Source organism: Triticum urartu, chromosome 5, assembly GCF_003073215.2.
Source record: "Triticum urartu cultivar G1812 chromosome 5, Tu2.1, whole genome shotgun sequence".
Taxonomy (NCBI): domain Eukaryota; kingdom Viridiplantae; phylum Streptophyta; class Magnoliopsida; order Poales; family Poaceae; genus Triticum; species Triticum urartu.
The window spans coordinates 414960089-415031472 of NC_053026.1; the positions used below are offsets into that span (position 1 = coordinate 414960089).

General features: G+C 45.7%; 4 protein-coding genes and 2 long non-coding RNA genes across 13 annotated transcripts in view; 2 read left to right on the forward strand and 4 right to left on the reverse strand.

Annotated features, from left to right (window-relative positions):
• Positions 1-14023: 14023 nt before the first annotated feature.
• LOC125556110 lies at positions 14024-16107 on the reverse strand. Its single transcript, XR_007305008.1, has 2 exons — positions 15903-16107; positions 14024-14457 (listed from the first exon to the last, which is right to left on the reverse strand). It is a non-coding gene; the product is annotated as an uncharacterized LOC125556110 (long non-coding RNA).
• A 6581-nt stretch (positions 16108-22688) lies between these two features.
• Positions 22689-27450, forward strand: LOC125509388 (transcription initiation factor TFIID subunit 10-like). Of its 4 annotated transcripts, none has more exons than XM_048674353.1 (7): positions 22689-23040; positions 23339-23570; positions 23643-23707; positions 24111-24173; positions 24316-24373; positions 24481-24531; positions 27168-27450. In XM_048674353.1, exons 1-7 carry the CDS (start codon positions 22724-22726, stop codon positions 27246-27248), a joined length of 867 nt encoding a protein of 288 aa, XP_048530310.1. In that variant the 5' UTR covers positions 22689-22723; the 3' UTR covers positions 27249-27450. The 4 variants fall into 4 exon arrangements, with proteins under 4 accessions (XP_048530310.1, XP_048530311.1, XP_048530312.1 ...); XM_048674355.1 differs by having other exon boundaries at positions 22769-23040; positions 23365-23570; XM_048674356.1 differs by having other exon boundaries at positions 22777-23040; positions 23400-23570.
• Positions 27451-34915: 7465 nt separating this feature from the next.
• LOC125556111 (transcription factor MYB36-like) lies at positions 34916-36259 on the forward strand. Its single transcript, XM_048718901.1, has 2 exons — positions 34916-35197; positions 35309-36259. The coding sequence occupies exons 1-2, from the start codon at positions 35062-35064 to the stop codon at positions 36100-36102; spliced, it is 930 nt and encodes a 309-aa protein (XP_048574858.1). The 5' UTR covers positions 34916-35061; the 3' UTR covers positions 36103-36259.
• A 259-nt stretch (positions 36260-36518) lies between these two features.
• LOC125509391 (glutamate receptor 2.9-like) lies at positions 36519-42948 on the reverse strand. Of its 2 annotated transcripts, none has more exons than XM_048674358.1 (4): positions 42393-42944; positions 39414-40708; positions 37857-38558; positions 36519-37202 (listed from the first exon to the last, which is right to left on the reverse strand). In XM_048674358.1, the coding sequence occupies exons 1-4, from the start codon at positions 42676-42678 to the stop codon at positions 36858-36860; spliced, it is 2628 nt and encodes an 875-aa protein (XP_048530315.1). In that variant the 5' UTR covers positions 42679-42944; the 3' UTR covers positions 36519-36857. The 2 variants fall into 2 exon arrangements, with proteins under 2 accessions (XP_048530315.1, XP_048530317.1); XM_048674360.1 differs by having other exon boundaries at positions 37038-37202; positions 37876-38558; positions 42393-42948.
• A 2758-nt stretch (positions 42949-45706) lies between these two features.
• On the reverse strand, positions 45707-49781 carry LOC125509392. Of its 4 annotated transcripts, none has more exons than XR_007284077.1 (7): positions 49655-49781; positions 49377-49478; positions 49202-49309; positions 47783-49127; positions 47655-47696; positions 46295-46513; positions 45707-46222 (listed from the first exon to the last, which is right to left on the reverse strand). It is a non-coding gene; the product is annotated as an uncharacterized LOC125509392 (long non-coding RNA). The 4 variants fall into 4 exon arrangements; XR_007284076.1 differs by having other exon boundaries at positions 47647-47696; XR_007284075.1 differs by having other exon boundaries at positions 47655-49127.
• Positions 49782-70256: 20475 nt separating this feature from the next.
• LOC125509395 (glutamate receptor 2.8-like) overlaps positions 70257-71384 on the reverse strand; it is a 4390-nt gene continuing 3262 nt past the window's right edge. Inside the window, exon 3 of the mRNA XM_048674361.1 lies at positions 70257-71384. This exon is cut by the window's right edge and continues 406 nt beyond it. Coding sequence (XP_048530318.1) covers positions 70540-71384 — 845 coding nt within the window. The 3' untranslated portion in view covers positions 70257-70539.

Consider the following 71384-nt stretch of genomic DNA (forward strand, 5'->3'; position numbering starts at 1 on the left):
CCGAAAGTGTCTGTTGGGTTGGCACGAATCGAGACTGGGATTTGTCACTCCGTGTAAGCGGAGAGGTATCTCTGGGCCCACTCGGTAGGACATCATCATAATGTGCACAATGTGATCAAGGAGTTGATCACGGGATGATGTGTTACGGAACGAGTAAAGAGACTTGCCGGTAACGAGATTGAACAAGGTATAGGGATACAGACGATCGAATCTCGGGCAAGTACAATACCGATAGACAAAGGGAATTGTATACGGGATTGTTTAAGTCCTTGACATCGTGGTTCATCCGATGAGATCATCGTGGAACATGTGGGAGCCAACATGGGTATCCAGATCCCGCTGTTGGTTATTGACCGGAGAACGTCTCGGTCATGTCTGCATGTCTCCCGAACCCGTAGGGTCTACACACTTAAGGTTCGATGACGCTAGGGTTATAAAGGAAGTTTGTATGTGGTTACCGAATGTTGTTCGGAGTCCCGGATGAGATCCCGGACGTCACGAGGAGTTCCAGAATGGTCCAGAGGTAAATATTTATATATGGGAAGTCCTGTTTTGGTCACCGGAAAAGTTTCAGGGTTTATCGGTAACGTACCGGGACCATCGGGAGGGTCCCGGGGGTCCACCAAGTGGGGCCACTAGTTCCGGAGGCTTGCATGGGCCAAGGGTGGTGAGGGACCAGCCCCTAAGTGGGCCGGTGCGCCTCCCACAAGGCCCAAGGCGCAGCAAAGGAGGAGAGAGGGGAAACCCTAGGCTTTGATGGGCCTAAGGCCCACCCTAGGGGGCGCCCCCTCTCTCCCCCTCTTGGCCGCCTCCCCTTTCCCATCTAGGGCTGCCGCCCCCCTAGGGGTGGGAACCCTAGAGGGGGCGCACCCTCCTCCCTCTCCCCTATATATAGTGAGGCATGGGGCTGCCCATAACACGTGACCTGATCTCTGCCTGTTGGTGCAGCCCTCCCTCTCTTTCTCCTCATATCTCGCGGTGCTTGGCGAAGCCCTGCAGGATTGCCACGCTCCTCCATCACCACCACGCCGTTGTGCTGCTGCTGGATGGAGTCTTCCTCAACCTCTCCCTCTCTCCTTGCTGGATCAAGGCGTGGGAGACATCGTCGGGCTGTACGTGTGTTGAACGCGGAGGTGCCGTCTGTTCGGCACTAGGATCTCCGGTGATTTGGATCACGACGAGTACGACTCCTTCAACCCCGTTCTCTTGAACGCTTCCGCTTAGCGATCTACAAGGGTATGTAGATGCACTCTCCTTCCCCTCGTTGCTAGTCTCTCCATAGATAGATCTTGGTGACACGTAGGAAAATTTTGAATTTCTGCTACGTTACCCAACAGTGGCATCATGAGCTAGGTCTATGCGTAGTTTCTATGCACGAGTAGAACACAAAGTAGTTGTGGGCGTTGATTTTGTTCAATATGCTTGCCGTTACTAGTCTTATCTTGATTCGGCGGCATCGTGGGATGAAGCGGCCCGGGCCGACCTTACACGTACTCTTACGTGAGACTGGTTCCACCGACTGACATGCACTAGTTGCATAAGGTGGCTAGCGGGTGTCTGTCTCTCCCACTTTAGTCGGATCGGATTCGATGAAAAGGGTCCTTATGAAGGGTAAATAGCAATTGGCATATCACGTTGTGGTTTTGCGTAGGTAAGAAACGTTCTTGCTAGAAACCCATAGCAGCCACGTAAAACATGCAAACAACAATTAGAGGACGTCTAACTTGTTTTTGCAGGGTATGCTATGTGATGTGATATGGCCAAAAGGATGTGATGAATGATATATGTGATGTATGAGATTGATCATGTTCTTGTAATAGGAATCACGACTTGCATGTCGATGAGTATGACAACCGGCAGGAGCCATAGGAGTTGTCTTGATTTATTTATGACCTGCATGTCAACATAAACGTCATGTAATTACTTTACTTTATTGCTAACCGTTAGCTGTAGTAGTAGAAGTAATAGTTGGCGAGACAACTTCATGGAGACACAATGATGGAGATCATGATGATGGAGATCATGGTGTCATGCCGGTGACAAGATGATCATGGAGCCCCAAGATGGAGATCAAAGGAGCTATATGATATTGGCCATATCATGTCACTATTATTTGATTGCATGTGATGCTTATCATGTTTATACATCTTATTTTCTTAGAACGACGGTAGTAAATAAGATGATCCCTCATTACAATTTCAAGAATGTGTTCTCCCCTAACTGTGCACCGTTGCTAAAGTTCGTCGTTTCGAAGCACCACGTGATGATCGGGTGTGATAGATCCTTACGTTCACATACAACGGGTGTAAGACAGTTTTACACATGCAAAACACTTAGGGTTAACTTGACGAGCCTAGCATGTACAGACATGGCCTCGGAACACAAGAGACCGAAAGGTCGAGCATGAGTCGTATGGTAGATACGATCAACATGAAGATGTTCACCGATGATGACTAGTCCGTCTCACATGATGATCGGACACGGCCTAGTTGAATCGGATCATGTAATCACTTAGATGACTAGAGGGATGTCTATCTGAGTGGGAGTTCATAAGATGAACTTAATTATCCTGAACATAGTCAAAAGGTCTTCGCAAATTATGTCGTAGCTCGCGCTTTAGTTCTACTGTTTAGATATGTTCCTAGAGAAAATTTAGTTGAAAGTTGATAGTAGCAATTATGCGGACTAGGTCCGTAAACTGAGGATTGTCCTCATTGCTTCATAGAAGGCTTATGTCCTTAATGCACCGCTCAGTGTGCTGAACCTCGAACGTTGTCTGTGGATGTTGCGAACATCTGACATACACATTTTGATAACTAAGTGATAGTTCAGTTAAACGGTTTAGAGTTGAGGCACCAAAAACATTTTGAAATGTCACGAAACATATGAGATGTTTCGAGGGCTGAAATTGGGATTTCAGGCTCGTGCCCACGTCAAGAGGTATAAGACCTCCGACGATTTTCTTAGCCTGCAAACTAAGGGAGAAAAGCTCAATTGTTGAGCTTGTGCTCAGATTGTCTGAGTACAACAATCATTTGAATCGAGTGGGAGTTGATCTTCCAGATGAGACAGTGATGTTTCTCCAAAGTCATTACCACCAAGCTGCTAGAGCTTCGTGATGAACTATAATATAGCGGGGACATATATGATGATCCTTGAGGTATTCGCGATGTTTGACACCACAAAAGTAGAAATCAAGAAGGAGCATCAATTGTTGATGGTTGGTGAAACCACTAGTTTCAAGATGGGCAAGGGCAAGAAGGGATACTTCATGAAACGGCAATTCAGCTGCTGCTCTAGTGAAGAAACCCAAAGTTGAACCCAAACCCGAGACTAAGTGCTTCTGTAATAAGGGGAACAGTCACTGGAGCAGAATTACCCTAGATACTTGGTATATTAGAAGGCTGGCAAGGTCGATAGAAGTATATTGGATATACATTATGTTAATGTGTACTTTACTAGTACTCCTAGTAGCACCAGGGTATTAGATACCGGTTCGGTTGCTAAGTGTTAGTAACTCGAAATAAAAGCTACGGAATAAGCGGAGACTAGCTAAAGGTGAGCTGGCAATATGTGTTGGAAGTTTTTTCCCAAGCTTGATGTGATCAAGCATCGCACGCTCCCTCTACCATCGAGATTGGTGTTAGACCTAAATAATTGTTATTTGGTGTTTGCGTTGAGCATAGATGTAATTGGATTATGTCTGTCGCAATATGGTTATTCATTTAAGGAGAATAATGGTTACTCTGTTTATTTGAATAATACCTTCAATGGTCTTGCACCTAAAATGAATGTTTTATTGAATCTCGATCGTAGTGATACACATGTTCATGCCAAAAGATATAAGATAGTAATGATAGTACCACCTACTTGTGGCACTGCCACGTAAGTCATATCGGTATAAAATGCATGAAGAAGCTCCATGTTGATGGATCTTTGGACTCACTCGTTTTTAAAGGATTGAGACATGCGTACCATGTCTATTGGTGTATATGCATGAAGAAACTCCATGCAAATGGACCGTTTTGACTCATTTGATTTTGAATCACTTGAGACATGCAAATCATACCACATGGGCAAGATGACTGAAAGCCTCGTTTTCAGTAAAATGGAACTAGAAAGCAACTTGTTGGAAGTAATACATTTTGATGTGTGCAGTCCAATGAGTGCTGAGGCGTGTAGTGGATATCGTTATGTTCTTACTTCACAGATGATTTGAGTAGATGTTGAGTACATTTACTTGATAAATCACGAGTCTGAATTATTGAAAGGTTCAAGTAATTTCAGGGTGAAGTTGAAAGATCGTCGTGACAAGAGGATAAAATATCTATGATATGATCATAGAGATGAATATCTGAATTACGAGTTTGGCACAGAATTAAGACATTGTGGAAATTGTTTCACAACTAATACAGCCTGGAACACCATAGTGTGATGGTGTGTCCGAACATCATAACTGCACCCTATTAGATGTGATGCATACCATGATGTCTCTTATCGAATTACCACGATAGTTTATGGGTTAGGCATTAGAGACAACCACATTCACTTTAAATAGGGTACCACGTAATTCCGATGAGATGACACCGTATGAACTATGGTTTAGAGAAACCTAAGCTGTCATTTCTTAAAAGTTTGGGGCTGCAACGCTTATGTGAAAAAGTTTCAGGCCGATAAGCTCGAACCCAAAGCGGATAAATACATCTTCATAGGACACCGAAAACAGTTGGGTATACCTCCTGTCTCAGATTCGAAAGCAATAAGGGATTGTTTCTAGAATCGGGTCCTTTCTCGAGGAAAAGTTTCTCTCGAAAGAATTGAGTGAGAGGATGGTGGAGACTTGATGAGGTTATTGAACCGTCTCTTCAACTAGTGTGTGGCAGGGCACAGGAAGTTGTTCCTTTGGCACCTACACCAATTGAAGTGGAAGCTTATGATAGTGATCATGAAACTTCAGATCAAGTCACTACCAAACCTCGTGGGATGACAAGGATGCGTACTACTTCAGAGTGGTACGTGATCCTGTCTTGGAAGTCATGTTGCTAGACAACAATGAACCTACGAGCTATGGAGAAGCGATGGTGGGCCCGGATTCCGATAAATGGCTCAAGGCCATAAAATCCGAGAGAGGATCCATGTATGAAAACAAAGTGTAGACTTTGGCAGAACGGCTCGATGGTCGTAAGGCTATTGAGTGCAGATGGATTTTAAAAGGAAGACGGACAATGATGGTAAATGTCACCATTAAGAAAGCTCGACTTGTCGTTAAGATGTTTTCCGACAAGTTCAAGGAGTTGACTACGATGAGACTTTCTCACTCGTAGCGATGCTAAGAGTCTGTTGGAATTATATTAGCAACTACTGCATTATTTATGAAATCTTGCAGATAGGATGTCAAAACATTGTTTCCTCGACGTTTTTCTTGAGGAAAGGTTGTATGTGATACAACCGGAAGATTTTGTCAATCCTGAAAGATGCTGATAAGTATGCAAAGCTCCAGCAATCCTTCTAAGGACTGGAGTAAGCATCTCGGAGTTGGAATGTATGCTTTGATGATGATCAAAGATTTTGGGTTTATACAAAGTTTATGAGAAACTTGTATTTCCAAAGAAGTGAGTGGGAGCACTATAGAATTTCTGATAAGTATATGTTGTTGACATATTGTTGATCAGAAGTGACGTAGAATTTCTAGAAAGCATATAGGGTTATTTGGAAAATGTTTTTCAATGGAAAGCCTGGATTAAGCTACTTGAACATTGAGCATCAAGATCTATAAGGATAGATCAAAACGCTTAATGGTACTTTCAAATGAGCACATACCTTGACATGATCTTGAAGGTGTTCAAGATGGATCAGTCAAAGAAGGAGTTCTTTCCTGAGTTGTAAGGTACGAAGTTAAGACTTAAAGCTCGACCACGGCAGAACAGAGAGAAAGGACGAAGGTCGTCCCCTATGCTTAGACATAGGCTCCATAGTATGCTATGTTGTGTACCGCACCTGAAGTGTGCCTTGCCATGAGTCAGTCAAGGGGTACAAGAGTGATCCAAGAATGGATCACAGGACAGCGGTCAAAGTTATCCTTAGTAACTAGTGGACTAAGGAATTTTCTCGGTTATGGAGGTGATGAAGAGTTCGACGTAAAGAGTTACGACGATGCAAGCTTAACACCTATCCGGATAGCTCTGAGTAGAGATACCGGATACGTATAATGGAGCAACAATTTAGAATAACTCCAAGTAGAACAGTTATTTGAAATGGCTCCAAATAGAGCATGGTAGCTGCATCTAGGAGATGACATAAAGATTTGTAAAGCACACACGGATCTGAAAGGTTCAGACCCGTTGACTAAAACCTCTATCACAAGCAACATGATCAAACCCAGAACTCATTGAGTGTTAATCACATAGTGATGTGAACTAGATTATTGACTCTAGTAAACTCTTTGGATGATGGTTACATGGCGATGTGACCTGTGAGTGTTAATCACATGGCGATGTGAACTAGATTATTGACTCTAGTGCAAGTGGGAGACTGTTGGAAATATCCCCTAGAGGCAATAATAAATTAGTTATTATTATATTTCCTTGTTCATGATAATCGTTTATTATCCATGCTATAATTGTATTGATAGGAAACTCAGATACATGTGTGGATACATAGACAACACCATGTCCCTAGTAAGCCTCTAGTTGACTAGCTCGTTGATCAATAGATGGTTACGGTTTCCTGACCATGGACATTGGATGTCATTGATAACGGGATCACATCATTAGGAGAATGATGTGATGGACAAGACCCAATCCTAAGCCTAGCACAAAGATCGTGTAGTTCGTATGCTAAAGCTTTTCTAATGTCAAGTATCATTTCCTTAGACCATGAGATTGTGCAACTCCCGGATACCGTAGGAATGCTTTGGGTGTACCAAATGTCACAACGTAACTGGGTGACTATAAAGGTGCACTATAGGTATCTCCGAAAGTGTCTGTTGGGTTGGCACGAATCGAGACTGGGATTTGTCACTCCGTGTAAGCGGAGAGGTATCTCTGGGCCCACTCGGTAGGACATCATCATAATGTGCACAATGTGATCAAGGAGTTGATCACGGGATGATGTGTTACGGAACGAGTAAAGAGACTTGCCGGTAACGAGATTGAACAAGGTATAGGGATACAGACGATCGAATCTCGGGCAAGTACAATACCGATAGACAAAGGGAATTGTATACGGGATTGTTTAAGTCCTTGACATCATGGTTCATCCGATGAGATCATCGTGGAACATGTGGGAGCCAACATGGGTATCCAGATCCCGCTGTTGGTTATTGACCGGAGAACGTCTCGGTCATGTCTGCATGTCTCCCGAACCCGTAGGGTCTACACACTTAAGGTTCGATGACGCTAGGGTTATAAAGGAAGTTTGTATGTGGTTACCGAATGTTGTTCGGAGTCCCGGATGAGATCCCGGACGTCACGAGGAGTTCCGGAATGGTCCGGAGGTAAATATTTATATATGGGAAGTCCTGTTTTGGTCACCGGAAAAGTTTCGGGGTTTATCGGTAATGTACCGGGACCACCGGGAGGGTCCCGGGGGTCCACCAAGTGGGGCCACTAGTCCCGGGAGGCTTGCATGGGCCAAGGTGGTGAGGGACCAGCCCCCTAAGTGGGGCGGTGGCGCCTCCCACAAGGCCCAAGGCGCAGCAAAGGAGGAGAGAGGGGAAACCCTAGGCATGATGGGCCTAAGGCCCATACTCCCTGCGCCTCCCTCTCCTCCCCCCTTGTGGCCGCCACCCATAGATGGGTTTGGGGCTGCCGCCCCTCTAGGGGTGGGAACCCTAGAGGGGGCTCACCCTCCTCCCCTTCCCCTATATATATGAGGCCTAGGGGCTGCCCAATACACGAAATCCTGATCTCTGCTGTTGGTGGCAGCCCTCCCTCCTCTTTCCTCCTCATATCTCGCGGTGGCTTGGCGAAGCCCTGCAGGATTGCCACGCTCCTCCATCACCACCACGCCGTTGTGCTGCTGCTGGATGGAGTCTTCCTCAACCTCAACTCTCTCCTTGCTGGATCAAGGCGTGGGAGACATCGTCGGGCTGTACGTGTGTTGAACGCGGAGGTGCCGTCCGTTCGGCACTAGGATCTCCGGTGATTTGGATCACGACGAGTACGACTCCTTCAACCCCGTTCTCTTGAACGCTTCCGCTTAGCGATCTACAAGGGTATGTAGATGCACTCTCCTTCCCCTCGTTGCTAGTCTCTCCATAGATAGATCTTGGTGACACGTAGGAAAATTTTGAATTATTGCTACGTTCCCCAACAATAAATTGCTATTTTTTTTCCATTTTATACATCATTGCAATTTAAAAAAAATGGTTGACACTGCTTCGGAGATTCATTAGGTCTCCAATGTAATTTGACATTGTTATGATGGAATAGCTTCGTTCTCCAGTCTTCACAACTGAGTTTTGTTTTCAGTCAGTCCTATGTTACTTTAGGAGAATTCGGTAGCATACTTGCAAAGAGAATGCTTTCTCTGAACTTTGTACCTAACCAATCTGTTAGAACATAGCCCTATGTTACTTTAGGGCAATTCACAGTGTAGTATACCTACAAGTGCATGCTTTATCTGAACTTTGTAGCTGAACCGTCTGTTAGCACATAGCCCTATGTTACTTTAGGACAATTCACACAGTAATATAACTGCAAGCATAGTATTTCAGTTATTTTCCTGCGAAACATACATCAGACTTAATGCAGATCGACCAGCTAAAAGTTTATTTTTATGATATGTTTATTGCTTGGTGATTCCAGTTGAATTGAAGGTTGAGAATTGCTTTGCAGCTTGTGTGGCTGATGTACAACACTTACACTGGAAAAAAAATTAATCGGAGGTGCTTCTGTTTATTTATTCTCTAATGATCTAATCATTTAACGTGTATGCTTTTTCTTGTCAACAAGCAGGTACTTCTTTCAGCAACTACTTTCGAAGGTATGCTACTGCCATTTCATGGTACACTTTTCTTTTGAAAATTGTCTAAGGAAACCAATGCAAAAAACAATTGTGCATGAACTGATGCTAGAAATGCAAGAAAGATGTCACCGTGATCTTAAACTGTAAAGGACCCTCTTGGATGAGAGTCCAACATCTCGAGGTAAAGATTGCAACTTTGGATACTCAAAGGTGCTAATAGTTATGTTATGTATAATGGATCGCTAGAATTGACCTTTCCCTTTTATGCTCTTCAATTCATATATCATATAGGGCTATCTTGCTCTTGCTTTCCATACACTCATTTAGTAGAACATAATCATATATTTTGCTGCTTAACGACAACGACATTCATTGAACGGTCCACAACTCTGAATGGAAACTGAGTAAGGACATTGAATATTATCACAACCAATATACTTATTTGTTCTACTCTTCCGAACTTTTTTTTTGAAACGGAGACAAAAGTTTTGCCTCATCTCATTAATAAAGAAAAGGGGTAATAAGGTCTCAAGAGGGTCATTACTCCTCGACAAATGAAAAACAAAAGCCTACTCTCGCGTCATCAAATATCCCATGTGTTTTGCCCCGGCCAGAACCCAATTTCTAGACTCCGCCTTGATACGATCGACCACAACGGTCGGCATCGTTGCTTTTTTGGAACACGCTCGCATTCCTCTCGTTCCACAGCTCCCATGATACAATCATACAAGCATTATAAGAGAGGACACGGCTCTTCCGAACTGGAATACCCTAATTGCTAATAGTTTAATTTAGATGACACCTGAACCCGTGTAAGTCATGTTTGTTGTCGTGTAATTTTTTTATATACTTAAAGTTAATCATATAGGTGTAAAATAGTTGCTTCATTGAATTAAAGTTGTCTGCTTACGAGAGATACAAAACAACCCGGTTCTATGACCATGAATAATGTGGGAAGTTTCACTTTATCTGATGAAAAAATGAACATGCTTGAAAAGTAAAGATGGGTATTTTTTAGAAGGAAGATTCTATGACATGCATTTAAATTCTAAGTTGTCATACTCTGCCTTGACCTGCACAATAACACTGCTAATATATGTACTCTGCCTTGGCATCCACAATAACATTGCCTTGATGTACTATTTAGAAGGAATACACAAAATTACATTTGCTCAGAGAATAATTTTAATTGCCTTCTTAATCAATATTTTAGTGGCACAGTATGCCTAACTCCAGAAAGAATGTACCATTGTGAACGCTTATACTTGAATTTTATATTTAATCATTTTTCCTCAAAGTGCATTGAACACCCCATATATCTTTCTTCAAGTGATGGGTATCACTGGACTTCGACAATTACATTTCTGATATGGTATTTTGACTATCATTATTTGATAATTTATATATTGTTACATGTTGTAAAATGCCCATAACTGTAGTGTTGGCACTCTGCTCGCCTGTACGGTCATGCCTGGATCAGTATTGTCCGCATCCCACCATGATGTGGCTCTTCATGCCAAGGGCGGTGCGCGGCGTGGTTGGACAGGGTACAACAGGGTACAGATTCTTAACGGTGACGAAAGGACGAAGGAGAGCGTAAAGATGTTGGTGCTGGTATTCCTCGTGATGATGCAAATGACAGTATAGTGGCATCTGATGTGATTGAGTACACTTTGTAGCCGGTTAAGAGGACAAACGAAAGAGTTGGATGCAGCTGAAGCTAAACAAGTATTACCGGAGCTACCTTCACATTGTCGGGAGCCTAAATTAGAGGACCTATTCATTCATTCGTTATCTTGATTTTGTGACTGTTCAACAAGTTTCTTGGGTTATCTTTTTATGAGCAAGGTTTGGGGGTTTTGTGTCCTTTAACACAAGTTGCATTGCATTATGAAATGAATGGGTATACCTATTATTGTTTGTGTGATCAGCAGAATTTTCACAAATACTATGTACAATCTTAACAATGGATGAAAATCAGTTTTAGTTGACACAATATTTGAAGTTATGATAAAGGGTCTCTCTAGATCTTAGTCGACTGAGACTTCGTCAGATGACATCATTCAACAATAGCCCAGCCCATTTTTAATTTCTCATTTAGTCTGCTATTTTTTTAGTGTTGTTGGGCCGGCCCTACTATGCGTCTAATGCCTTTGTCTTTTTCCTGTTGCTCTGTGCTTTTCGGCGAGTGATTTTTTTGACTCTATCGAGAGTTTCTGTTTTCTGGAGATGCTGCTCGTTCTGGCACACTCGTCGGCCCAGTAGCTAGTAAGTTTGCATGATTTTCCTTCCATCCGTTTTTTGTTGTTTTTGTTTGTTTTTCTGTTTTTCCTCTTGTCTGTTAAATGTCTATTTCCTTTGAAAAATTAGTTATCGGCTCACTGTAAAAAAGAAATGGAAGCAGTTTGTTTACATTTATCATAATATTTTGGAAAGCATGCTTGTTTATTCTTAAAATTATCCATCATGTGATGGAAAAAATGTTCCTAAAAAACATCATGTATTTTAAAAAATGTTCACCATGTGTTTAGAAAAGAAAAAATAACTCAAAATACAACAAGGAAATAAAATAAGCATAAAATATAAAATATGATAAATAGTAGTAGTAGTAGTAGTAGTAGTAGTAGTAGTAGTAGTAGTAGTAGTAGTAGTAGTAGTAGTAGTAGTAACAACAACATGTAGTTATAGCCGTGGCGACACTGTGTCTAGTGAAAAGATATGCAAATGCCCTCTCCTGACAAAAACATCACTCAGTTGCAGTCGCGTTGAAGACATGCAATCCCAGTCCCCTCCGACAAAACAAAGGTCCCTAGTTGCGACCAAGTTAAAAGACATGCAGTTGCGTGCCTAGTGTGGACATGCAATTGCCCCCCTCTCTCTCTCTCGACGTCGCCCCCTCCGACAAAACAAAGGCCCCCCAATTGCGACCAAGTTAGAAGACATTAAGTTGCATGCCTAGTGTGGGACATGCAATTGGCCCTCTCTCCATACAACACAAAATGAAAGTCGAGTTACGACCAAGTTATAAGACATGCAATTGCGACCATGCTAGAAAGAAATGTAGTTGCGTGCTTGTAGTTGAGCATGCAACTGGAACTCCTCTCTCTTGACGCAGCCACCTACGACAAAACAAAGGTCCCTAGTTGGGACCAAGTTAGAAGACATGATGTTGCGTGCCTATTGTGGGACATGCAACCGACGCCTCCCCCCGTACAACAAAAATGGAAGTCGAGTTGCAAACAAAGTTATAAATACATGCAGTTGCGACCATGCTGGTAGACATGCAGTTGCGTGCCTAGTGTGGGACATGCAACTGAACCTTTCTCTCTCTCTCTCTCTCTCTCTCCCTCTCTCTCTCTCTCTCTCTCTCTCTCGACGCCGCCCCCTCCGACAAAACAAATGTCTTCCTAGTTGCGACCATGCTGGAAGACATGCAATTGCGTGTCTAGTGTGGGATATGCAACTGGCCTCCTCTCTCTCGATGCCGTCCCCTACGACAAAACAAATGTCCCCAGTTGCGACCAATTTAGAAGACATGAAGTTGTGTGTCTAGTGTGGACATGCAACTGGCCCCCCTCTCTCTCTCTCGACGTCGCTCCCTCTGACAAAACAAAGGTCCCCCAGTTGCGACCATGTTAGAAGACATGCAATTGCATGCCTAGTGTGGGACATGCAAATAGCCCCTCTCCCCGTACAAAAAAGAATGAAAGTCGAATTGCGACCAAGTTATAAGACATGCAATTCCGACCATGCTGGAAAGACATGCGGTTGCGTGCGTATAGTTGAGCATGCAACTAAGCCTCTCTCTCTCGACGCCACCCCCTTCGACAAAACAAAAGTCCCCCAGTTGCGACCAAGTTAGAAATACATGCAGTTGCGTGCCTGTTGTGGGGCATGCAACTATCCCCTCTCCCCGTACAATAAAAATGAAAGTCGAGTTGCAACCAAGTTATAAGACATGCAATTGCGATCATGCTGGAATACATGCAGTTGCGTGCCTAGTGTGAGACATGCAACTGGGCCCCTCTCTCTCGACGCCGTTCGCTCCGACAAAACAAAGGTCCCCAGTTGAGACCAAGTTAGAACGACATGTAATTACGTGCCTGTTGTGGGGCATCCAACTGACCCCTCTCGTTGTACAACAAAACTGAAAGTCGAGTTGCAACCAAGTTATAAGACATGCAATTGCGACCATACTGGAAGACATGCAGTTGCATGCCTAGTGTTGGGACATGCAACTGGCCCCCTCTTTCTCGACACCGCCCCCTCCGACAAAACAAAGGTCCCCAGTTGCAACCATGCTGAAAGACATGCAGTTGCGTGCCTAGTGTGGGACATGCAGTTGGGCCCCCCCTCTCTCGGCGCCACCCCCTGCGAGAAAACAAAGGTCCCCAAGTTGCTCTTCTCTCCTTTAATATGATCCTTGTTTTTTGAGAAAATGAGCTCCGCTGTCAGAATCAGATACAACAAACAAAATTGGTTCTTTTCTTAATCCTTGGTAAAAACAAAAAATTAAATGCAAAAGAAGGAAATAAATTGTATACAATTTGTAAAAAATAAGAAAAACCACAAAGTAGTTGTGAGATCGGGTGCTTGATTTGTGTTAGCGGGCATGGCAAAAAACGGCGGTGTTATAGTGCTCGTGTGACATTCCGACCAAGCAAATAAGACTAGTTGCAAACCATGTTGGTTAAAAAAGTCCCTTCGTAAAAAGTACTGGAAAACAAAACCCCTACGAAAAGGAAAAAAAGCATAGTAATTCTTAAACAAAACGATTGTGCAAAACAAACTCTAAACGATTGTCCAGCATTTTCTTAAAAAACCCTTTTAAAATGAACAACACGTATATGCATTGTTATTTTCGTTTCAGAACATCATCTCTCAATTGTTTCTCTCGTTTGTGGGAGCATTTTGAAAAAATAATGAAACTACAAAACACAGTAAATGCACATAAAAAAGAAGATATAAAGACAGCCTGAAACATAGATGCTTCATCATGGTCATCATGGGGGGAAAGAAAAAAAAGATTTAAAACATGGATAGAAAATACACATAGTTTTCCCATGAAAAGCATAACAAACATAGAGTGGCATTAAATATCAACACATAACGACGGTTCTTGAGATACGAGTTAACTAACGAAGAGTTTAACATAGCGTAAAAAAAGGCTCGTCGGGTCTTGACATATCATAGATGTACTGTCTTTCGTTCCCCTGGTCAAAGAGTGCCTAGCCTAGAATCTTGATCCCGAGCAAGACATCAACACCGCCGGTCATGCTCTCCTTGAAGCCAATGAGAATTGCTGAATTGACCGCAAGGCCTCTGCTAGCTGCGAACTCCTTCCACTTCTTGCTGTCCAACACAATGCGACCGTAATCAGAAGTGTCAAGTGTGGTATGGGATTTTTCTGAATTTCCCACCATCAACATAAACACCCACAACACCCTGTTCCTCAAATGGCATAGCAACAACAACTTTCTTGGGGATTTTCTGTGCGCCACAAAAAAGTTTAACAAAAAGAAAAATTAAAAAGCAATTTCAGATTAAAACTAGCAACAAAAAGTAAAACCCTTTCCAGATTTAATAGATTTTAAAAAAGGTTTAAGTTATAGTTAAACTAATAAAAACAAAATTTAAAACAAATTTCAGAACTAACAATTTCGTTAATGCAGTAAATCCCAGTTTCAGGATTGACATAGAAACAAAAGTGCACTGTTCCCCTTGACACATGACTAGATTAATTTTTGCTATCATGCTAGGAAAAGTGCACTGTTCCACTAAAGTGTTCAGAAAATAAAAAGTCATAGCATGAATTAATAAAAGTGTTGACTAGTACTTTTGCTGAATGCAAGACCAGAATATTCTCAGCTAAAAAAACCCTAAAAAAGAACAAACTTCTCTAGAAAAGTACCTACAAGCATAGAAAATGGTGGTGCTACTAGTTCTAGGAAAAAATTCTATTATAGCTACTTGGCTTTACTACTAGTTCTATAAAAAAAATCTTAACTCGATATACTCCCTCCTTTCCGGTTTATAGGGCTTATCTCAAAATTTTAGTTTTTCCATTTTATAAGGCTCAATTTGGTTGTTCCCCATCACATGTTCAGACTTCAAGGTGCATTAAATCATTGCATGCAAATGTTAAGAGAAAACTGACCAATGCATGCACTTTATGCATGCATGCATTGCAATTAATGCATTCGTAAACATAATTTTTTGAGGAAAACAAAAGCATTAATTGGGTGCTTTTGCAAACTATAAAAAATATTCCACCACTCATCATCTATCTTGGTTGGTGAGATTTTTGAATTGAGCCTTATAAACCAGAAAGGAGGGAGTAGCCTCCTAAGAAGAAACTTACAAAAAACAAATTGAAAAAATAAATAAAAAAACAAGTGCCACACAAGTAAATGGGTTGGGATTAAAAAAATCTGAGAAACGAGACGCCACATACACTGCTGGTAAAAAAATGGGTCCACTGAAAAAGATTCATCATTCTCTACTTTCCATGGGCATGATTTCAACTTCTACTGAGACACAAAAAAGATTTAGTAACAAAAAAACAAACTCCTAGTAGAAAAAAATAGTTTCAGTAACCATCCAACACCTTTGTCCATGAAAAAACATAGTTTTAGTAACTCTAGATTACTGTAATCAAACATATGTCCATGAAAAAAAACGAATCTACATTATATGGATACATGCAAACCTATATATACCACTAAAAATTCAGCATACATCTTAATACACACGAACACAAAAAATTTATAAAATTTAATAAAAAAAGAGCTACACACTGGGGGCCAATTCTCTTACTTGAAACTACTAAACCAATAGTACTTGATAGAAAACAAAAAAACCTGGAACCCATACAAGCCCAATCAGATCTATGATGTGCCATGAAAAAAAAGCAAGTAAGCTTGTGGATGACTCACCTGGCTAGCAGCATCGGCCATCCCTGCAGGAGCGCTCGGATCTGTCCGTCAGGGGACAACTGCAGGAGCAACGAGCACTTCTTTGGATTTGGGGAGAGGGAGAATGGAGAGAGATGAAATGACTGCAGTTAACTGACCCCTCCCCTCCTCATATTTACCACGGTGGCATCTTCCCCTTCCCCTCTTAATTACCACGGTGCCTGCTTCCCTTCCCAACCAGCGGCCCGATAAAAAAAACAAGTTAAAACAAACAAACAAAAAAGCCCGCCCCGCACAAACACTCACGCGCGGCCACGCTGCGACAAACAAAATGAAACGGGCCGGCCCGCGCCTTACACGGGCCAAAAAGAGGGACAAAGCGCCCCAACGCGAATCTTCCCGCGAACATAGATCGGACGACTGAGACTCGTCGATTGATTTTTAGCAGATCCGTATGATAAAACTGTACAACATCCCATGTATTTTTACATTTACTTTCTTCATTGCCAAATATTTATCTTTATAGGCATTTCAAATGGATACAACATACGGATGCATGTAGACATATTTAGAGTATAGATTCACTCATTTTGCTCTGTATGTAGTCATTTGTTAAAATATCTAGAAAGGCAAATATTTAGAAACGAAGGGAGTATATGTAACACCCCGGATGTAACTTTCCCAATTTGTATTCCAACTCTTGCCGTTTCCGCCGTTAAGTTATATTTATTTCCTCGGATTCGGGTCTTTGTCTCCGTGTGTTGTTGTCGTTGTCATGCATTTCATATCATGTCATCATGTGCATTGCATTTGCATACGTGTTCATCTCATGCATTCGAGCATTTTCTCCGTTGTCCGTTTTGCATTCCGGCGCTCCGTTCTACTCCGGTGGTCATTTCTAGCTTTCTTTCGTGTGTGGGGATTAAACATTGCCGGATTGGGCCGAGACTTGCCAAGCGACCTTGGTTTACTACCGGTAGACCGCCTGTCAAGTTTCGTATAATTTGGACTTCGTTTGATACTCCAACGGTTAACCGAGGGACCGAAAAGGCCTCGTGTGTGTCGCAGCCCAACACCCCTCCATTTTGGCCCAAAACCCACCAAACTCTGCTCCATGTCCTAAAGCGTTCGATCACGATCGCGTGGCCGAAAACCGCACCTCATTTGGACTCTCCTAACTCCCCCTATGCCTATATATACACCCCCCATTCCAAATTCGCGGATCCTCTTCCCCCTAACCCTAAAAATCCAGATCCGCCGCCCCCCGCGCCCAGTCAGATACCGCCACGTGGCATCTCTGCCGCCACCCGCCGCCGCGGCCCGGCGAGCCCGCAGCGGGCCCGCCCGGCCCATCGCCGCCCGCGCCTCCCCGCATGTCGCCCCGTCGCCTGGATCTCGCCCCGCCGCCCCGGGAGCTCGACGCCGACGCCGCCACCTCGCCGGCCGGCCTCTTCTCCGGCAGATCCCGACGCCGCCCGGCCGCCCCTGCCGCCGCATCGCCCGCGGCCGCGCCGCCCTTCCCTCACGCCGCCGCCCAGAGGCGCCGCGGCCGAGCCCCCGCCTTCGCCGGCCGCCTCGTCGCGGGTGGGAGGCCCGGCCGCTCCGCCTGCGCCCGCCGCCGCCGTCAGCTACAGTGCCGCCGCCGCTTCGGGAACCGCGCCCCGATCTGGACCTGAGAAGAGACTAGGGTTGACCCCTCTTTTTTTTACTAAGTCCCTAAATTTTTACTTCATATGCTCCTGTTTAAGGCCCCGTAACTTTGCATCCGTAGCTCCGATTTGGGCATATAGCATATTAAAATGTTCATCTCAGAGAGGACATCATTTCATTCCATTGCATCATTTTAATTTGAGCTCATCTTGATGCCCGAAATGCTATTAGAAGAGGGCTACTTGAGATAATTGCCAGATCTGTTACTCCATTTAGCACTTTTGTCATTTTTGCCATGATTAATGTGTGCATACTATGCCCGTGACTTCTTCATATGTTTTGTTAAGGGTTTTGTCATCTATCCAGAGGTGCAACCCATGTATTTTTAGGATGTGTGTGGTGACTTGTGCAAGCTTGCAAAGAGGTGCACTTGCTAATTCTGTTTTCATGGACTTAGTGATTTCACCAAGTCCTGGGATTGTTTATCTCACGATGCCATATGTTCATGTTGTTTCCTAGTGATCCGTGCCCCTTTTGAGAATGATCAGTAAGGGAGTTTTGTTAATATTGTAGTGCTCTATTCATCCATGTCTTTGTTTGCAATTATGGAGCACCCTAGCTTGAGTCAATCGAGCTCTACTTTTGCTTCGTTGTGAATCTGGGCAGATTGTCAACTTGTTTGCGATTTTGCCGATGTTATTGTAGTTGAACAGTGCATGCTATGCTATTGTTCTTGCCATTTCTAGCTTGTATTTTGTGCCTTCTTGATGGATGTATGCTTGTCTTGCCATGACTTGCACCATGGTGAGTGCATCGAGCTCGTAAACATGCCTTCGTGAGTTATGTTTCAGCATGTCCCAGTTTTCACTAAGTCTGAAAATTGATTATGTTTTTGCTATGTTCGTGTGCTTGTTAGTATATTTTGTGATCCCTTTTGGCTCAAGGTCACTAGGGACCTTTTGTTAAGCTTGTTGAGTAGCTCCTTGCTATGTCTTTCTTTGTCATGTTCAGGTCCTGTAGCATATTGTTTTGTTGGTCCGAAGAGGGCTATATGATCTGAAATTTCAGACAAGTGTTAATTTCATTAAGTCTGAGATCTGTTTTACCATTTGCGTTTTTGCCATACTTGTTTGAACCTCCTAATGGATGATTTGGCCGTATCTCAGTGCTAGACTTTTGTTAAGCATCTTGTGTGCATCCCTGCCATGTATTTTGTTGTCATGTTTGGGTGCTGTAGCATGCTCATCTCATTGCATTTAGATGCCTACTTGCTGTAAATTGCAGACCGGTGTCATTTTTGAAACGCTTGCCATTTCCAAACCGTAACTCCGATTCCGGCGTTCTTTATATCGTTTTCAAGCGATTTCATCTCATCTTTCCAGTGGCACCCTTGGAATTCCAAGTTGAGGCCAGGTTCATGCATTTCCTGTCATATCTTGTATTTTGCATCCCGCATCGCATCCCGCATAGCATATCATCTTTGCATCTTGTTGTTCGAGTTTGCACGTGGTTGATTGTATCCTTGTTGCTTGTTTGTCTTGTTTGGGTAGAGCCAGGAGACGAGTTCGCTAACGAGGAGCCCGTTGAGTTTGCTTTTGAGGATCCAGTCAACTCTGACAACTGTGCAGGCAAGATGATCATACCCTCGAAATCACTACTATCTTTGCTATGCTAGTTTGCTCGCTCTTTTGCTATGCCATTGCTACGATGCCTACCACTTGCTTGCTAGCCTCCTAAATTGCCATGTCAAACCTCTAACCCACCATTGTTCTAGCAAACCGTTGATTGGCTATGTTACCGCTTTGCTCAGCCACTCTTATAGCGTTGCTAGTTGCATGTGAAGATTGGAGGCCGTTCCTTGTTGGAACATCTTTTATTTACTTGTTGGGATATCATTATATTGCCATGTTATCTTAATGCATCTATATACTTGGTAAAGGGTGGAAGGCTCGGCCTCTCGCCTAGTGTTTTGTTCCACTCTTGCCGCCCTAGTTTCCGTCATATCGGTGTTATGTTCCCGGATTTTGCGTTCCTTACGCGGTTGGGTTATAATGAGAACCCCTTGATAGTTCGCCTTGATTAAAGCTTTTCCAGCAATGCCCAACCTTGGCTTTACCATTTGCCACTTAGCCTTTTCTTTTCCTTGGGTTCTGCAGACTCAAGGGTCATCTTATTTTAACCCCCCCGGGCCAGTGCTCCTCTGAGTGTTGGTCCACCTGTCAGCTGTCGGTGGCCACCAGGGGCAACTCTGGGCTGGCCTACCCGTACCTAAAACAATCTGAGTGTGCCCTGAGAAAGAGATATGTGCAGCTCCTATCGGGATTTGTCGGCACATTCGGGCGGTGTTGCTGGTCTTGTTTTAACCTGTCGAAGTGTCTTGAGTTACCGAGATACCGAGTCTGATCGGAACGTCTTGGGAGGAGGTCTATTCCTTCGTTGACCGTGAGAGCTTGTCATGGGTTAAGTTGGGACTCCCCTGCAGGGATTTGAACTTTCGAAAGCCGTGCCCGCGGTTATGGGCAGATGGGAATTTGTTAATGTCCGGTTGTAGATAACTTGAACCTTAACTTAATTAAAATGAATCAACTGAGTGTGTTGCCGTGATGGCCTCTTCCCGGCGGAGTCCGGGAAGTGGACACGGTGTTGGAGTAATGTTTGCGCAGGTTGCTCTTTAGTTTCTCGCTCGCACTTTGCCTCCTCTTCTCGCTCTCCTTTGCGAATAAGTTAGCCACCATACTTGCTAGTCGCTTGCTGCATCTCCACTCATATTTTACCTTGCCATACCTATAAGCTCAAATAGTCTTGATCGCGAGGGTGCGAGATTGCTGAGTCCCTGTGGCTCACAGATTACCATTACACCAGATGCAGGGCCTGATGATTCCGCTCCAGGAGACGCGTATGAGCTCAAGTGGGAGTTCGACGAAGACTCTCAACGATACTATGTTTCCTTTCCCGATGATCAGTAGTGGTGCCCAGTTGGGGGTGATTGGGACCATGTCGCATGCTGGGTTCTCTTTTATTTTGGCGCCGTAGTCGGGCCATGAGTGTTTGGATGTTGTAATGTTATTTATGTACTTGATTGATGTGGCGAGTGTAAGCCAACTATGTTATCTCTCTTTTATGATCATATTACATGGGATGTTGTGAAGATAGCCTAACTTGCGACATATGCCTTCAATACGATTATGTCTCTAAGTCGTGCCTCGACACGTGGGAGCTATAGTCGCATCGAGGGTGTGACAGTATATTACTTAAAAAGTGCATTACAGTGCACACTTACTAGTGACCTAAAAGACAATAGTCAGGGCATCTCCAGCCGCGCCCCAAGAAGGCCTTCCCAAGCGTTTTTTTCACGCCGGCGCCAAAAAACGGCCCAGTCGCGTCTCCAGGAGCCCGATTTTCGCCGGTCTGGGCGGAAAACAGCGTCGGCGGACTCAGGCCGAACCCGGCGCGCTGGGGGCGTCCGGGGCTGCCAGGGCGAACTGTTTTAGCGCGAAACAGCCGCGGGCCCGCCACGTACGGCGCCTCGTCTTCCCCCAACGGCCTCGGTTCCCGCGAGGAATCAATGGCAAGGCTGCCGCCGGTCAGCCTTGCCATTGATTCCTTCACGGGCGGCACGTCATGGGATGACGCGCCGACGCCTCCCCTCCCTCGCACGCGTACACACGGGTGTGGCGCGGCTATATAGCCGGTGGCCTGCACTCGCTTGTGCCCACACCAGCCCCGCCCCTCGCCGCCGCCCAGCTCCTCCCTCTTCCTACCTCTCCCGAACGCCGCCGCCCAGCCCCTCCCTCTATCTCTCTACCTCTCCCGAGCCCGTCACCATGGCGGAACGCTACCCCGGAGACGAGGCGGCGGCCAACGGCTTCGGCCGCCGTTCGCTCCGCGAACAGGAGTCCTGGCTCCTGTTCCAGGCGAACATCCTGGCATCGCCGGACATGCGCGCCGGGCCGACGGGGTGGAGGCTCAGCGCCGGGGGAGTGCCCATTCCCCCGTTGCCCGACGCCGTGGCGAAGCCGAAGTACTTCGCCGAGGAAGTCGAGGTCGTGCGCGCCTCACTCACTGACGCCCAACTCTTCCTCCCCCAGTACGCCGCCGACAACCACGCGGCTTGGGCGGCGTATTTCGAGCGCCGCCAGCAGCAGCGCTTGGCGTCCACCAACGGCGCGCCGGTAGTCGGCGGCCGGCAGAACAGCGAGGGGCACCACCTGTGGTGGGGCGTCCCTGGCCGCACACTCGAGGGCGTGCTGACGTACCTCGAGGGCGGCAACGACCCGCCGTTGGCGTACCCGGCGAGGATGGCCGCCCCGGCGCAGCACCGACGCGCCGGGCCATGGGCGCCAAGGAGGTTCGGGTCCTCCTCCTCTTCTTCCTCCTCCCGATCTTGATCGCACTCCTCCGGCACTCCGGCCCTGCTCGGCGTCAAGGCCGAGCCCGCGGCGGAGATGCCGCTCGGCCGGCGCACTCGCAGCGTCGGCATCGTCATCAACGAGGGCGGCCGGCGCGCCTACTCGTCGGCTCCTCCTCCGCGCTTCCTTAAGCCAAAGACGGAGCCGGGGCTCGCGCCGGTGAAGACGGAGCCGGGGCTCGCGCCGGTGAAGGAGCCGTCCGCGCCGGTGACGACGGAGCTCGACGACGACGACGCGGCCCTGGAATGGGCGCGCAGGGACTCCATAGCGATGGAGAAGAAGCGCCTGGAGAAGGCGAAGGAGCGCCAGCGCGCCGCCCTGCTTCACTTCGCGGAGCATCGACGCGGCCGTGATGAAGGCGGAGTCGTCGTCATCTGCGACAGCGACGATGACGACGACGATGCGCCGCCACCAGTCCGCCATGGCAACGCCGGGCAGGGGTTCAGCAGGGGCGCCCGCGTCAAGGAGGAGAAGGTCGACGACGACGATGGCGGCGACTTCAGCCAGTTTTTCCTTTATATTAGTTTATGTATATGTGCTATGTAATAAAAATTCGCAAACTTCGTCAAAATGTGCCGAAATTTATCGTGTTTAGCCGAAATTTATCATGTTTGGCCGAAATTTATCGTGTTTAACCCGAATTTCGCCGAACTTTTTTTATTTTTAAATATGCCTAGGGCGGCCCTGGGACCGGCAGCTGGGGACCAACTCACCCATGCCCAATTTTTACGCCGGCTCATCCCAAGCTGCGATTTTAGGCGCTCCCGGGGCCAACGGCTGGAGATGCCCTCGTTCCTGCATAGGCCGAGAAAAAACTCACCGCAGCTAGCCCCTACCGCCGAGACACATCGAGCCAGCCGCTCGCTTCCCATCCCGACCTCCCGTCTCCCCGCTCGCCGGACGCCCAGAGCCGCAGCCTCTCCGTCCCGCCCGCTCGGCGTTTGGGGCTCGGCAGCAGCCGCGCCACCGCAACTGTGCGGGCCGTGCCCCTGCCTCTGGCCGCCAGGCGCCCCTGCAAGCCGGCGCACGCCGCCCACTCCGCACACCGGCTCTCGGCCGGCAGGCAGCAGGAAGCCAGCAACCATCCTTATTGATTTGAGGTACCAGTTCAGCTCGTCCACTGCCCATTCGGCCATTCCCCAATTTTGGATTTAGGGTTTGCTCTTCCCTGTGCTACCCACCATCCAGTACGTAATTTGTGTTCAGTTATGTCATTGTATGAATTTATGATTGATAGAAAGTAAATTAGTTAGAACGTTTATAAGCCTTCTTTGGTGCAAAACCGAGACTCAATTGAGAATTTTAGTATGCTTGTAAGACCATATTGATCTATTTCTATGTGGTATTGGTAGTTAGTTACAACGTCCACATGTCATATTTATTGTCAATGTTTTTTAGGAAAATCCCCTGTTTTCAAATTCTAGATCTGCCACTGTCGTCACTCCTCTCCACCACTCAGACCCAGCATAGCAGCAAGGAAGCGGACGGGAGGATGATGGGAAGCAACAACCCCGGCGGCGCAGGCGGAGGGATGGCTCCGGGCATGGGAGCGGGCAGCAGCGACGGGCGGCACGATGACGAGGCCGTACTCACTGAGTTCCTCTCCTCCCTCATGGACTACAACCCCATGGTACGCCGCCGCTGCCTGCCCTAATCCCCTTTTGTTATGCTGAGTTCCGTGTTTGACTCGGTGGCGTGGCAGATTCCGGACGAGCTCGTGGAGCACTACCTCGGCCGCAGCGGCTTCCACTGCCCTGACCTACGCCTGTGAGTATTCCTTACACCTCCAATTCCTCTCCCGAGAAGACTTCATGTCTGAATCGGTAGTTACGCTGAGACCCCCTTTGTTTGGGTGCTCTGTGGTGGTTTGCTTTATTTATAACATGTTTGGGTACCATGCTGAATCAGTTGTGGGTTCATGTTTGGGTGCTCTGTGGCGGTTTGCTTTATTTATAAAGCGGGGCGAAAGCCTTTTTCGGTAATCTCAAACTGAAGTTTGCTAAGCATAGTGATATATGGAGCCACATAGAGGATTTTTAGCACGTTGTTGTTTTAGTCTGAAAGAAATTGCTAAGCATAGTCTGAGAGAAATCTTCAACTCAGGTGATTATTTGTCCACATGAATGACATGTTTTTTTTTTGTTTTCTTTCCTAATTTTGTGGTATGCAGTACAAGGTTGGTTGCTGTAGCTACTCAAAAGTTCATTTCAGACGTCGCAAGTGACTCCCTTCAGTACGTGAACCCACAACTGCACTAGTTTGTTTTTTCACCTCAATGCAATTCGTCTATTGGTGTCAGCATGACATAACATATAGCAATTGTAGTATATCTTTCACACCAATTTGATATTGCACTATCCTTTCCCTTGAATTAGGCATTGCAAAGCCAGGGTTGCAGCACCTATCAAAGACAACAAGAGCAAACAACCGAAGGTGAATTTACTTCTTAATTAAAAATTCCATGTTACTTCTACCATGAAACCTGGCATGCCATTCTTACTTCTTATGGCTTACTGATGACATGCTTTATTGTACTTCAGGATAGACGTCTTGTATTGACAATGGATGATCTTTCAAAAGCCCTGTGTGAGGTAAACCATTTTTCTATTACATCTGAGTTTTTGTTTTTTTTTTAATATATGAAACAGCACACCATTTACTTCTTTATTTCTCATGTTTGAAGCCCACATTATTTTGTTTGAACGCAGAATAACACTCAGCCAGTTACATTCTTAGTTGAATCCCTGCACTGATAAATCCGTTGAAAGGCTTTAGTTGATCCTTGTAGACCAAGCGGATTGCTTGATGCGGGTTTTTTCTAAGAGGCAAAACCAAATTCATATGGATTCAGTTTTACATGTGCCAAGCTTCTCACAGCTCACCAAAGTTCATACTAACAAACTGACCAATCGGTGGCAGCTAGGAACATCTTACCAGCATACCAGTACAAAGGCACCTTACATGAAATCAGCATTTAAGCTCCTGACACTTACATGTCTAATTGACAAACGATTTCCTACAGTTTTGCCTTCTAACCATGTTTTGGAGGCCATACTGGTGGCAGCTCCTTAACATTGAGTTATAGGGTCTGTATATGTAGAAAGAACGAACCACACAGACATCTACTATTATGGATATTGCACATGCTCCAAAGCAGCCAAAGCATACAAGGGTATGAAGAGATAACAATAAATATATATATCATGTTCTCTGTCCTGAACAGATGGACTCAATTGTTTATTTCCGCCCTAATTAGAAAAGCAGTTAAAAGAAAGGGAATCTGAGTGATACTACAAAGGTTTAAATCATGTTCATCTCCCAAGTAACACGGGGAATGGCGCAATCACTAAAGATGACATGAGCAGAAAAAGCAGTCTACACATGTCTAATCTAACCACCATTTTCTTATCATCTTTAGTGAGAATGCTCATGCTTATGAAAACCCGCCAAACCATTATTTTCAAGCAATTGCTCATTTGTCGGACGAAGTTGCAAACTTAAAATGGTATTATCCAATTTTCTACAAGCATATATTCGCCAAAGTATATCTTCTGTGCACACCTTCGTGGGTTGCTAGTTCTTTGGTAATCAAGTTCTAGTTATGTTCAGTTGCATGCAAGTAGTCAGGTAATCTTCAGGTTATCAATATACCTTCAACCCAAACCTCACATAACAGGGCATTCTGCTCATGCCTGCTCAAGATGTTAGACATGGAAATATCTTCCAGCCACTTGTCAGACATCCTCCTGAAAATTTTAGCTTGATATTAAAAACTCTAATTTCCACCAGACATGCTGTTGCAAGTGCAACATGCCTCTGATTGGAGAAATTCATTGTTATTCTCTCTCTCAACAACGCCTGCTGCCAGCAGCTCATCATTGTTAGTGAATGCTACCAAGCATTTAGGCTCTTAAAATCTTTATCCTGTTTCGGCTTAGCTGACCCACTAGTCCACAAACAGCACCCTAGTCTGGTGATCTGATACATTTTAAAGAAAAGGCATTTATGACTCGCAAATACTAAAATACCATACCGATACAGGTCATCAATATACTCATACTTTGTCACAAACATGACCTGTTTAGGCTAAAACCCCAGTTATTTGGTGGTTATCACTGACGCATACCATGCTAAAATCCACCGCATTCATGTATCATATGTTTGCAACTGTTGTCTGTACAAAGAACAAGGTGGTGCACCAGCCTGTGCTACTGAGAAATGTGCACCACAGAGCACTGTTCTAAAAGATGTCCGACTAGTGGAACACACTCTCACCTCACATGTTCAGCCTACGTAGGTAGCCGACTAGTAGGTGAGGAGACTCTAGCCTCTAGGTGCCACCCCAACCCCCACCGAGTGCCTAACACCTTTAGGCCTCATTTGATTGCACGGGATCCCTCCGGGATCCCAGACTTTATCCCTGGGCACAAAAAAACCCACGAGACACATTAACCCTGGAAATCTATATGGCCATCTGGTGGCCAACTAGATGGGGTTTTCCCCGGCCCAGTCCGCGTCATATCCCAGGGAAGATTCCCACGTCTCGGTACATCCGGCAAAAATTCCTCGTCTTTTGCCCGAGTCGGACGCCTCTACCTTCCCTTCCACATGAGTCTGCTTAGTTTCCCTCTCTCTAGTGCCGCCGCCGCCGCTGCTGTTCTGTGTACATGTGTCTGCTTCTCTCTTAATTGACCTCCACCACGTCTTCAGTGTTGTTCCACGGGAGGGTTCCACTTCCGATGTCTTCCCCGACAAATTTTCCGTGATGAGGTGTTCCAGATCCGGCGATGAACCAGAGAATGTGAGGGAGGTTTCGCCAGAGCAGCAACAATGCAGTAGACTACAACGAGCTCGAACATGGCGACGGCGAGCCGCGCCATCTTGTTGGAGATGCTGAAGCAGGCTCCTCGCATGCTGACGCTTTGCCAGTTGTTGAGGGCGAGCTGCCCCAGTTCATGGCACCTTCTCTTTTTTTCTTAATTTTTTTGGCGAAGTATTCGCTGTAGTACGGAGTAGGGGTCTCCCCCCTCTGCCAAACGATGACAGGGAATGGATCTTCGATGTGGTTTTCTCCCCCTAGGTTATTGAATGACCAGAAAAAATCTCACCCGCACTTTGTTTGCCCTGGGTGTTATTTCCCCAACGACCAAGCCTAGAGTTTCTGTGTACGTGCGAGCATATGCTTCATTTTCTTTTGATTTTATGCTTTTGTACAAATTTCTTGCAGCATGGTGTTAACCTGAAACATCCGGAGTATTTTGCGGACAGCCCATCAGCAGGGATGGGCCCTTCAACAAGAGAGGAGTAGAATCAATCACTTCCCGTACCAGGACATGCCCTTACAACTTTATGTACCGTTGCAGCCATCGTGTATTATGGACCAGCAGTGTGTGGTTGCCACCATTTTGATGCGTATGTATAGTATTGCTGATCATATTCTCCAAGTCACCACCTATGTTGGATTTGATTGCATCTTGAAACTGTCGATTACATGAAATTGGCTTTGTGTAGCAGGTAAGTTTGATTCCTGATGGTTGGCTAGTATGGCACCCATGGAAACTGGAGATCAGATAGACCTAGCTTGTCTTCAGCATCTAATTGCAAGAACATAAGTCAAAATTGCATACTGTGTCCTATAAAAGAAGTCATATTCAGGATGCCATCTGAATTTCGAGATACAACGCTCCATGAAAAGCATCAATAAAATATGGCAACACACTGAAAGGAACAAGGCATATTTTGTTGTTGACTTCTTATCCAGAAGCAACTATTGCATCAACTGTCACCTCCATATTGCCATGACAAAGACTGTCTAATTGTAAAACAAATTGCGTGCGTTTAAATGAAAATTATCGCTGCAAGGATACAATCCAAGCACCGGCTCTTTTGGAGGGTTTCCAAGTTTATATAGTTCTTATTCATCAATCATTGAATGATTGATTAGTGTGTACTTGTCATGGCTAAGCTATTGGACGTACACTTGATTTGTCAGTTTGTCCATACAACAGCACCTCCAACACTTCAAAGGTCGCCTCATACTTCTATCAATCGTTCATACATGGTTGACCTTGAGTTGTTAATTCGTCAAGCAGGAAGCAAATTTCTTACTGTTTCAACAAGTAAAATTATCTTATTCATATATTCAGAAAAAATAGTACTAGTGTTTTCAGTGCAGCTGGATTTTTGAAAGCGACCAGCCCTAATATCATAATTAGGCCACCAGCCAACTATCATGCATTATTACAAAGCCAACATATTTTATATGCTGGTCACGCCCCGGTTTCATTTACAATTTCTACTGAATCAAGTCATTGATGTTATCGCTTGTGTGGACTTAAAAAAGTAGATAAATTCTTGACTTAATCACGGGTATTTCTGCATTGATGATACAGAGGAGACTTAACAAAAGATGGCCGGCGCAATGATATCATTTAAGACATCAATAACATGGTAACTTACGTGTACTATATAAGGTATTATAATTGTTTGAATACAAAACAAATTCACTAATCACGTCATGATTTGACAGAACAAAACAAAAGGAGCCATGTCATGTTTTGTAGCTTTGCGAGGTCAGAAGGAAAAAAGATCAGTTGGTTTAACCTCAAGTGTCATGTCGGAATGAGTTAAAACACTTAGATCCTCATGGTTAACCTCTTAAGAAATTACCCTGATTAAGATGCATGCATGAACACTGACCATCTAACAGTATTGTATTCAACAAGAGGCTAGCAAGTGGATTAAGAGCTTTTGACTTTACTGTCATATTCATCACTTGGCAAGAGATGATGACATGGCCTTATGCCATGAAGTCATGCATGAAGGTGCAGCAGCCTCTGCATGCGAGCACTTTCCTTGTCCGCGTGCTAATCAAGCCATTGTTAAAATATATGTCAAATTTATGTGTACAAGTTGTGCTGTAGTTGGACATGTAATTAACGGAGGGTTAGCTGTTTGAGTCGGAAACGTGTAATTTAGAACTATTATACAAGGTCACTGCGAGTAGGCAAAATAGACTAGACATCATAAGTTACAGGTTGAGATAGAGATCATGAGAGGGACGGTCCGGGCGTCCGTGGATCATGTGATTTGCTATATGGAGAGGTGCGTTTATAATCATGCCTCAGGGATGTAACCATACATGTTGGTGAACCTTGTTAACAAGTATCGACGTCCGTTGTTCGTGCCGTGTGATTGCTTGTCCTCGATGGATCCACGTACACCTCGACTATTCTAACATCCATGACGGCATGATGATGAGAGGACGGAAACTAATCAAATAACCGAAACTAATCAGACGCCGATCCATGGATCCATGCGGAGACAAGACAAGGAGAGGAAAACACCCACATCCGCAGCCACTTTAGCTAGCCACCCTGTGATACGATCCATGCATCGGCTTGGCCAAGTCGTTGCCGCTTTGCTCGATCGCTTTGGAGTAAACAACACGGCGCGCGGGAAGGCGGATCGCTCGCGGTCCGGCCACATTCCTTTGTGGAAAGAAGATTTCCAGCAATGATCCCCGCCTTTCTCCGGCGCCACTTTCATTCTTTCAAGCCCGGGAACCGGACCAGGTCAATGTGGGCGTGGCTCCTTTTGTGCCGGCCGGGGCCGGCATCGGGGAAAAGCGCAGGGTGTTCTCATCTGGTGTTTGTTGTGGTTGTTGCCTTTCATTTGGTGTGGAAGTACCGGTACTGCCACCTCCACCTGCATTCTAGATCCTCCTTTTTGCCCTCCAAAGTGTTATGGTTATCGGGTTGCTAAATCTCAATTGACAAGTCTCAGTTGAGTTTACATCCGTGAGATCTTACGTGAAGATCTGTGCAAAAGGTTTTTTTTTCTTTTTATTTATATGTTTTGTCACTTGACTGAGACTTTGTTAAGTCCCACTGATATCTAGCCACATCGTATGATTATTATCCGGCTCTGGTGTCTTCTCGAGAGATTTCACCCCTTGTGTCCCACAATAGGACACATCATGCATGCATCCCCTTTCATCACTTGGGGAGCCATTCAACTCACAACGGGAAAACATGCATCCTGTTGTGAGTGGAATGAGGATTTACTTTTACCACAACAAAAATTCGTCATATATACCCAAAAGAAATCACCATATATAACAAGCAAGCGTCCTACTCTGTGACACGCATGCTTGCTACTAGCGATTGGCATAGTGGAAACTATGCATGTTTGCTACAACTTTCATGCATGTTGACTTGGATTTGATTGGCATAGTGGAAATTATGCAAAGCTGTCAATGACAGCGATTACAACACTTTGGTGACACATTTGTCACGGCGTATTACTTGGGTTAGTATCGTTGGAGAAAGTGATACTAGCTAGTGTTCTCTAAAAAGAAAAGAGGAGAAAGTGATAGTGATCTTGTCCGATCCTCTCATTTCTAAAGGTGAAAACAACTTGAGAAAGTTTTCACATGCATGGCCAATAATCAGGCCTGCACTAGTACATGTGATGTACCAACTATGCGGACAGAAGCGTACTAAAAATCCCGTAAACTTTTTTCTCTATTTAATTTTCCAGTATCTTCCCTTCCTGTTTATATACCCCTACAACTCCTATGGACGAGAGCTCCTAGCGGAGGGTTCCCTGCCGCCTCCCGCCGCTGCTGGATCTGCCTTGCCTCCTGTGGCCTTACGGCCATGGGTGCGTGATGGATCTTGGTCCTTGCCGGTGGGAAGGCCCCTCCTTCGTTTTTAGATGTCTTTTCAAGTCTGTTTAGGGTTCGTGTCTTGCCCAGAACGACGAGGCGGTGGCGGTTTTCTGAAGATGAAATAAGGTTCTCCCGTCCAGCCCCCGTTCCGATGATGCATCAAGCATCGTTGGAGGGCATGTGGAGGTGTGTCTCTGTCGGATCTCGCGAGATTCGGTTGACGTTTCTCTTCGGTGGATCTCCTTGGATCCGGTCTTTCTCCGTTTGCGTTCGTGTGTCTACATGTTGGATCCTTTCGATTTACGCTTCTCTTTATCAGTGACGGTTGCTGGTGCGCTGGTTCTTTGGGGCCTTAGCAGGATGATTTCCTGACTGTTTACTACAACAAGGTATGCCCGGCTATGTGAGAGAGGGGTGATGACGACTGCGCGCCTTCAGCTGGTTCTAGTTATTATAGTCATCACTGGATGGTCTACGGATTTGGATGTAATTTTTTCTTACTTCTTATTTTCTTTGTAGTGCCATAATGTTGATGAATACATCGGAAGTTTTTTCCGCAAAAAAGTAAAATAAAATAATATAGCTGGTATACGTGCAAACATCTATCTGTGCTACAACATCATGTCTGGCATATTTTCAGTGTCAGTATAAAGTTGACACTGGTTTAGTATAAAGTTGTAACTTTGTAACCAATGTCAATTAATATCAGCTAATATCAACTGTACACTAAACTAGTGGCAATCAATATGGATTGGAGGGAGCGCATACTTTTGTAAAAATCACATCAGAAAATATGATAATGGACAAGAAGTGCTCGTTAGCTGGATCGACCGTACCCAACCGTACCGGCGAAGAACAACGGGTTGTGAAACCTCAGCTCAACGGAATATAAATCGTTACGCCACGAGCCACCAGATTAACAACGCAGATTGATCGAGCTCTATCCATAGCCTGGCCGGTAATGGCCGCCGGCTCCACTAAGCACGTACTTTGCGACTATATACCTCCCCGACGTCCCGTCGTCGTCGGCGAAACGGTCAAAATCAACAGGGAAAAGAGGTCGTCGACGCCGCAGCAACTTTGTGCGCCGGACGACGTTTTCTCACCGCATCTTCCGCGGCGAGTATCTCTGGCCGATCAGGGGAAGGTTTTCGCCGGACTTTCGTTTAGCACAAGGGAGAAAGAAGAAAGCGATTCCAGGGCTCGTTGAAACTTGGCGTGCGTGCCGAAATATTCTTGCTTATACACTTGAGAAATTAATAAAATATTCTCTCTGCTGAGTTCGCCACTGCAAATGATGAGAAAAAAAACATTGTCTCTGTACGTACGTGCCAGTGCTCTGCAGTACCACCCAGTGTGATGGATGCTCTCTCAATTATAAGAAAATGGTTAGCTAAAACCGCCGCGGCCATCACAATCGGTGCGTGTATCATGATGTCTCCCAATCATAGGGATTAATTTGGTTTTGGTTATTAGACGCGTCGTCGATAATATAATTTTATACTGTTGTCGATGCGTTATTGGCGTACGGACGCAGCTGACTTTTGCTCGGTGCCTGTACGTACGCTGTTTGGCATGGGAAATGCTACTCTATTAGTTTTCTTAATACTCCGTAGTTAATAGCTGATCCCAGCACCGGCCTTATGTTTTTTTCTAGAAAAATGATGGTAGACTATGTAATGTAATCCAAATTGTTTCCAGATGTGGGCGTTCGTACCACTTGGTAAGGTGTGGGGTATTTGTTTTACTCAAAACTACTGCCCACATGAGGAATGGCCTCTTTGGTCGTCAGAACAAATATATACTCCCTCCATTCCAAAATATAATGGGTCCGCGTTTTTCGAGGTTCAATTTTGACCATAAATTTAACCAACGAGACCAACTGCGACGGAAGAAAAAAATTATAGGGAAAATTTTGTTTTTGCCACTCTAGTTTTTGCCAATTTTTCTTATGCCATTCTAGATTTTGACATTTCACTTTTGCCACTCATAGCTTTTGATAATTATCATAATTTTCATTCTATGGCAAAAGCAAAATAATTTTATTTCATTTTTGCCACTCTCAGCTTTTGAAATGTATCACAATTGCCACTCTGAAAATTTTGGTTTTGCCACGAAAATGGCAATTATGAAAATTGTCAAAAACTAAGAGTGGCAAAAGTGAAATGTCAAAATCTAGAGTGGCATAAGGAAAATTGGCAAATTTTAGAGTGGCAAAAACAAATTTTTGCCAAAATTATATAATTGAAAACTTCTTTCGAATACGAATTCACTGATATAATTTTTGCTACCGCCGCAATCGGTCTTGGTAGTTGAATTTACGGTCAAAACTGAAGCACGTGAATAGATGAAGCACTACATTGTGGAATGGAGGGAGTACCTCATGATGATTCCGTGTTGTTGTGAAGTCCTTCCGGTGTGGGTGGTTCTCATCAACGACAACTCGCGAAAGTTAAAAGGGTTATGGTTTTACTGTCTTGCGGAGCCCTTTACGTAAAGCCACAATTCCTATCCGAATGAATCAACCTTTTAAAGAAAAAGAGAACACTTGCAGACATGCAAATACAGTTGTTACACAAACAAGTGTCTGAGAAGAACATTCAAACAGGGGGTGTTTGTAAATCTAATCTGGCCGCATTGCCAAGATTAGTATTTTCATCTCGCGCCGCTAAAAGGGCCACATCCTAATTAATGGGGTTTGAGGTGTGCATGCATGTAGAAAGTCTTTGGTATGATTTATCTACCAAACCTTTAATCTAATTTGCTATTTTTCTTCATTGTTTAGTTTACCTCAACGAGGGCTTTAAACCAAGATCACATTGTATTATGTTTCCATGAAATTTGTTATGTCACCACCAACTACCATCTTATAGCTAGTATGCCGTCCAGTGGCGGAGCTATGTTGTAAACTACAGGGGCCATGCCCCCCCCCCAGCTTTTGTAAAATATGTGAAGGAAATTTTTTTTGGAGAGAAAATGAGGACAAGAAGAGTTTTTTGGCCCCCCAAACGTCCACATTTATGTTTGGCCCCCCCAAAAGAAGTTGCCTAGCTCCGCTAGTGATGGCGTCCATCATATTTTCAGTAATATAAACGGTTACCACCCTAACAGTATGATGTCCACTAGTTAAAAATTCATGTGTGATTAGGCATTTCATTGCTATGCAAGTCCAGAGAGTAAGTACTAAAGAGACATCAGCAAATAAGAGATTATATCGAACCATAGAAGTATTATCATACAAGTGTTACATGGGTGGAGAGTGTCGTGCAACAACCAAGCGATTATATTCTGGTAACCAGATGGCCAGTACATTGCGTAGTTTACAAACCCAAACCAATGAATGAACCGCTTGGACAACTAACTGGTTCACCGATCGGACTACCGACTCTGCCGGTTTTCCATTGATGAAAGAAAACAACATTTTAAGCTAATTTTCTTAAGAAGAGACATTAAATCCCAGGAATGCATTAATATTGAATGCAGTCCATCAACAAATCAAAAAGGCTGTCAATCAATGTTTATTTCGAATACTAATTTAATTTGCCATTCTTGAACTTTATCTTAAAACCCTTCACTGGAAAATCTCGCAAAAAAACCTTCACTGGAGAGAAGCTACATTGGAAACAAAATTTCTGTTTCCTAAAAGACATTTCCTTTTTTTCCCATGTTCAAGTTAGTTGAGTTATTATTTATAAAACTAATAATCGTGTACGTGCAATGCACGTTAATATTAGGCAATTTTTTCTCTAAGAGGATATTAGGCACTTGAGAGACCAAAAAATTGTGATATTGAGTTGGGAGAGCAAAAAATAGAGTTTTTCCTTGAGTGGCAGCCTGGTGCGCCAGAGGTCGCCGACTAACTATGCCGATAGTTGAAAAAAAACATTCTCCCCCTTAGAAAATATGTGCATGAAAACTGAATTTTTTGGACCCCGATAAATCTGAACGTTCAACTAAAACTTGCCACCTGCGTCAACTAAAAAGTTGCCATGAAAAACTTTCGGGTTGCCATTTAAAATCCAAATATTCGGGATTAATCTTTCCGGTTTTTTTAATATAAAACATACATAGATCTTTTAGCCTTTTCCTAATCATGTGTTACAGTTTTGTTAGGGGTAAGACCCTTGTAAAAGACTAGAAAACCACTTTGTTCCGACTTACGACGGTACTTAATTTGGCCGGCGAAAAAAAATGAAGCACATGAGATGCAGAAGTCAAGAGCACAGTACAGTACAGTACTACTGGTACTTTCTCCTCCCACGTCGTGAGGGCTAGATCCTATGCCCTCGCTATAAAATGCCCGGTCCTCGCGGCACAACCTCACCAGCCATCCATCGCCGTCGGCTCAGTCACTCCGCTGCTAGCTGGAGGTGCTCTAGCCGGAGGTGAACCGAACTGGAGGCGGCCGGCGGCCAGAGCGGAAGAGATCCAGCTCGAGCTGGGCGTCGAGATGGGCAGGGCGCCGTGCTGCGACAAGGCGAGCGTGAAGAAGGGCCCGTGGGCGGCGGAGGAGGACGCCGTGCTCAGGGCCTACGTCGCCGAGCACGGCACCGCCGGCAACTGGATCGCGCTCCCCCGCAAGATCGGTACGTACCTACTGCCGTGCTTCCCGGCCGCGGCCTATATATCCCTTTCTGTCACCGGGGCGATCAAGGGTTAGGTATGATATGAACTGAACACGTTGATGCTGGGTGCAGGGCTCAACAGGTGCGGCAAGAGCTGCCGGCTGCGGTGGCTCAACTACCTCCGCCCCAACATCCGGCACGGCGGCTTCACCGGCGAGGAGGACCGGCTCATCTGCAGCCTCTACGCCAGCATCGGGAGCAGGTGGTCCACCATCGCCGCGCAGCTGCCGGGGAGGACGGACAACGACGTCAAGAACTACTGGAACACCAAGCTCAAGAGGCGCCTGCTCGGCGGCGGCCGCCGCCCCATCAGGTACGCGCTGCCGCTGCCGCAGCAGCCGCGCCTCCTCCTCATGAGCCCCACGGGTGGCGGCGCCGCCTCGACGGCGCTGGAGCGGATGCAGCTAAGCGTGCAGCGGCGCCACGTCGGCCTCCAAGACACGCCGGGGCTCCCCTTCTACAGCAACCTCTGGCCAGCCCAGCAGTCTGTACTCTCTCCTGCCGCTGGCTACTCCGGGTTCTGGTCTCATATCCAAATCAGTACCTACCCGGGCCGCGTTAACGTGCAAGATCATCAGCGCGCCTGGGGCAGCGGCGGCACCACGCCGCTGTCCACGAGTCCCACCGGCGAGACAGCGGTGGGCGTAGGGAGCTCGAGCTCGACACCGGCAGCGAGCTCCGTGACTTTCGACGGAGACATGGAGGACGAGATCGAGATGCTGCTCCAGCAGATAGGGTGCTTGGAGGAGGAAGACAGCCGCCTGCTGATCGGCGGCGAGGCGGGCAGCGCTGGTTCTTGGAGCTCCTGCTCTACCCCAGGAGTGGACTCAGTGTTCCAGGGCTATGTACAAGGGCACGGGCAGTAGAATTATATGCATTTCAGACCTGAATATGATCCGCATACCATAGTCTATAGGCATGTAAATATGTATGCTAGCTTCTTTTTTCAAGATCTGGATTGATACGAGTGTATCGTAAATGCAGAACAAATATACAGTATACATATGGGATATCAGTTGATTGCCCTCATCCATGAAACTCATGCTCACCGCATCAGTTTAAAGCCAGGGGATGCTTCTTTGGCTAAGCTGCCTGTCCATAGGGGATGCTTCGTTTCATTCCTATCACAGAGGTACTGATAGTTAAGTACCTCATCAGTTACCATCACCAAGCACGCATGCGGTGACAATGGTAGAAAGATCGACAAAAAGTTCAAGAGGTAACAACTAAAGCGTGCAGCAGCTCCATTGCAAGATTAAAAGTTCAACAGCTTGCATACATATCTAAGTACACATTGCATTCCATATGTGATATGTAACATATCTGAAAACCAGCATCAGGTGGCACCTTATAATACAGATCTGGATGCCAGATTAAATGTTCTTGCATCAGTCTATCTATGTGTTAAAAGACCTAAACATAAATGCAAATCAACAGACAAACGAATAAAGAATTGCGACCATCAGTAGCTAAAACGTTAACCGTGTAGTATTACACGCTTATCTGTCCCGGGCATTTTCAGCTCCCACAGCGAGACAAACAAGGCACTGATCAATCATGCCCCCTCTCGGGAGGAGCCAGGCTGCATGCGTACAACTACAAACAAAGGTGGTTTTGCTCTTCACACTCGTGATCCTTGTCCTTCCACTGGCCTCATCATTATTTGGAGTGTATTACTCTTGCGGAAGAGCTTGGACCAAATGGCGGCAAGCCATCTGCTGAATACACCTTTATCGGTTATGAGAGCATGCAGGATTAATGCCAGGATTGAACATGCTCCGGAGATGCTGAACAACCCCTGAAAGCTGTGCAACGTAAGGCTGCTCGAAGTTTGGGAGTCATCTTTGTCGGGGCATGACTTATCACCATACAAGTCTTTCTGAAGCTCAGCCATTTTGCCATTCGATGCGAGCTTCAGTATGCCCCTCGTGATATCAGCTGTGAGTGGAGAGCCTAGAGGGAACGCCTGCACAAATGAGGATCGGAAAAGGCATCAGCGGTGAAATAAAAGCCTGGTATAACACTGATATCCAGTTATATAAACATTTATACCAGCCCAGGATAACTAACGGTGAGGCAGTTATAATAGTCATTCATGCAAGCAGCTTGGTAAAGTGAGGCAATCATATGGATCATACTTGACGAACTTCAGACAGTTTAGTCTAATACAAAGATAAAATTCAAGCAAACCAGTTGAAAACCTGATCAAGTAGATTTATCATGTTATTTAATACTTCAAGGAGCAAGAAAGCATTCTATTTCCCAACATAAAACCAATAATATTTCCACCACTTTCCGCACAAACATGATGATGCAGTTTAGGTTCCTGACGAACAAATTTAATCTTGCATTCGTCCTTTAGCATGTGCACATCCGACAAGTTCAGAAATTTCAAAGTACAATTCATAGATTGGCTGAAACTATAATCTTAATAAAAAAATTACTCTGATTTTTTGTTTGTTTGAGAGATATTTTGATGGTATGTGAAATTACAAATATAGAAATTTGAGCTACTAGGACGATCCTACTAGAAAATAGCGGTGGAAACTGATTCATCATATAGGATTTAACAGTGCCAGAAATGTGCTACTGTACAACCAGCTGGAAAGATGGTACTCACATAACCAAATCCATCGAACCTGTAGATTGGTCCTGTCATAGTGTAGTTGTGGCAATATTTTGAAAGGAACAACTTAAGGTATGGTATCTCATCAACAATGACGGCAACTTTTCCAGTTGACAAGGCGTCATTGTATTCCTCGGCAGAGTTGAGCGCAATCATCTTTGATTCATCAATTTTCAAACTTTTCAAAAGCCCAGGCAAGAATGAATCATTGAGGTAGCCGACATAGCTCCCTTTCCTGATAACCTCATCTAAATTGGTAACTGCTGGTTGAAGTTGTTCCACTGTGAGAATTGAGCTTAAACTTGCAGTATAACTCTGCTGCACTATCAGCACCACAAAAAGCCAAACAACTACAACAATTCTTGACAAGTTGTTCTTAATCTTCTCCCTGTGTGCAAATACAAGTGTTGAAAAGGAAAAGTAGAAGACTGATCCAATTTGATTAGCTGGGGTACCTTTGAAATCTTCGTGATTCTCAATACACCAGACTACAAAACCAGTGAAAACAACAAAGGCCCCAGTTCCTAACCAAAGGTCAGCTGTCAAAGGCTTTAGGAATGTCCATGCAGTTTTCTGTCTCCGGTCCAGGACCGGAACCAGCATGCGCACCCCTGACTCTGTATAGGGAAGAGTAAAGTCCACATATAAAGAGCGGTTGGCCAAGATTGTTACATCACCTACCACTGCATCGAATCCCTGTCAGGAACAGATATAATGTGGGTTGAGAAACTTTCGAGCACAAGGGTATATGGATCTACAAGTTTATGCAATAGAAATATATATAGTTAGGCTAAACAATTAATCATCATAATTCAAAAGCATTTGTCTCACAAATTAAGAGGGGTGCTGATTATTCTATTGGTTATGTTTTCTTTACTGCATGCACTTGTGTCATGTCCGAGAGAAAAATAATCCGTACAAGGAGGAATTATATGCTTCTTTCTGATTGGAGCTTGTAATTAAAAAATTAGTACTCCCTCCGATCCATACTAACTGTCGCTGATTTTGTACAACTTGGTACTAAATCAGCGACAATTAATATGGATTGGAGGGACTAGTTGATGAAGTAAAAACCCAGGAAACTGCGCTCTGCTTGGAACATTCAAATAAAACCACCACGCATAATGATGCAGATCTGTTTCAAATGTACGCATTTACGCCAATAAGTTCCCTAGAAGAGAAGGCGGATGCTTTTAAGACCTCTCATGTAACTTAAGTGTACAAAAGAAGGAACCTGACCCAATGCGATATAATATCAGTAAAATTGGCACGGTACACTGATATTTGATGCACATGGACTAAACACATTGTATGGTAGGCTCTCTCTAACAAGTACCCAGATGTAATCATACATGTTTGCACACTAAAGACGAATAATTGATTGGGAGTAAACTATTAGTTTTGTATACTTGAGAAAACAACAAGAAAAACACAAAGTGAATAGTTATTTCTGATCTTCTCAATTATTATTTCCAAGCTTTAGCTGCCCTGTCTAGGAGAGATTGTGTCGAAGCACAAAACAGAGCAAAGAGAAGACAGAAGAGTACATACCTTAAGATAAAGCTTGTAGATAAGTTCATCATATGTTCCATTACTATTTCCGTGCCCGTCATCAAATCCATGGTAGTCATATAGTACTTGGTAGGGTAAATTATCAACTACTTCATCAAAAACTTTGATGCAGAACCCTTTTTGGCCTTCGGGGCCATTTTCATATCTTACAAGTTGGCCAAACCCAGGATTTGCAGGTACACCTATTTGGAGTCTTTTATTCCTCGGCAACAGCCAGCCTCTAGGCACAGTTTCATGATCTCCTCCTGGCCATATGATGGTGTTAATATCAGACTTCATATTTAGACTACCAGAGATGCCAAATTCTGGAGTCCAAAACCCGACTTCTCTTCTCTCCTGACCAACAATGTTGATTATCATATAATATGATGATGCTAACTGTGTGTTTTCAATACGAAATTTCCCGCTCATGCCCGAAAAGTTGACCTTCAGTAGTGCACCTCGCAGTTTTTCAGCAGCCTTTGAAGTATCTATTCTGTCAAAGTCAGTGGACCCATTCTTTGTTACAGACGGCCCAAAGTCTAAATTCACATATGTAGCATTCTCTGCTGCTGATGCTAACGCCCATATGGTATCATAAGCATAGAGACCGGACACTGTGGGTTCACTCAACGAGGTGCCTGGATTTTCTAATCGGTACTTGCTGTGCCATTTCTGTGCAAAGTTTTGAAGTTTCACAGTATCTTGAACATGAGGTTTCACCCCAAGAACTCCTTGCATCACATCTAGAGCCGGAGAACCAACCACATCAAAGATATCTGTCAAGCCGTACGCGGTGATCCAGACAAATCCCTGGCCCATCATCCCTTCGTCCTTAGCAAGCTGGAAAAACTTGAGGGCTAGCGCATGCGACATACGCACAATAAATACACTTGTCCAATTGTGTCTTAAGCTTGAGATAGCTGCCTTCATAGCATCCTCTGTAGCTGAAGGATGGATCTTGCACCTGTAAGAGACACGCGTGTCAACTTGTTTGAGGGCATCAACGAGGTCGGGAATGAACTTGGTATTAGTATCATCGTCCTCAAAGACAGGGACGACTTCTCTCCAATTGTGTTTCTGAACAAGCGAGGCGATAGCTTCTGCTTGAGAGGAGTCGTTCCATGCGGTCCGGATGAAGTATGGAGTTAGTCCGGCTCGTGACGGGCAATCTGCGGAGAACGAAATGATCGGAACCGATGATTTGTTCCCGAGCCGCGCAAGAAATTTAGCCTGAGTCGACGTCTGCGGCCCAACGATCGCTTGCACGCCCACATTTTTCAGTAGATCAACACCTGCAGTGCTGATATTGCTTAGAAAGAGATTTCACAGCAGTGGCTCTCGTTCATAATACATGATTAATAAATTTGTTGCAAATCCGCGGTGGAAAAGAACACGCAATGCAGGATTTACCCGCACTAACGGCGCACTAATAATAATCAAAAGTTGGAGAGAGCTCGGTTGGCGAAACGGCTCTAATGTTGCAAGTGTTCAAACGCCGAACTCCAATGTCTGCCATCCACCGCATGGGTACGATTTGGAACATCAAGAAGGCCTTCGAATTGGGATTCAAGGGCTACAGCGCTTTCTAAATCGATTGGAGATGGAGGTCGGGAGAAGAAAGAGTAGAGTACCGTAACTGTGCGCCGCCGGGGGTGGAATCAGGACGAGAAGGAGGCAGGAGCCCCGGGCGAGACTAGCAGCGGAGCTCGGACCGCCGGCGGGATGGGGAGAAAATACTAGAAAAATGCAACGGCTGAGGCGAGCGCCGCCGCCGGACTTGCAGTCGCCGGGTAAGATAGGTTTTTTTTTTGAGAGAGAGAGAGAGAGACAAGGGTCGGATAGCTCTCTAGGCCAGATTGTGGGGTGAATCTCTAAGCGCTGAACACACGCAGAAGATTTGGCCCATATCCAGCCCATAACACCAAGGCAGTCAGAAGTTTCCTTTTCTTGCGGGGAGGGGGAGCCACCAGAGCAACTCTAGCAACCCTAAAAAAAATAGAGCAACCCCAGCAAAATAGAGCAACCCCAGCGAAAACGCGTCCCGCAAAAATAGTATACAAGTTTCTCTAAAATGAATTTGTGGCACCACGCGGTATGGGGCGAAACAAATTCCGTAAACCCTAATTTTTGTTCTCCTTTTTCTCCCCATGCTTGTTCCCCGGATAGCACACATGGATGAAATCGAACTCTGGTCGACCGAAACGCACGCATGCAGCTATTGGCCGGCTGTAACACACACACACACACATGCCACCAGTGGCCCCGTGCTAGGCTGCTTGCTCCGGCGATGCTTTGGCCGGCAGCTGTCGAGCTCCTCCGCCTGCTTGCTACTCGCGCGGTGTCAGCCAAGCTAGGCCGCTTGCTCCGGCATTGACCGATTTACGGTTTCCCTTCAAAACAACCCGCAAACCTACAAATATGAGGTATATAGGGAATAATACATGGGGACATGTAATTTTTTTATAGGATCTATACGATGCTTTTTCAGTTTAAATGTTTGACCATTTTTACGGGATTTATTAATCTACTCCCTCTGTAAAAAAAATATAAGTGACCTACACACTGTTATATTTCTTTACACAGGGAGTACTAGATGCTCTAACAGCGGTATATGGTTTCACTTGAGGGAGTGAACCAAGACTCGATTGAGATCGGTAGACTAGATGAAGGGACTAAACATGGAGAAACATTTGCGTGCACGAAGCATAGGTCTAATCGTTGACCGCATCCAATCTTTTGGGATATGAAACTACTCACGTCTCACTTAAAAAAAACATGGGTCCTAGCTAGGTACAGTGCTTTTGCTTTGATCCAATGAGAAAACAGCAACAAATACACACAAATGGTGGCGAAACACAAGGGAAACCTAGGCTAGGCATGAGCTTAATTAGCCAAATCTCCCCAGGTACTAGCAGCAGCTAGCTTAGTTGATGTTCGATCGGGTTGAGCAGGGAGGCGCGGCGCGCACGCACGTACCTGCGGCAGCGGCGTCGACAGCGTTGGGGCCGGTGTCCCTGAGGTGGAGCTTCAGCCTGGTGAGGTACCGGGCATGGCTATCGTCGGCGTAGAAGTCGTCGAGGGCCAGCTCCATGCACGTCCAGCTCATGTTCCCCACCCATGTCGACCTGTCCAGGATCACCCCCACGTCCACCGTCCGCTGCGCCGCGGCACCGGAAGCAGCGCCGACGAGAAGCACGAGAGCGAGGAGGAGGCCGTGGCGGCGGCGGAGGACCCGGAGAAGCGTCGTCGTCGCTGCCTTCATGGATCGATCGATGCCTAGCCGAACAAGGCTTCGCTGCTAGTACGTTTGATGAACCAAACGATCGACTTTTCCTTTTAGGGTTGCTTCGTGGCTGCCTTTACATGCACGTACGTACGTACGCGCCACGGTGACGGTTGCTTGTTGATCGAGCGCGTGCGTGCGGTTGACCCGCGCTGCTCGATCCTACAGTACTATGCAGCATCTTCCTCCCTCCAAGCTCCATCGCTCTCAATCGGTTATCTCTTGTGTTTGTGTGTGACAATGGCACTATTGCCGCCGGCCATGCATCGTGGAACTCGGCGTGGGTATACTTGTCGTACTTTTGCTCGGCCAACATCGATGGCGTGCTCGGGTTAGTTATCCACGGTCGTCCGTCTACGCCCCAGTCAACATTTTCTCAAGTCTCAATCAGTTAAGAAAAGCCTATTTTTAGTTTGAGGAAAAACTCATGATATATTTTTAAAAAGTGCAAATTGTAACTTTTTAAAACATAATTGTTTCTGGTCTTTTTGATATAACACGCTAGTAGAAATATACTGTAATAGGTAATTCACACGTTGCACCAAAGGTGATGAAATAATCCGGGATAAACGTTTTCAGACGGCGCGCCGGCCGAAGATTCGACCGGTCACGCACGCCTCGTGAGTTAAAAACAAACCCACGCGTCCAGTGAAGCCCCGCACCGCTCTATCCCTTTTCCTTCCTTATCTTCTTCCTTCGTTCCAGATTTTTCTGGCCACAAATTTCCACCGGCCACAAATCCCCAACGGGACTACCCACCTCTCCCTCTCCTTCTTCCACCTCCCCTCCCCATTGGTGCTGCCTACCTCTCCCTCTCCTTCTTCCGGCTCCTTCGCCATGGGTGCTCCCACCTCTCCCCTCCGTCCACCTGAAGCCGTGCTAGCTGCGGGACCCCGGGGCGCCGTGCTGCGACGGGCAGCGGGAGGTGTTGGACCTCCGGTGGCCGAGCTGCGACGGGCTTCTCCAGCATCGATCGACATCTTCGACCCAAGCTGCAACGGTCTGCATCTGGTGCTGGAGCCAGCAAGTCCTGATGCTACCACCGGCTGCAGTGATGCTGGAACCAGCACGACAGCAAGCTGCAACCCCGGTTGCGTCAAGTGCTGGAACCGGCGATCTCCGATGCTACTACCGGCTATGTCGGGTGCTGGAACCAGCTTCATTTTTTGCTGGAACTTGCTTCTTTTTTTTGCTACAACTATGTTTTATTTTTGTTGGAACTGGCCCATGCTTTTGCTACCACCCACCCGCCCAAAATTTTGCTACCAGGTGATTTTCACTGCAACCGATGAACCATTTTTGCTACAACCGTTTTGATTTTTTGTTACTACCAGTGTTTGTCGATTTTTGCTACATCCATTTTCTGTTTTTCTTGACTTTTTTGCTACAACCATTTTTTGATTTTGCTGGAATTGAAGACATTTTTTGCTACATCCACCCACGGTGGTCTTGCTCAACGGCGGCGATGGTTTTTTTTTTTTGCTACAACCGTCTCTGATTTTTGCTACTACCGGAGATGCCATTTTGCTACCACTGGAGTTTTTCTACTACCAGAGTCTTCCTAGAAGCATCAGTAGTTTTTGCTACCACCTTTTGTTTTTGTTTCGTTTTTGCTAGAACCATCCTAAAAATTTGCTACAAGCGTCTTTTGATTTTGCTGGAACCGGCATTTTTTGCTTCGGTGTCGGCGGTGAAGGTGGGTGGTGTTTTGGTTCGGCGGCGGCGGTGAGGCTACGAGCGCCAGCGACGAGTAGGGGCAGCAGTGGTCCAAGCGAGAGCAGCGCATGCCAGCGTGCAGGATCCTGCAAGCGGCGGCGGCGCTTGCTTTTTTTATTTCTCCTCTGTTTTCCCGTGGGGAGGATGACGATAGCAGATGCGAGGCAGATCTGACGGTTACGTGCGTCTAGATCGAGCGGTTCGGGTTTGACCGGGCGAAACGTTCCGCCGGTGCGCCGACGCAGATTACTACCCATAACTAGTAGACTGCCCGTGCGTTGCCACGGGCTCTTGAAATAGTTTGCAAGAGTTACATGTTAACTTTTTAAGGTCTTGCCCCGCCATAGATCCAGACCCCTACCACTGATTCCACCCCGCCTAGGCCGCCGCCTGCCGCCGCGCTGCCCCATCGCGTTCGCCTCCGCCCCGACCCCGCCCGCCTCCTCTCTGGCCGCCTCCGCCTCCGGTCCATCCTCCGCCCGGCCCCGCTCCGTCCGCCTCCCCTCCGGCCCTGCTCCGTCTGCCTCCTCTCCGGTTCGTCCGCCACACCGCTCCGTCCGCTTCCGCCCCGCGCCGCACGCTGCCGCCCCGCTCCGTCCGCCTCCGCCCCGCGCCGCACGTCGCCGCCCCGCTCCCTGCTCGGCCGCCGCCCGCTCCCCGATGGCGCCGAAGAAGATGCTGAAGGGAAAGTCCGGTTTCTTCGGCATGAGGGCGAAGCCCTCTGGGAACTTTGGACTGGAGTTCTCCGATGTTGGGCAGCGTTGGTGGCTCGGCATGTATCCCACCGCCGATGAGGCCTCTCGTGCCTACGTGGCGGTGTGGCGTGCCAGATGGCCGAACACGGACCTAAACTTCCTGGAGGTCGAGTCCCAGGCGGTGGTGGAGTGGCTCGTGCTGCAGGGCATCTGGATGGAGGAGATGCCGACTAAGAAGGCGAAGAAGAGACCCGCGGTTGTTGTCGCTCCCGGCGAGAGCGACGAGGCGGCGATAGCTTGGTTTGCATGATTTGCGTTTTGCTGCAAAGCCATCTCTAATGAAATGCTATTTGCTACATTTTTAAATAGGAAAATTATTCCGGTGAGCCAGCCATAACTCAACAGACCAATCTCTAATGAAATGCTATTTGCTACATTTTTTAAATAGAAAAATTATTCCGATTAGCCAGCCATAACTCAACAGACCAATCCGAACCCACATTTTCTAAAGTAAAAAAAATATTTCCTTTGATAGAGCAAGATGCCAAAGTGTCGTTTGCCCGACTGCTATGTTCCTATACCCGCAGAGCAAAATATTTTTCAAATCAAGGAATTAAGGAAAGGAAGAATATCATGATGTTCGTGGCACTTGCCAGGTCTGCCATGCTACCATGGCATTGTCTTTTTAGTCTCTACCCACATGCCGAGTTGAGAAATAATCTTCAGATATACCCACTGCTAACACACTCACCTACATAATGGCCCTTGGCTGATTGATTTGGCTGGCTGTTAACACAAGCACACAACACACAAAATCAGTCAATGGCCACACGAGTATGCATTGTTTACTTTATTCCAATTGTGATGCAATCGTGACACCTACAAGCCCCGTCCACTCGACCGTCACGGCAATTGCCTACTCGCCGCTGGTGCCAACCTCTCGACCTCGCCACCGCCGCTCACCACTCAGTCTCCACCAGCTGCCCATTGCCTCTTGTGCCACCCGCGCGCTCGCTCGGCCCAATGTTGTTGATTGGAATGCGGGACTGAAGGTAATCCATGGACAGGTTTTAGTTCTGCTTGGCATCAATCTTTGGTACTTTTCAATCCATCTAACACAGAAAAAAATCGACTCTCAGACATAAAAGTGATCTAACTCTATTGATGAGCACAACAGTACATACCATCCCATCATGATGTTGCCATCTCTCACACTTGATGATTCTTGTTATTTATAACGTGTACACCATCGGGCGATTGCTTTATTAGAAATATATTTACACAATATGATCATAGCAACATCAAGGAGTCGGATGCTGGTGCACAGATTCTCCTCAAATTCCACATGCAACCCTTGTAGAGAAGAACAACATATTTTCCTTAGGTGATTTTTGACCGAGCTCCTACAGAAAAATTCAAAGAAATCATGAGGAGCATGGAGCCAAGCAAACTAATCATAGTAAATCATGAGAGGAGAAGCCTCTCAACCTACTACAGGGAATCGAGTCAACATTAATTCGTGTAAGAATTAAACCGTAATGTAGATCAACAACCCAGTAGTTGATAAAATAACCCTGACACAACCCATTAATACAATATATGGTCACAGGAAGTAGATTGAGATTGTGCAGATATCATGATCTACGAACCGTATCTACCAATATTGATTGCAAAGTCACAAACAGAACCTCCTCACATCACAAAACAAATGTTTCGTCAACAGAAACTCTAGCGAATGCCAATTGGATTATATAAGTAAGATAGAGACATCGAAAAAAAGAAAAGATAATTCAAAGAGTATATATTCTATTTTCTTACTTGACATCACAGAGAATGCAAGTCAAAGATATTGCGATACATCTTACCCTTCTATAAATTGACTGCAAGGCACAATCCCCAGCAAAATATACATAATGAATTGCTCCTATGGTCCAAGTATTGCATAAATAGTTATATACAAACTATTCAACAGTGAGCATAAACATGGCATGTACTACCAAAATCCCTTGGATATGGAGCTTAGTCTGCATGTCTATTCGTTTTGTTTCCATAGTACAATGTCAATACTTGTTTCCCTAGTACAATGCCCGTGCGTTGTCACGGGCCTTTTAATTTTTTGTTATGATTGCATACATAAGCATAATGCATTTGCAATTTCACATGTATAGAAAAAAATTACAGTAACAATCAAAAAATGTATTTGATGCAATGTATTTTCATTATTCCACTCCACTTGCATCTCCTAGTAGAACGCCCGTGCGTTGCAACGGGCTATATTGAAGACTTCTTTTTTTACGTCAAAGCACTCTTCTTTTCTCCCATTCTTCCTTCCCCCAATTAAAAATGTTTCTCAGAGTGATATGTGAATGGATAAATTTACAACGATACTAAAATATGAAGGACTAAAACCATATTTATGGAAGAACATTTCTACAACACATTCGACATGAAACTTATGGTGTTTGATGGATTGGATAAAACACGATGCTGACTTAGCACCAAATCCCATTGATAGTTCAGAACATGGTTGTCATACCATTGTACCTGAAAGATCTGTCTCCCCCTTCCTCGCTCCCTCTCTAGTAGCTGTCTCATGAGCCGGTCGTCATTGTTGTTGTTGATGGCGATGACAATAATGAGGAGGAACACCACAAGAGCTAGATGTTCTTGACCTCTTCCCTATGGTAACTGCCGCCTCTGCATTGGGTGTCGTTCATCAACACCACCGCTGCGCCAGCTGCTACTTGTATAGAAAATAAGAAGATAGAAACTTTGTGTGTTGGGTCGCCAGCTGCTCATTTGCTTGTATGATTGTGGAGACTGCGCTAAACAAGCAGGCTGGTAATTGTACTCCAGCTTGAATGGAGATGCACCAAGTTCACTTGATCCACCAATCAACTTTGGACTGTGGATCCCAAGTCCGAGAACAAAAACTCGCTAAAAGTCTGCATGTGTATCCAACAATCATGACATGTACTCCATATGTAAAGAAATATAAGAGCGTTTAGATCACTTCTTTAGTGATCTAAACACTCTTATATTTCTTTGAGGAGGGATTATGGACCAAAAGAAGAAAATAAACATTGCATGCTACAGAAATGGATAATAAAATCTATCTGCATGAGATGCCACATGAATGTCACAAACATAAGCATAGTTTCGATGCACACTATCTCATGTTGCATGTTAAATACAGGTTTGTGCACGTTGACTTTTGCTGGTAGATGGAGATACTAAGATGAAAAAATGGTCACACAAAAATTGCTTTTCAAATGTTAATATTACCAAGACTAATCCATGAATAAAATGTATGCAACTATGCACAGTAAAGATACTTAAAATAGTTACTGGACTAAACTCACTGATATAGAGCTATCAAAACCGGAGCCAAGGCTCAAATCTTGAACAACGATCAAAGCAGACTTCAGCCTTGTGGTTGCCACATAGGCTCACCACACTGACAACACCAACTCTCTTCCGTCTTCTCAGTTTCTTGACAAAAAATGATACTGCTATTTGCACATTAGGGAGTAAATTATGCTTCAAGCATTACTCAAACCAAATCGGCAATATGTAGGCTTAAAATATCAGCAGGCATCCACACAGATTTCTACAGCTGAAATATAGTGTTGTGATTTGTGTACCCATAATGCAGAATAACCTATTGTTCTATTTGGTGGTTAAATAAATAAACATTATTGTTTTAGGCTAGTGCCTGTAGAGCTACTAAATGATAGTCAGCGTCACCGTATATTTCTAAGAAAGAAAATTATAAGACTTCATTGGTTGTAAATAACGCTAATTGTATTGGTTGCCACCAATGTCGACTTGAAAAGAAAATTATGGAGCTTCAGTTCATATGCATGTAGTCATATAAAAAAATAAGAACACATATGCTTCAACTCCTGTTAGTTCAGTCACAAAAAAATCATCACCAAAATCAGAAGACAAAGTATCATTGTTATATTTGTTGACTTGATTGATTACTGTAGGTTAACACACCCAACTGGAATTAACCTGCAATAGGATAAAAGAAATTAAGATTTGAGACGTGTGTTATAGGGTTCATAGAAGAGAGAAGAGGGAGGTACCATATCAAATCATTGGTCGCACAGTTTGACATTCAACTTTCCATTTTTCCAATGAGACCTCAGGGATTCATATACATAAACGTTGATTGATATATCAGGTCCAACTCCCTGTAACACATAAAATTTACTGGGAAGTCAACTAAAAAACAATTCTCAGCAGAAACATACGGCTTACCAATAAGGTGGACCAAAGGCCTTTATACAATCCTCTACCATTCTCTTCTCTACAAATTGTAGACAACGTGTGAAAGGTGCCCTTGTAATACCTAGTGGTTTTCTGCAGAATTTTATAGACATGAAAGTTTAGCTTACTAAAACCTGTTCCTTTGGTCTGTAAAACTGCATTGCATGAAAGCGTTAGGTAAAGATGCTCTAAGTTCTAACTGGAAGTTATATTGATTGATTGGTTGGCTTAGTGTTATTCACAAATCACAAAAGGAAGAAAAGCATCACCTGTGTTGTCAGGTGATTTCGAAGAACATCCAATGGGTAAGTTACAGATGCAGGTGTCACTCACGCTAGACCACCACCAAGTAAACATATAGACACTAACATAATTTGGGCCGTCCATTCCGTGAAGCTGCTGTTGGGGAACGTTGCAGAAAACAAAAAATTCCTACTCGTTACACCAAGATCCATCTAGGAGTTCATCTAGCAACGAGTCATCGGATGCATCTACATACCTTTGTAGATCGCGTGCGGAAGCGTTCAAAGAACGGTGATGATGTAGTCGAACACGACGTGATCCAAATCACCGATGACCAAGCGCCGAACGGACGGCACCTCCGCGTTCAACACACGTACGGGACGGGAGACGTCTCCTCCTTCTTGATCCAGCAAGGGGGAAGGAGAGGTTGATGAAGATCCAGCAGCACGACGGCGTGGTGGTGGATGCAGGGCGTCACAGTAGCAGGGCTTCGCCTATACTACGAGAGAGAGACGTAACGGGGAGAGAGGGAGGCGCCAGGGGCTGGTGTATGAAGTCCCTCCTCTCCCCCACTATATATAGGAGGGCCAAGGGGGGTGGTGCGCCAGCCTAGGAGATCCAATCTCCTAGGCGGCAGCCAAGGGAAGGTTTCCTTCCCCCCCAAGGCACCTAGAGGTGCCTTCCACCATTTGGACTCTTCCCTTAAGTGGAACCCTAGGACATGGGCTTTTGGGGCTGGTGCCCTTGGCTCATCTAGGCCAAGGCGCACCCCCTACAGCCCATGTGGCCCCCCGGGATAGGTGGCCCCACCCGGTGGGCCCCCGGGACCCTTCCGGTGGTCCCGGTACAATACCGATAACCCCGAAACTTGTCCCGATGGCCGAAACAGCACTTCCTATATATAATTCTTTACCTCCGAACCATTCCGGAACTCCTCTGACGTCCGGGATCTCATCCGGGACTCCGAACAACATTCGGGTTACTGCATATACATATCTCCTACAACCCTAGCGTCACCGAACCTTAAGTGTGTAGACCCTACGGGTTCGGGAGACAATGCAGACATGACCGAGACGGCTCTCCGGTCAATAACCAACAGCGGGATCTGGATACCCATGTTGGCTCCCACATGCTCCTATGATCTCATCGGATGAACCACGATGTCGAGGATTCAAGCAACCCCGTATACAATTCCCTTTGTCAATCGGTACGTTACTTGCCCGAGATTCGATCGTCGGTATCCCAATACCTCGTTCAATCTCGTTACCGGCAAGTCACTTTACTTCGTACCGTAATGCATGATCCCGTGACCAGACACTTGGTCACTTTGAGCTCATTATGATGATGCATTACCGAGTGGGCCCAGTGATACCTCTCCGTCATACGGAGTGACAAATCCCAGTCTTGATCCATGTCAACCCAACAGACACTTTCGGAGATACCCGTAGTCTACCTTTATAGTCACCCAGTTACGTTGTGACGTTTGGTATACCCAAAGCACTCCTACGGTATCCGGGAGTTACACGATCTCATGGTCTAAGGAAAAGATACTTGACATTGGAAAAACTCTAGCAAACGAACTATACAATCTTGTGCTATGTTTAGGATTGGGTCTTGTCCATCACATCATTCTCCTAATGATGTGATCTCGTTATCAATGACATCCAATGTCCATAGTCAGGAAACCATGACTATCTGTTGATCAACGAGCTAGTCAACTAGAGGCTTACTAGGGACATGTTGGTGTCTGTATTCACACATGTATTACGATTTCCGGATAACAATTATAGCATGAATAAAGACAATTATCATGAACAAAGAAATATAATAATAATGCTTTTATTATTGCCTCTAGGGCATATTTCCAACAGTCTCCCACTTGCACTAGAGTCAATAATCTAGTTACATTGTGATGAATCGAACACCCATGGAATTCTGGTGTTGATCATGTTTTGCTCTAGGGAGAGGTTTAGTCAACGGATCTGCTACATTCAGGTCCGTATGTACTTTACAAATATCTATGTCTCCATCTTGAACATTTTCACGAATGGAGTTGAAGCGACGCTTGATGTGCCTTGTCTTCTTGTGAAACCTGGGCTCCTTGGCAAGTGCAATAGCTCCAGTGTTGTCACAGAAAAGTTTGATTGGCCCCGACGCATTGGGTATGACTCCTAGGTCGGTGATGAACTCCTTCACCCATATTGCTTCATGTGCTGCCTCCGAGGCTGCCATGTACTCCGCTTCACATGTAGATCCCGCCACGACGCTTTGCTTGCAACTGCACCAGCTTACTGCCCCACCATTCAAAATATACACGTATCCGGTTTGTGACTTAGAGTCATCCAGATCTGTGTCGAAGCTAGCGTTGACGTAACCCTTTACGACGAGCTCTTCGTCACCTCCATAAACGAGAAACATTTCCTTAGTCCTTTTCAGGTACTTCAGGATATTCTTGACCGCTGTCCAGTGTTCCTTGCCGGGATTACTTTGGTACCTTCCTACCAAACTTACGGCAAGGTTTACATCAGGTCTGGTACACAGCATGGCATACATAATAGAACCTATGGCTGAGGCATAGGGGATGACACTCATCTCTTCTATATCTTCTGCCGTGGTCGGACATTGAGCTGAGCTCAATTTCATACCTTGCAACACAGGCAAGAACCCCTTCTTAGACTGATCCATATTGAACTTCTTCAATATCTTATCAAGGTATGTGCTTTGTGAAAGACCTATGAGGCGTCTTGATCTATCTCTATAGATCTTGATGCCTAATATATAAGCAGCTTCTCCAAGGTCCTTCATTGAAAAACTCTTATTCAAGTAGGCCTTGATGCTGTCCAAGAGTTCTATATCATTTCCCATCAAAAGTATGTCATCTACATATAATATGAGAAATGCTACAGAGCTCCCACTCACTTTCTTGTAAACGCAGGCTTCTCCATAAGTCTGCGTAAACCCAAACGCTTTGATCATCTCATCAAAGCGAATGTTCCAACTCCGAGATGCTTGCACCACCCATAAATCGAGCGTTGGAGCTTGCACACCTTGTCAGCATTCTTAGGATCGACAAAACCTTCCGGCTGCATCATATACAATTCTTCCTTAAGGAAACCATTAAGGAATGCCGTTTTGACGTCCATTTGCCATATCTCATAATCATAGAATGCGACAATTGCTAACATGATTCGACGGACTTCAGCTTCGCTACCGGGTGAGAAAGTCTCATCGTAGTTCAAACCCTTGAACTTGTCGGATAACCCTTTAGCGACAAGCCTAGCTTATAGATGGGTACACATTACCATCCGGCGTCTCGTCTTCTTCTTAAAGATCATTATTTTCTATGCTCGCGTTCAACGGGCAAGTCAGTCAAAGTCCATACTTCGTTTTCATACATGGATCCTATCTCGGATTTCATGGCTTCTAGCCATTTGTCGGAATCCGGGCCCGCCATCGCTTCTTCATAGTTCGAAGGTTCACGTTGTCTAACAACATGATTTCCAAGACAGGGTTGCCGTACCACTCTGGTGCGGAACGGTCCTTCGTGTACCTTCGAATCAGTAAGGAGCTTGATCAGAAGTATCTTGATCATTATCATTAACTTCCTCTCTAGTCGGTGCAGGCACCTCAGGAACATTTTCTTGAGTTGCGCCATTTTCCGGTTCAAGAGGTAATACTTCATCAAGCTCTACTTTCCTCCCACTTACTTCTTTCGAGAGAAACTCTTTCTCTAGAAAGGACCCATTCTTGGCAACAAAGATCTTGCCTTCGGATCTGAGGTAGAAGGTGTACCCAATAGTTTCTTTTGGGTATCCTATGAAGACGCATTTTTCCGACTTGGGTTCGAGCTTTTCAGGTTGAAGTTTCTTGACATAAGCATCGCATCCCCAAACTTTTAGAAACGACAGCTTAGGTTTCTTCCCAAACCATAATTCATACGGTGTCGTCTCAACGGATTTCGACGGAGCCCTATTTAAAGTGAATGCGGCAGTCTCTAAAGCATAGCCCCAAAAAATAGCGGTAAATCGAAAGAGACATCATAGATCGGCACCATATCTAATAGAGTGCGATTACGACGTTCCGGACACACCATTACGCTGAGTGTTCTAGGCGGCGTGAGTTGTTGAAACTTATTCCACATTTCTTAAGTGTGTGCCAAATTCGTGACTCAAGTATTCTCCTCCACGATCTGATCGTAGAAACTTGATTTCCTTGTCACGTTGATTCTTCAACCTCACTTCTGAATTCCTTGACTTTTCAAAAGGTTCAGACTTGTGTTTCATTAAGTAGATATACCCATATCTACTTAAGTCATCAGTAGAGGTGAGAAACATAACGATAGCCACCGCGAGCCTCAACACTCATTGGACCGCACACATCAGTATGTATGATTTCCAATAAGTTGTTGCTCGCTCCATTGTTCCTGAGAACGGAATCTTGTTCATTTTACTTCATGAGGCATGGTTCGCACGTGTTCAAATGATTCATAATCAAGAGACTCTAAAAGTCCATCTGCATGGAGCTCTTCATGCAGTGACCATAGTGACCAAGGCGGCAGTGGCCACAAGTATGTGGACTATCATTACAACCTTACATCTTTACTCACAATGAACATGTGTAGTATTACGTTCGAGATTCATAAAGAATAAACCATTCACCATAGGAGCATGACATAAAAACATATCTTCTCAAAAATAGAAACAACCATTATTCTCGGATTTAAATGAGTATCCATCTCGAATTAAACGAGATCCCGATACAATGTTCATGCTCAAAGCTGGCACTAAATAACAATTATTAAGGTTTAAAACTAATCCCGAAGGTAGATATAGAGGTAGCGTGCCGACGGCGATCACATTGACCTTGGAACCATTCCCGACGCGCATCGTCACCTCGTCCTTTGCCAGTTTCCGCTTATTCCACAGCCCCTGCTTTGAGTTACAAATGTGAGCAACTGCACCGGTATCAAATACCCAGGAGCTACTACGGACACTAGTAAGGTACACATCAATTACATGTATATCACATATACCTTTTTTTTTGCCGGCCTTCTTGTCTGCTAAGTATTTGGGGCAGTTCCGCTTCCAGTGACCACTTCCCTTGAAATAAAAGCACTCAGTCTCGGGCTTGGGTCCATTCTTTGGCTTCTTCCTGACAGCTTTCTTGCCAGGCGTGGCAACTTCCTTGCCGTCTTTCTTGAAGTTCTTTTACCCTTGCCCTTCTTGAACTTAGTGGTTTTATTCACCATCAACACTTGATGTTCCTTCTTGACTTCTACCTCCGCTGATTTCAGCATTGAAGAACAACTCAGGAATGGTCTTTTGCATCCCCTGCATGTTGAAGTTCATCACAAAGCTCTTGTAGCTTGGTGGAAGCGACTGGAGGATTCTGTCAATGACCGCATCATCCGGGAGATTAACTCCCAGCTGAGACAAGCGGTTATGTAACCCAGACATAGTGAGTATGTGCTCACTGACAGAACTATTTTCCTCCATCTTACAGCTGAAGAACTTATCGGAGACTTCATATCTCTCGATCCGGGCATGAGCTTGAAAAACCATTTTCAGCTCTTCGAACATCTCATATGCTCCATGTCTCTCAAAACGCTTTTGGAGCCCCGGCTCTAAGCTGTAAAGCATGCCGCACTAAACGAGGGAGTAGTCGTCAACACGTGTCTGCCAAGCGTTCATAACGTCTTGGTTCTGTGGGACGGGAGCTTCACCTAGCGGTGCTTGTAGGACATAATCTTTCTTGGCAGCTATGAGGATGATCCTCAGGTTCCGGACCCAGTCCGTATAGTTGCTGCCATCGTCTTTCAGCTTGGTTTTCTCTAGGAACGCGTTGAAGTTGAGGACTACGTGGGCCATTTGATCTACAAGACATATTGTAAAATATTTTAGACTAAGTTCATGATAATTAAGTTCATCTAATCAAATTATTAATGAACTCCCACTTAGATTAGACATCCCTCCAGTCATCCAAGTATTACATGATCCGAGTTAACTAGGCCGTGTCCGATCATCACGTGAGACAGACTAGTCAACATCGGTGAACATCTTCATGTTGATCGTATCTTCTATACGACTCATGCTCGACCTTTCGGTCTTCTGTGTTCCGAGGCCATGTCTGTACATGCTAGGCTCGTCAAGTCAACCTAAGTGTTTGCATGTGTAAATCTGTCTTACACCCGTTGTATGTGAACGTCTGAATAAAACACCCGATCATCACGTGGTGTTTTGAAACAGCGAACTGTCGCAACGGTGCACAGTTAGGGGAAACACTTCTTGAAATTATAATGAGGGATCATCTTATTTACTACCGTCGTTCTAAGTAAACAAGATGCAAAACATGATAAACATCACATGCAATCAATAATAGTGACATGATATGGCCAGTATCATATAGCTCCTGTGATCTCCATCTTGGGGCTCCATGATCATCTTGTCACCGGCATGACACCATGATCTCCATCATCGTGTCTCCATGAAGTTGCTCACCAACTATTACTTCTACTACTATGGCTAACACGTTTAGCAATAAAGTAAAGTAATTTACATGGCGTTTCTCAATGACACGCAGGTCATATAAAAAGAATAAAGACAACTCCTATGGCTCCTGCCGGTTGTCATACTCATCGACATGCAAGTCGTGATTCCTATTACAATAGCATGAACATCTCATACATCACATATAGATCATTCATCATTCATCACAACTTTGGCCATATCATATCACAAACCACTTGCTGCAAAAACAAGTTAGACGTCCTCTAATTGTTGTTGCAAGTTTTACGTGGCTGAATTAGGGTTCTAGCAAGAACGTTTTCTTACCTACGTTAAAGCCACAACGTGATTTGTCAACTTCTATTTACCCTTCATAAGGACCCTTTTCATCGAATCCGCTCCAACTAAAGTAGGAGAGACAGACACCCGCCAGCCACCTTATGCATCTAGTGCATGTTAGTCGGTGGAACCGGTCTCACGTAAGCGTACGTGTAAGGTTGGTCCGGGCCGCTTCATCCCACAATACCGCTGAAGCAAGATAAGACTAGTAGCGGCAAGAAAGTTGACAAATCTACGCCCACAACTAATTGTGTTCTACTCGCGCAAGAAGAACTACGCATAGACCTAGCTCATGATGCCACTGTTGGGGAACGTTGCAGAAAACAAAAAATTTCCTACTCGTTTCACCAAGATCCATCTAGGAGTTCATCTAGCAACGAGTCATCGGATGCATCTACATACCTTTGTAGATCGCGTGCGAAGCGTTCAAAGAACGGTGATGATGTAGTCGAACACGACGTGATCCAAATCACCGATGACCAAGCGCCGAACGGACGGCACCTCCGCGTTCAACACACGTACGGGACGGGAGACGTCTCCTCCTTCTTGATCCAGCAAGGGGGAAGGAGAGGTTGATGAAGATCCAGCAGCACGACGGCGTGGTGGTGGATGCAGGGCGTCACAGTAGCAGGGCTTCGCCTATACTACGAGAGAGAGACGTAACGGGGAGAGAGGGAGGCGCCAGGGGCTGGTGTATGAAGTCCCTCCTCTCCCCCACTATATATAGGAGGGCCAAGGGGGGTGGTGCGCCAGCCTAGGAGATCCAATCTCCTAGGTGCGGCAGCCAAGGGGAGGTTTCCCTCCCCCCCAAGGCACCTAGAGGTGCCTTCCACCATTGGGACTCTTCCCTTGTGGAACCCTAGGCGCATGGGCTTTTGGGGCTGGTGCCCTTGGCCCATCTAGGCCAAGGCGCACCCCCTACAGCCCATGTGGCCCCCCGGGACAGGTGGCCCCACCCGGTGGGCCCCCGGGACCCTCTCCGGTGGTCCCGGTACAATACCGATAACCCCGAAACTTGTCCCGATGGCCGAAACAGCACTTCCTATATATAATTCTTTACCTCCGGACCATTCCGGAACTCCTCGTGACGTCCGGGATCTCATCCGGGACTCCGAACAACATTCGGGTTACTGCATATACATATCTTCACAACCCTAGCGTCACCGAACCTTAAGTGTGTAGACCCTACGGGTTCGGGAGACAAGCAGACATGACCGAGACGACTCTCCGGTCAATAACCAACAGCGGGATCTGGATACCCATGTTGGCTCCCACATGCTCCACGATGATCTCATCGGATGAACCACGATGTCGAGGATTCAATCAACCCCGTATGCAATTCCCTTTGTCAATCGATATGTTACTTGCCCGAGATTCGATCGTCGGTATCCCAATACCTCGTTCAATCTCGTTACCGGCAAGTCACTTTACTCGTACCGTAATGCATGATCCCGTGACCAGACACTTGATCACTTTGAGCTCATTATGATGATGCATTACCGAGTGGGCCCAGTGATACCTCTCCGTCATACGGAGTGACAAATCCCAGTCTTGATCCATGTCAACCCAACAGACACTTTCGGGAGATACCCGTAGTCTACCTTTATAGTCACCCAGTTACGTTGTGACGTTTGGTATACCCAAAGCACTCCTACGGTATCCGGGAGTTACACGATCTCATGGTCTAAGGAAAAGATACTTGACATTGGAAAAACTCTAGCAAACGAACTATACGATCTTGTGCTATGTTTAGGATTGGGTCTTGTCCATCACATCATTCTCCTAATGATGTGATCTCGTTATCAATGACATCCAATGTCCATAGTCAGGAAACCATGACTATCTGTTGATCAACGAGCTAGTCAACTAGAGGCTTACTAGGGACATGTTGGTGTCTGTTATTCACACATGTATTACGATTTCCGGATAACACAATTATAGCATGAATAAAGACAATTATCATGAATAAGGAAATATAATAATAATTCTTTTATTATTGCCTCTAGGGCATATTTCCAACAGCTGCAACTATATTTCGAATTTATAAACCCATAACAAAAAAACATAGTCGTGAGAAATCTTGCAAGTTAACATACTAAAATTCAGTGCTGAACTTTTTGTATCGCTCATATCAATAGAAGCTGATGACGGAATAAGAAAATCGATGTATAATTTTCACAAGATTGCCTTTCGAATATGCCCAAAACACTTCTTGTCGAACAACCCACGATGAGCCCATGTGCCATATACTACCCTTCCTTAGAGCTGCAACATCTGAATGCATACCTGCCACCTGTCGGATCAGTATGCCACAAGCTCAGTACAACAAACTTTATCATCAGCATATGGGTTATGTGACAAAAAAATTACTATTAATTCAAGAACATTTTCGCGAGATTGCGATTTTGTAGCTATGAACAGCATATGGTACATACAATGAATCCACAACCAAGTTGAAGTTTGGACCATGATTGGACAATACAGCGCAGAGTGTTGTAAATTAACAACAATAATAATAGGCCATGACTGTCAACCAGAGATATATTGTTTGGGGCAATCAATTCAAAGCGAGGGAAGAATATATATCACATTCAGGGAACTTAGTTGATATTATCAGCATCCAATTCCTTTGAAGAATCTATATATGTGCAGTGTGAAAGCAGAAGGAGCACAGCAGCACCATGAAATAGAAGAGAAATATTCCTTCACGCTCACAATCCGTGCACACGAGAACGCCGGAGATAAAAGAGGGGGCGGAAAGCCTATTACCTGCAAGAGGATGGAGAGTGGCGAGGATCGAGATGCAGATCTTGCCGACCACGCCGGTGAGGTGTGCGACGGTGATCTAGCCAAGAAGCCGCTGTGCTTGGCAGGGGAAGGCCCCGACGACGCCATGGAAGAGGAGACGGTGGCCGCTGCCAGTCGACGGCGACGGGGACCTGGCGGATATGTTGGGGAACGTTGCAGAAAACAAAAAATTTCCTACGGTTTCACCAAGATCCATCTATGAGTTCATCTAGCAGCGAGTGATTGGATGCATCTACATACCTTTGTAGATCGCGAGCGGAAGCGTTCGAAGAACGGGGTTGATGTAGTCGAACACGACGTGATTCAAATCACCGGAGATCCTAGCACCGAACGGACGGTACCTCCGCGTTCAACACACGTACGGAGCGGATGACGTCTCCTCCTTTCTTGATCCAGCAAGGGGGGAGGAGAGGTTGATGAAGATCCAGCAGCGCGACGGCGTGGTGGTGGATGCAGGGCGTCACAGTAGCAGGGCTTCGCCGTGTACTACGAGGGAGAGATGTAACAGGGGAGAGGGAAGCACCAAAGGCTGAGGTATGAAGTCCTCCCTCTCCTCAACTATATATAGGAGGGCCAAGGGGGCTGGTGCGCCAGCCTTGGAGATCCAATCTCCTAGGTGCGGCAGCCAAGGGGAGGTTTCCCTCCCCCCCAAGGCACCTAGAGGTGCCTTCCACCATTGGGACTCTTCCCTTAAGTGGAACCCTAGGCGCATGGGCTTTTGGGGCTGGTGCCCTTGGCCCATCTAGGCCAAGGCGCACCCCCTACAGCCCATGTGGCCCCCCGGGACAGGTGGCCCCACCCGGTGGGCCCCCGGGACCCCTCCGGTGGTCCCGGTACAATACCGATAACCCCGAAACTTGTCCCGATGGCCGAAACAGCACTTCCTATATATAATTCTTTACCTCCGGACCATTCCGGAACTCCTCGTGACGTCGGGATCTCATCCGGGACTCCGAACAACATTCGGAGTTACTGCATATACATATCTTCATAACCCTAAGCGTCACCGAACCTTAAGTGTGTAGACCCTACGGGTTCGGGAGACATGCAGACATGACCGAGACGACTCTCCGGTCAATAACCAACAGCGGGATCTGGATACCCATGTTGGCTCCCACATGCTCCACGATGATCTCATCGGATGAACCACGATGTCGAGGATTAACAACCCCGTATACAATTCCCTTTGTCAATCGGTATGTTACTTGCCCGAGACTCGATCGTCGGTATCCCAATACCTTGTTCAGTCTCGTTACCGGCAAGTCACTTTACTCGTACCGTAATGCATGATCCCGTGATCAACCACTTGGTCACCTTGAGCTCATAATGATGATGCATTACCGAGTGGGCCCAGTGATACCTCTCCGTTATATGGAGTGACAAATCCCAGTCTCGATCCGTGTCAACCCAACAGACACTTTCGGAAATACCTGTAGTGCACCTTTATAGTCACCCAGTTACGTTGTGACGTTTGATACACCCAAAGCACTCTACGGTATCCGGAAGTTACAACGATCTCATGGTCAAAGGAAAAGATACTTGACATTGGAAAAGCTCTAGCAAACGAACTATACGATCTTGTGCTATGCTTAGGATTAGGTCTTGTCCATCACATCATTCTCCTAATGATGTGATCCCGTTATCAATGACATCCAATGTCCATAGCCAGGAAACCATGACTATCTGTTGATCAACGAGCTAGTCAACTAGAGGCTTACTAGGGACATATTATGGTCTATGTATTCACACGTGTATTACGATTTCCGGATAATACAGTTATAGCATGAATAAAGACAATTATCATGAACAAAGAAATATAATAATAATACTTTTATTATTGCCACTAGGGCATATTTCCAACAGTCTCCCACTTGCACTAGAGTCAATAATCTAGTTACATTGTGATGAATCGAACACCCATGGAATTCTGGTGTTGATCATGTTTTGCCCTAGGGAGAGGTTTAGTCAACGGATCTGCTATATTCAGGTCCGTATGTACTTTATAAATCTCTATGTCTCCATCTTGAACATTTTCACGAATGGAGTTGAAGCGACGCTTGATGTGCCTTGTCTTCTTGTGAAACCTGGGCTCCTTGGCAAGTGCAATAGCCCCAGTGTTGTCACAAAAGAGTTTGATTGGCCCCGACGCATTGGGTATGACTCCTAGGTCGGTGATGAACTCCTTCACCCATATTGCTTCATGTGCTGCCTCCGAGGCTGCCATGTACTCCGCTTCACATGTAGATCCCGCCACGACGCTCTGCTTGCAGCTGCACCAGCTCACTGCTCCACCATTCAACATATACACGTATCCGGTTTGTGACTTAGAGTCATCCAGATCTGTGTCGAAGCTAGCGTCGACGTAACCCTTTACGACGAGCTCTTCGTCACCTCCATAAACGAGAAACATTTCCTTAGTCCTTTTCAGGTACTTCAGGATATTCTTGACCGCTGTCCAGTGTTCCTTGCCAGGATTACTTTGGTACCTTCCTACCAAACTTACGGCAAGGTTTACATCAGGTCTGGTACACAGCATGGCATACATAATAGAACCTATGGCTGAGGCATAGGGGATGACACTCATCTCTTCTATATCTTCTGTCGTGGTCGGGCATTGAGCCGAGCTCAATTTCATACCTTGCAAAACAGGCAAGAACCCTTTCTTGGACTGATCCATTTTGAAATTCTTCAAAATCTTATCAAGGTACGTGCTTTGTGAAAGACCTATGAGGCGTCTCGATCTATCCCTATAGATCTTGATGCCTAATATATAAGCAGCTTCTCCAAGGTCCTTCATTGAAAAACTCTTATTCAAGTAGGCCTTGATGCTGTCCAAGAGTTCTATATCATTTCCCATCAAAAGTATGTCATCTACATATAGTATGAGGAATGCTACAGAGCTCCCACTCACTTTCTTGTAAACGCAGGCTTCTCCATAAGTCTGCGTAAACCCAAACGCTTTGATCATCTCATCAAAGCGAATGGTCCAACTCCGAGATGCTTGCACCAGCCCATAAATCGAGCGTTGGAGCTTGCACACCTTGTCAGCATTCTTAGGATCGACAAAACCTTCCGGCTGCATCATATACAATTCTTCCTTAAGGAAACCATTAAGGAATGCCGTTTTGACGTCCATTTGCCATATTTCATAATCATAGAATGCGGCAATTGCTAACATGATTCGGACGGACTTTAGCTTCGCTACCGGTGAGAAAGTCTCATCGAAGTCAACCCCTTGAACTTGTCGATAACCCTTAGCGACAAGCCGAGCTTTATAGATGGTCACATTACCATCCGCGTCTGTCTTCTTCTTAAAGATCCATTTATTTTCTATGGCTCGCCGTTCAACGGGCAAGTCAGTCAAAGTCCATACTTCGTTTTCATACATGGATCCTATCTCGGATTTCATGGCTTCTAGCCATTTGTCGGAATCCGGTCCCGCCATCGCTTCTTCATAGTTCGAAGGTTCACCGTTGTCTAACAACATGATTTCCAAGACAGGGTTGCCGTACCACTCTGGTGCGGAACGTGTTCTTGTGGACCTTCGAATTTCAGTAGGAGCTTGATCAGAAGTATCTTGATCATCATCATTAACTTCCTCTCTAGTTGGTGCAGGCACCTCAAGAACATTTTCTTGAGTTGCGCCATTTTCCGGTTCAAGAGGCAATACTTCATCAAGTTCTACTTTCCTCCCACTTATTTCTTTCGAGAGAAACTCTTTCTCTAGAAAGGATCCATTCCTGGCAATAAAGATCTTGCCTTCGGATCTGTGGTAGAAGGTATACCCAGCAGTTTCTTTAGGGTATCCTATGAAGACGCATTTTTCCGACTTGGGTTCGAGCTTTTCAGGTTGAAGTTTCTTGACATAAGCATCGCATCCCCAAACTTTTAGAAACGACAGCTTAGGTTTCTTCCCAAACCATAATTCATACGGTGTCGTCTCAACGGATTTCGACGGAGCCCTATTTAAAGTGAATGCGGCAGTCTCTAAAGCATAGCCCCAAAAAGATAACGGTAAATCGGTAAGAGACATCATAGATCGTACCATATCTAATAGAGTGCAATTACGACGTTCGGACACACCATTACGCTGAGGTGTTCCAGGCGGCGTGAGTTGTGAAACTATTCCACATTTTCTTAAGTGTGTGCCAAATTCGTGACTCAAGTATTCTCCTCCACGATCTGATCGTAGAAACTTGATTTTCCTGTCACGTTGATTCTCAACCTCACTCTGAAATTCCTTGAACTTTTCAAAGGTTTCAGATTTGTGTTTCATTAAGTAGACATACCCATATCTAGTCAAGTCATCAGTGAGGGTGAGAACATAACGATAGCCACCGCGAGCCTCAACACTTATTGGACCGCACACATCAGTATGTATGATTTCCAATAAGTTGGTTGCTCGCTCCATTGTTCCTGAGAACGGAGTCTTGGTCATTTTTCCCATGAGGCATGGTTCGCACGTGTCAAATGATTCATAATCAAGAGACTCTAAAAGTCCATCTGCATGGAGCTTCTTCATGCGTTTGACACCTATGTGACCAAGGCGGCAGTGCCACAAGTATGTGGGACTATCATTATCAACCTTACATCTTTTGGTACTCACACTATGAATATGTGTAGTAATACGCTCGAGATTCATTAAGAATAAACCATTGACTATCGGAGCATGACCATAAAACATATCTCTCATATAAATAGAACAACCATTATTCTTGGATTTAAATGAGTAGCCATCTCGTATTAAACGAGATCCTGATACAATGTTCATGCTCAAACATGGCACAAAATAACAATTATTGAGGTTTATAACTAATCCCGTAGGTAAATGTAGAGGTAGCGTGCCGACGGCGATCACATCGACCTTGGAACCATTCCCGACGCGCATCGTCACCTCGTCCTTCACCAGTTTCCGTTTATTCCGCAGCTCCTGCTGTGAGTTACAAATATGTGCAACGGCACCGGTATCAAATACCCAGGAGTTACTACGAGTACTGGTAAGGTACACATCAATTACATGTATATCAAATATACCTTTGGTGTTGCCGGCCTTCTTGTCCGCTAAGTATTTGGGGCAGTTCCGTTTCCAGTGACCCTTCCCTTTGCAATAAAAGCACTCTGTCTCAGGCTTGGGTCCATTCTTTGACTTCTTCCCGACAGCTTACTTGCCGGGCGCAGCAACTTCCTTGCCGTCCTTCTTGAAGTTCTTTTTACCCTTGCCCTTCTTGAACTTAGTGGTTTTATTCATCATCAACACTTGATGTTCCTTCTTGACTTCTACCTCTGCTGATTTCAGCATAGCAAATACTTCAGGAATGGTCTTTACCATCCCCTGCATATTGAAGTTCATCACAAACCTCTTGCAGCTTGGTGGAAGCGACTGGAGGATTCTGTCAATGACCGCGTCATCCGGGAGATTAACTCCCAGCTGAGTCAAGCGGTTATGTAACCCAGACATAGTGAGTATGTGCTCACTGACAGAACTATTTTCCTCCATCTTACAGCTGAAGAATTTGTCGGAGACTTCATATCTCTCGATCCGGGCATGAGCTTGAAAAACCATTTTTAGCTCTTCGAACATCTCATATGCTCCATGTCTCTCAAAACGCTTTTGGAGCCCCGGCTCTAAGCTGTAAAGCATGCCGCACTGAACGAGGGAGTAGTCATCAGTACATGTCTGCCAAGCGTTCATAGCATCTTGGTTCTGTGGGACGGGTGGATCACCTAGCGATGCTTGTAGGACATAATCTTTCTTGGCAGCTATGAGGATGATCCTCAGGTTCCGGACCCAGTCCGTATAGTTGCTGCCATCGTCTTTCAGCTTGGTTTTCTCTAGGAACGTGTTGAAATTGAATACAACGTTGGCCATTTGATCTACAAGACATATTGTAAAGATTTTAGACTAAGTTCATGATAATTAAGTTCATCTAATCAAATTATTAATGAACTCCCACTCAGATTAGACATCCCTCTAGTCATCTAAGTGTTACACGATCCGAGTCGACTAAGCCGTGTCCGATTAACACGTGAGACGGACTAGTCATCGCCGGTGAACATCTTCATGTTGATCGTATCTTCCATACGACTCGTGTTCGACCTTTCGGTCTCTGTGTTCCGAGGCCATGTCTGTACATGCTAGGCTCGTCAAGTTAACCCTAAGTGTTTTTGCATGTGTAAAACTGTCTTACACCCGTTGTATGTGAACGTAAGGATCTATCACACCCGATTAACACGTGGTGCTTCGAAACGACGAACTGTAGCAACGGTGCACAGTTAGGGGAGAACACTTCTTGAAATTGTTGTAAGGGATCATCTTATTTACTACCGTCGTTCTAAGTAAACAAGATGCAAAACATGATAAACATCACATCCAATCAAATAATAATAGTGACATGATATGGCCAATATCACATAGCTCCTTTGATCTCCATCTTGGGGCTCCATGATCATCCTGTCACCGTCATACTCATCGACATGTAAGTTGTGATTCCTTGTACAATAGCATGAACATCTCATACATCACATATAGATCATTCATCATTCATCACAACTTTGGCCATATCATATCACAAAGCACTTGCTACAAAAACAAGTTAGACGTCCTCTAATTGTTGCTGCAGGTTTTACGTGGCTGAAGTAGGGTTCTAACAAGAACGTTTTCTTACCTACGTGAAAGCCACAACGTGATTTGTCAACTTCTATTTACCCTTCATAAGGACCCTGTTCATCGAATCTGCTCCAACTAAAATAGGAGAGACAGACACCCGCCAGCCACCTTATGTAACTTGTGCATGTTAGTCGGTGGAACCGGTCTCACGTAAGCATACGTGTAAGGTTGGTCCGGGCCGCTTCATCCCACAATACCGTTGAAGCAAGATAAGACTAGTAGCGGCAAGAAAGTTGACAACATCTACGCCCACAACAAATTGTGTTCTACTCGCGCAAGAAGAACTACGCATAGACCTAGCTCTGAAACCACTGTTGGGGAACGTAGCAGAAAACAAAATTTTTCCTACGGTTTCACCAAGATCCATCTATGAGTTCATCTAGCAGCGAGTGATTGGATGCGTCTACATACCTTTGTAGATCGCGAGCGGAAGCGTTCGAAGAACGGGGTTGATGTAGTCGAACACGACGTGATTCAAATCACCGGAGATCCTAGCACCGAACGGACGGTACCTCCGCGTTCAACACACATACGGAGTGGATGACGTCTCCTCCTTTCTTGATCCAGCAAGGGGGGAGGAGAGGTTGATGAAGATCCAGCAACACGACGGCGTGGTGGTGGATGCAGGGCGTCACAGTAGCAGGGCTTCGCCGTGTACTATGAGGGAGAGATGTAACAAGGGAGAGGGAAGAACCAAAGGCTGAGGTATGAAGTCCTCCCTCTCCTCAACTATATATAGGAGGGCCAAGGGGGGGTGCGCCAGCCTAGGAGATCCAATCTCCTAGGTGCGGCAGCCAAGGGGAGGTTTCCCTCCCCCCCAAGGCACCTAGAGGTGCCTTCCACCATTGGGACTCTTCCCTTTAGTGGAACCCTAGGCGCATGGGCTTTTGGGGCTGGTGCCCTTGGACCATCTAGGCCAAGGCGCACCCCCTACAGCCCATGTGGCCCCCCGGGACAGGTGGCCCCACCCGGTGGGCCCCCGGGACCCCTTCGGTGGTCCCGGTACAATACCGATAACCCCGAAACTTGTCCCGATGGCCGAAACAGCACTTCCTATATATAATTCTTTACCTCTGGACCATTCCGGAACTCCTCGTGACGTCCGGGATCTCATCCGGGACTCCGAACAACATTCGGGTTACTGCATATACATATCTTCACAACCCTAGCGTCACCGAACCTTAAGTGTGTAGACCCTACGGGTTCGGGAGACATGCAGACATGACCGGGGACGACTCTCCGGTCAATAACCAACAGCGGGATCTGGATACCCATGTTGGCTCCCACATGCTCCACGATGATCTCATCGGATGAACCACGATGTCGAGGATTAAACAACCCTGCATACAATTCCCTTTGTCAATCGGTATGTTACTTGCCCGAGACTCGATCGTCGGTATCCCAATACCTTGTTCAGTCTCGTTACCGGCAAGTCACTTTACTCGTACCGTAATGCATGATCCCGTGATCAACCACTTGGTCACCTTGAGCTCATAATGATGATGCATTACCGAGTGGGCCCAGTGATACCTCTCCGTTATATGGAGTGACAAATCCCAGTCTCGATCCGTGTCAACCCAACAGACACTTTCGGAAATACCTGTAGTGCACCTTTATAGTCACCCAGTTACGTTGTGACATTTGATACACCCAAAGCACTCTTACGGTATCCGGGAGTTACACGATCTCATGGTCAAAGGAAAAGATACTTGACATTGGAAAAGCTCTAGCAAACGAACTACACGATCTTGTGCTATGCTTAGGATTAGGTCCTGTCCATCACATCATTCTCCTAATGATGTGATCCCGTTATCAATGACATCCAATGTCCATAGCCAGGAAACCATGACTATTTGTTGATCAACGGGCTAGTCAACTAGAGGCTTACTAGGGACATATTATGGTCTATGTATTCACACGTGTATTACGATTTCCGGATAATACAGTTATAGCATGAATAAAGACAATTATCATGAACAAAGAAATATAATAATAATAATTTTATTATTGCCTCTAGGGCATATTTCCAACAGATATCACCTCCATCATCCCAGACACGCCTTCATGGTGGGCATCCTCACGGCCCCTTGAAACCGCAGCAGCTTCTCCTTGCATCCCCGTCGCCAGATCATAGCAACCTACACACACGCCCGAATCAGATCAAGATGCGGAAATAACCAAACCAGAAGAAGTGGAGGAGAGATTCGTACCTAGTCGAGGCCATGGACCAGAGGGTGATCTGCGGCGCCAACGCCAGATCGGTCATCATGGCCGCGGGCGAGGGAGGCGGCGGCGGCGGATCCTATCGGGGCTGGGGCGCCTCCTCTCGGCGGCGGCGGCGGCTCCTCTCGGGGCTGGAGGCTGAGATGAAACAGATCGAGATTGAGGTTTGTTTTACATGCGGGGTGAGATACGAAAGAAAAACCAGACGAAATCGAGATCGCACAGTTTGCCGTTTTTTTTTCGCCGGTTTGTGCTCCGTGGTTTATTTTCGATCCTTTTAGTTAATAATGACGGGAGTTTGGGCATGTGCGGGACTTGATCACGGGGTTTTCCTTGGTTTTTCGCGGCTGAGGGGGAGGTGGCAGGAAGTACCAAAGAAGTACCAAAAAAGACCGGATGAGGTGGGACGAAAATAAAATCCGGAACACGACCTACCAACTGAGACATTAGGAGTAGAGATTCCTTGGTTTTTCGCGGCTGAGGGGGAGGTGGCAGGAAGTACCAAAGAAGTACCAAAAAAGACCGGATGAGGTGAGACGAAAATAAAACCCGGAACGCAACCTACCAACTGAGACATTAGGAGTAGGGATCCGGTGTGGCTGCAGCGGCACAGAAGCCGCGTGGGCGTTCAAATTAAGTTTGCTGAGCCGACCAGTAGTCCGGCCCCTCTCCTCCATCCAAGCATCCAACAGCGGATGACTGCAATGGTTGGCCGTGAATTTAATAGTCAGCCTTTTTTGCAGCAGTATCAGCAATCAACCACACCATCGCGAAAATCTTTGAGTAGTTTTGTAGGCGAACTTGTAGGAACTCCTTCCACGGAGTATATTTATAAAATTTTCATTTTTGTTGTAATGTATTACTCCCTCTGTTACGAAATATATGACGTTTAAACAATTCAATTTAAGCTGCTTAAACATTATATATTTCATAACAGAGTGAGTACAAACTTAGAAGAAGAAATCAAGGGACAAAAATGTTGCGAAATTGATAGTTGCCTAGGGTCCGCCCTGAGTGGCACGTGAATTTTCTCTTTCGGGGCGGACTACTCAATAACTAAATTTCTATGACTTGGTAGAGGAACAATAATCCTACACACACGGAGCCATTACGGGCTTTTACTTAATTTCCTTCTAACTAATCTATCAGCCCCCCTGATTTTTAGTGGGGGTGGGGCCCATCCTCCTCTTGTATCCAATCCCAATCACCCACGCCAGCTAGTCCATGAACCCCATAATAGATCCCTCTGTGAGTGTAGCATTGCTCGTAGAGGAAAGTATGGAACTAAATTTGGGACAGAGATCCCACGGCTTAACTGGCGGCCAGCCAGCCGTTGGATCAAGGTGGGGGGGGGGGCTCACACCGAATACTGTAGCGCAAAACACTGTACGGGGGACTATAGACCGAACACTGTAGGTGGGGTACTGTAGACCGAACATTGTAGAACTGCCACTGTTCACGCAGATCTGGCCGTTGATTCTGGCTCGGACAGTGTGGAGAAGGGGGCCAGTCACCGTACTGTTCATCGGTGCCTTGCTCACAGCAAGGCACTGGATCTCATTCCCTAAATTTGTACTCCCTCCATTCCTAAATATAAGTTGTTGTAGAGATTCCACTATGAACCACATACGGATGTATATAGATGCATTTTAGAGTGTAGGGGGGGAGGGGGGCTCACATCGAATACTGTAGCGCAGAACACTACGGGGGACTGTAGACCGAACACTGTAGGTGGGGTACTGTAGACCGAACATTGTAGAACTGCCACTGTTCACGCAGATCTGGCCGTTGATTCTGGCTCGGACGGTGTGGAGAGGAGAGCCAGTCATCGTACTGTTCATCGGTGCCTTGCTCACAGCAAGGCATTGGATCTCATTCCCTAAATTTGTACTCCCTCCATTCCTAAATATAAGTTGTTGTAGAGATTCCACTATGAACCACATACAGATGTATATAGATGCATTTTAGAGTGTAGATTCATTCATTTTGCTTCGTATGTAGTCCATAGTAAAATCTCTACAAAGACTTATATTTAGAAACGGAGGGAGTAATATTTACAACATCAAATATTTTCAATTAATTTGAAACAAAGGGGATAAGTACAATGATACGACAATACGAATCCACCTAAAAGAAAACTCCCCACAACTAATTTCTTCTTCTTACAGGTTAGCAAAAGAAAAACTTTGTACAAAGTCTTTAATACGTGTTCACAGGGCATCAAGTAATAGTTCTCGTTTGTCGTTTACTACAAGGGATATATTTCCATCCGTCCCATAGTGTAAGACGTATTTTGACACTAGTGGAAGTATTTTGGACTATGGCAGTTTGAAGTAGTTGCTCAGTCTTTCTTTCCATAGACGTTAGCCGGTTAGCGTGACGAGCACGATCTACCTCCTCCGTCGGCGACCGGCTCGATCTCACTGGTTGTCTGGGTTGCCATCTCAACAGACCCCTCGTTGGTGTGTGGCGCACAGGGCAGTCTACCGACGATGCTCACATGGTCTGAGGTATGAGGGGAGGCAACCGCTCCTACATCATTCTGGTTCCGACCGGGCATGGTTTCACTGTAGACCTTTCTGTCAAAGTGCTTGACCAACATCCGAAGCCTGACCTTCCACGATGGGCGTGACATGATCTGCGGGAGGGGTAACCAGTAGCCCTCCTTATGGAAGAAAGCAAGGTGGATGGTGAGGCAAATGAGCGAGGTGGCGCCGGTGATGACAAACAGGCTTCGGAAGCTGCTGAAGTTGAGATGGTTCGTCGTGAACGGTCCGCCGCCCTGTGACCTGTGGTCATCCTGGTCGCTGAGCCACTTGCGCTCGATCCTGTTCATCTCGCCGCTCTCGGTGAGGTTCAAGATCGCCTGCGACAGGTCTTTCACGTACGGTGACCCCCTGGGGAACGCGAACGCGAAGCCGCCGGTCATGTTGGGTTGGCCAGTCACGGTGAAGTTGTCCCGGTAGGTCTGGAGGAAGATGTTGAGGTAAGGCGTCTCGTCAATGACGGCGCCGATGCTGCCGTTCAACAGTGCCTCTTGAAAGCTCTCCGCCTTCGGGTACCGCACCACCCTATCCTGCGGGAGCCCAGACTGGTTTATGACTTGCGGTGTGAAGGAGTTGTTGAGGATCCCCACCTTCTCCGTGCCTAGCAACAGCGTGCGGTAGTCCACGATGGTTGGCCCGATCTGCGGCACCGTGAGCAGGGAGGTGAGGC

Coding starts and splice junctions, on each gene's coding strand:
- LOC125509388 (XM_048674353.1), top strand. CDS start 22,724: ATGCCCTCGTTCCTGCATAGGCCGAGAAAAAACTCACCGCAGCTAGCC. Junction 24,174..24,315: donor GTCGCAAGTGACTCCCTTCA/GTACGTGAACCC, acceptor CCCTTGAATTAG/GCATTGCAAAGCCAGGGTTG. Junction 24,532..27,167: donor TTTCAAAAGCCCTGTGTGAG/GTAAACCATTTT, acceptor AATTTCTTGCAG/CATGGTGTTAACCTGAAACA.
- LOC125556111 (XM_048718901.1), top strand. CDS start 35,062: ATGGGCAGGGCGCCGTGCTGCGACAAGGCGAGCGTGAAGAAGGGCCCG. Junction 35,198..35,308: donor CGCGCTCCCCCGCAAGATCG/GTACGTACCTAC, acceptor TGCTGGGTGCAG/GGCTCAACAGGTGCGGCAAG.
- LOC125509391 (XM_048674358.1), bottom strand. CDS start 42,678: ATGAAGGCAGCGACGACGACGCTTCTCCGGGTCCTCCGCCGCCGCCAC. Junction 40,709..42,392: donor TGTCGACGCCGCTGCCGCAG/GTACGTGCGTGC, acceptor TCAGCACTGCAG/GTGTTGATCTACTGAAAAAT. Junction 37,203..37,856: donor GGTTCGATGGATTTGGTTAT/GTGAGTACCATC, acceptor TCATTTGTGCAG/GCGTTCCCTCTAGGCTCTCC.